At 41.4% G+C, this 72089-nt stretch overlaps 1 protein-coding gene across 1 annotated transcript; it reads left to right on the forward strand.

Annotated features, from left to right (window-relative positions):
* The first annotated feature begins 590 nt into the window (after positions 1-590).
* On the forward strand, positions 591-46888 carry LOC140480731 (patched domain-containing protein 3-like). The gene is made up of 5 exons (XM_072576014.1): positions 591-664; positions 36343-37123; positions 41926-42047; positions 42154-42299; positions 44416-46888. The coding sequence occupies exons 2-5, from the start codon at positions 36395-36397 to the stop codon at positions 46050-46052; spliced, it is 2634 nt and encodes an 877-aa protein (XP_072432115.1). The 5' UTR covers positions 591-664; positions 36343-36394; the 3' UTR covers positions 46053-46888.
* The last annotated feature ends 25201 nt before the right edge of the window (positions 46889-72089 follow it).

Consider the following 72089-nt stretch of genomic DNA (forward strand, 5'->3'; position numbering starts at 1 on the left):
GCTAATTTGTCCTTCAATTGCTGTAAGTTGTGAGAAGGTTACCTGCAGCTCGAGCCTCATTACTTGTAATAAATAGTAATTCTTAAGTACAGAAACCTGGAGTATCTGGTAAATTGTGGAATTTTGTATACTTATTTTAAAATCTTTAATTTTTGTGGTGAATTTGGGAATAGAGGGGCTTGGTTTCTACTGGGTTACCCCAATGAGTCCGACTGAACATTAGACCTAACACGACCTCATGTCTGTCAGGTATGAAGCCTCACCAAACCTAACCCTCACAGATCCCTTTCAAAATTTCCCACTAGTGTTTCCTAACCTGGCAATCCCACCCGAAGCTGACCTACCTTCACCCATCCTGAAACTGCCCTAAACACTCATCTACTTACCTTCCATCCTACCCTACATCTGTATTCAGTTGCATAAGCAAATATTATGCAGAACTGAAAAAGACTCGTTCGACTCTCTAGTGGTAACGAGTTCCGCCCTTTCCTGGGGTTTGTTTCCCTTGTGACCAGTCACATGTCGTTGATGCTGCATTATACCTCAGAGAAACCAGAAACAGCTTGTGAATGAAGATAGATTTTCTGGTTTACAGCAAGTAAAAGGCTGCACAGAAATTGATCTTAGCCACAGCTCTACAGTTGGAAGTGTATGTATTAATCAGGTAGGTTTTACCCAGATATAATGCTGATGCAATGTTATTCTTTGTATATCCTCTATAGATGGTGCAACATTTGTTGCTAACTGTAATCACATCAGTTAGACCATTTTTTCATTAGTTTTGAGTTTTTGTACGTTTGTAATTATTGTTAATATATTATAGCCATTTGATTGAGATAATGATCTGTATGTCAGTTGCTACTGTTCTGCTTCCTTTCTCTGCTGTGGTATAGTTTTAAGTTGACAAGCACTAGGTGTAAGGTCAAAAACAGAAACCACAACCTCAATCAGCAATCAAGGGTAAGTTTGTCACAAACTGTCCAAATTTAAATAAAGAAATTTAGAAAAAAAAAATCTATAACATAGTTATCCTAATCACTGTATATGTAACAGCCAAATTTCTGGTGCCAAGACTGGCTCTCATGTAATTAGGGGTACATCAGGTTCCAAGCGATTGATTGTGAAAGGGAACTATCTCTAGTCAGAGACACAAACAGACTTTTCTGAGGCAGAGAAATCAGAATGGTGTGTTGTCTCCCTGGTACCGTCATCAAAGATATCTCCAAGAAGGTGCAGAATATTCTCAAAGGGGCCTGGGACCAGCAGCAGGTCATTGGACATATTGAAACTAATGACATAGGAAGAAAAAAGGATTAGATTCTGAAGGGAGAATATAGGAAGTTAGGCAGGAATTTAAAAAGGAAGTCCTCGAGGGTAGTAATATCTGGATTACTCCCGGTGCTACGAGCTATTGAGGGTAGGAATAGGAGGGTAGAGCAGATAAATGTGTGGCTGAGGAGCTTGTACAGGGGAGAAGGGTTCACATTTTTGGATCATTTGAATATCTTCTGGGTAGAAGTGACCTGTACAAGAAGGATGGATTGCATTTGAATTGGAAGGGGTAAACTATACTGGTGGGGAAATTTTGCTAGAGCTGCTTGGTAGGATTTAAACTAGTAAGTTGGGGGGGGTGGGACCCAGAGAGACAGTGAGGAAAGAGACCAACCTGAGACTGGTACAGCTGGGAAAAGGAGCAAATCAAACAGTCAGGGCAGGAAAGAACAAAGTAGAGAATGTGGTAGGACTGATAAATTAAACTGCATTTATTTCAATGCAAAAGGGCAAACAGGGAAGGCAGAAGGCAGATTAGGCTATTATAGCGATTCCAGTGACATAGTTCAGGGATGGGTGGGACTGACAGCTTAATGTTCCAAGATACAAATGCTGTAGGAAGGATGGATGGAAAGGTGGGGGGGGGGTGGGTGGGTACAAGAGAGGAGGGGGACTGGTGTTTTTGATAAGGGATAACATTATGACTGTACTTAGGGAGGATATTATTGGGAATATGTCCAGGTAAGTTATTTGGTGGAACCGAGAAATGAGAAAGGGATGAGCACCTTTATTGGGATTGTACTATAGACAATATAACAGACCCTTCGTCCAACTCATCTGCTACCACCAGATACCCTAAACTGACAGTCCCATTTGCCTGCATTTGGCCCATATCCCTCTAAACCCTTCCTATTCATGTATGCATCCAACTGCCTTTTAAATTGTAGTTGTATCTGCAGAGTATTTTCTTAGTTTTTAAATTTTAATATATTTTCTTAAAAGTAGGGGCTTTCGATTATGATAAAAATGAAGGAAGGTCCCCAGCTTAATAAATTCTCTTTATAGGTGAGGTGTTGGAAGACTGCCAGGAAACCATAGACTGGTGAACCTGACATCGGTGGTGGGCAAGTTGTTGGAGGGAATCCTGAGGAACAGGATTTACATGTATTTGGACAGGCAAGGAACGATTAGGGATATTAACATGGCTTAGTGTATGTGTGAGAAATCATGTCTCACTAACTTCATTGAGTTTATTGATGAAGTAATGAAGAGGATTAATGAGGGCAGAATGGTGGATGTGATCTATATGGGCTTCAGTAAGGCATTCAACAAAGTCGCTCATGGTAGACTGGTGAGCAAGGATAGATCATGGAATATGGGGAGAACTAGCCGTTTTGGATACAGAACTGGCTCAAAGGTAGAAGACAGAGGGTGGTGGTGGAGGGTTGCTTTTCAGACTGGAGGCTGGTGTCCAGTGGTGTGCCCAAGGATCGATGCTGGGTCCACTGCTTTTTGTCACTTATATAAATGATTTGGATATGAACATAGGAGGTGTGATTAGTAAGATTGTAGTTGAACAAAATTGGAGGTGTTGTGAACAGTGAAGAAGGTTACCTCAGAGTACAACAGATCTTGATCAGATGAGCCAATGATAAATGTGAGGTTCTGCATTTTGTAAAGGCAATTTAGGGCAGGACTTATACACTTAATGGTACGGTCCTGGGGAGTGTTGCTGAACAAAGAGACCTTGGAGTGCAGGTTCATAGTTCTTTGGAAGTGGGTTCTCAGGTAAATAGGATAGTGAAGAAGGCATTTGGTATGCTTTCCTTTATTGGCCATAGCATTGGGTTTAGGAGTTGGGAGGTTGTGTTGTGGCTGTACAGGACTTTGTTAGGCCACTTTTGGAATATTGTGTGCAATTCTAGTCTCCCTCCTCTAGGAAGAATGTTGTGAAACTTGATTCAAAAAAGATTTACAAGTACGTTTCCAAGATTGGAGAGTTTGAGCTATAGGGAGAGCCTGAATAGGCTGGGGCTGTTTTCCCTGAAGCGTCAGAGGCTGAGGGGTGACCTTTATAGAGATTTATAAAATCATGAGGAGCATGGAGAGGGTAAATAAACAAGGTCTTTTCCCTGGGCTGGGGGAGTCCAGAACTAGAGGGCAAAGGGTGAGAGAGGGAAGATTTTAAGAGGACTTAAGGGGCAATGTTTTCATGCAGAGGGTGTTGTATGTATGGAATGAGCTCCCAGTGGCAGTGGTGGAGACTGATACAATCACAACATTTAAAAGGCATCTGGCTGGGTATATGAATAGGAAGGGTTTAGAGGGATATGGACCAAGTGCTAGCAAATGGGACTAGATTAATTTCGGATATCTGGTAGGCGTGGACAAGTTGGACCATAAGGTCTGTTTCTGTGCTGTATGACTCTGATTCTGTATGCATGTTTTATACATGGTAAAAAAAAAACTCCATGGTTTTGTCAGAGCTCTTCCCCTTTTTTTTGCTGGTGAAAATGAAAACAAGCTTAGGTTTTTAATGTCATTGAACTTTTGTTTTGTTAGCTCAAAAAGGGTGAAATTAAATTCCTGACAAAATGTTAGTACCTGAAAATGATCAAGGCCCAGCTTTTGCTTCTGGGGTATAGCGTTGTAGAATTGATCCAACTCATCCATGCTGACCAGGTCTCCCAAACTAAACTATGCCCATTGCTTGTGTTTGGCCATATCCCTCTAAACATTTCCCATTCATGTGCCTATTCAAGTGTCACTTAAATGTTGCAACTGCATCTACCACTTCCTCTGGCAGTTCAATCCACATACGAAACACTCTCTCTGTGGAAAAAAGTTGTCCCTCAAGTCCTCTTAAATTTTTCTCCCATCACCTTAAAATTAAGCCCTCTTGTTTTGAATTCCCACACCTTTGCTATTCACCCTATCTATGTCCCTCATAATTTCTATATGTTCATCCCTTAACCTCTTATGTTCCAGGGAAAGGAGTCCCAATGTATTCAGCTTCTCCTTATAATGCAAACCCTCGAGTCTCAGTAACATCCTTGTAAATCTTTTCTGCACCCTTTACAGTTTAATAATGTCCTTCCTATAGCACGGTGACCAGAATTGTACACAATACTCCAAATGTGGCCTCACCAACATCCTGTAGATCTGCAACATGACATCCCAACCTCTGTACTCCATGGTCTGAGCAATGAAGGCAAGTGTGCCAAACACTTCTTTTACTGTCTACCTGTGAAACAACTTTCAAGGAACTATGTACCTGAACCCCAAGGTGTCTGTGTTCAACAACACTCCCAGGGCCCTACCATTCACTGTATAAATCCTGGCCTTGTTTGTTTACCAAAATGCAACGCTTCACATTTACCTAAAGTAAATTCCATCTGCTACTCCTCAGCTCAGTGCCCAGATGATCAAGTACGCTTAGATAAATCTCTTCACTGTCCACTATACAATCGATGTTGGTGTTATTTGCAAACTTACTCACCGTGCTTCCTATACTCTCATCAAAATTGTTTAGGTAAATGACAAACAACAGTGGATCCAGCACCGATCCCTCGGGAACACTGCTGTCACAGGCCTCCAGTCCAAAAAACAACTCGCCACCACCATCCTCTGTCTCCTAAAACCAAGCCAATTTTGTATCTAATTGGCCAAGCTGTCCTCTGGTCCCATGTGGTCCAATTTTATAAATCAGTCTACCATGTGGTACGTAGTCAAAGGCCTTACTAAAGTCCACTTAGACAACTCCTACTGCTCTGTCCTCCTCTATCTTCTCAGTCACATCTTCAAAAATCTCACTCAAGTTTGTGAGACATGATTTCCTATGCACAAAGCCATAATGACTATCTCTAATCAGTCCGTGCTTCTCCAAATGCATGTAGATCCTCTCAGAATCCCCTTCAAAAACCTACCAATGACTAATCTCAGACTCATCAATCTATGATTCCCAGGCTTCTCCTTGTTGTCTTTCTTAAAGACACAACATCAGCCAACCTCCATTCTTTTGTCACCTCGCCTATGGCTGTAAATGATTTTTTTAAAAAGTCTGCTCCAGGGGCTCAGCCATCTCTTGCCTATCTTCTCACACTGGGGCCCTCCAGGGGTGCATACTCAGCCCCCTACTGTACTCACTATACACCCATGACTGTGTCACCAAATACCAGACTAATGCCATTTACAAGTTTGCTGATGTCACCACCATAGTTGGTCGAATCTCAGATGGTGATGAAACAGACTACAGTGCGAGGTGGAAGACTTTGAAAAATGGTGCACTGAGAACAACCTAGCTCTCAATGTTGTCAAAACCAAGGAACTCATTATTGACTTTCGGCAAGATGTTACTCATACCTCCCTACACATTAACAGCACAGAAGTGGAACGAGTGGAGAGTGTCAAGCTCCTGGGAGTGGTCGTCAACAACAAGCTTTCTTGGACTCTTCAGGTACACGCACTGGTTACAAAGGCCCAACAACTTCTCTTCTTCCTCAGGCAGTTGAGGAAATTTGGCATGACGGCAAGTACCTTTGCCAACTTTTATAGGTGCACCATTGAGAACATTCTGTCTGGATGTATCACTACCTGGTATGGCAACTGTACCATTCAAGATCAGAAATGGTTACAGAGAGTGGTGAACTCAGCCCGGACCATTACAAAGGCCAACCTCCGATCTATAGAATCCATCTACCAGGCCCACTGTCAAGAAAAGGCCGCCAGCATTCGCAATGATCCATCCCACCCTGGCAATGCTTTTCTACAACCTCTACCATCGGGGAGAAGGTACAGAAGCCTGAACACACGCACCAGCTGGTTTCGAAACAGTTTCTACCCTACTGTTGTTAGAGTACTGAATGGACTCTCAAACTCTTAGCATTCACCTGTACCTGTGTTTTTGTTTACCTATTATTTACTTATCTATGCTACTTAACTATGTGATTTACCTGTATTGCTCGCAAGACAAAGCTTTTCACTGTGCCTTGGTACAAGTGACAATAAATTCAATTCAATTCAAATTCAAAGTATTGCAGTTTGCAGCAATAGTGTACCTGTGGTGGTATTAATATGTAAGGACTCAATGGAGTGCCAATTAAGTGAGTTCCTTGACTGGTGCTGTTAATCTACTCCAATCAGGGAATCTGGGCTGTTGGATAAGAAGTGTCAGACATCCTGTTAACTCTGACAGCTGCACCTTAGGGAGCTGGATCAGTGTCAAGAACTCTGCACATGTAAATAAAGGGTGACTTGGTGCTGGGATACCAGCCACTGTGAAGTTATTCCAGAGGTGTTGAGAGTGGAATGAATGATGTAACCATGCAAATGCACCTACCATCTAAAGCAAACATGGCCCATGTCAAGCTTCGTGAAGGACAGCACCCCCCCTGCCAACTTTGCATGAAGATCTTCTCTGCCAAGGACTGGGTATTTATCCAGCTGTAAAGAGTGGTTTACCGAGTCTTTAACATCCCCACAAAAGTGAACCGACCCATCGAGCTTCACAATCAGTGCTGTCCATTCTGCAACTGGACTGGTTTGATGATTCCCTTGTTCTCCAGCCTTCTAATTTCTACTCCAAATTTTGCCCATAAGGCAAATGGCACTGCATGGGCCTTGCAGAATTCAAACATACTCTACAACTGGCTTTATCACTGGAAAATTCAGAAAGTGGAGCATGAGAATTGCAGGGTATTCAAATGGAATTGGACACCCTTACCAGTCCAACTGATCTTGGGGAACACCACTTGAGTGAAGGCAATTTCATCGCCTCACTCGACATATCCTGAAGAGTGGGTTTGTAGGTCAACCCATAGCAAAACCCCAAAATAAAGCCAAGCCTCAATCAAACAGTTAAAATTTTGTTCAGAAGCCATTGCTGCTGGTATGCGGAGCCGAGACATCAAAAGAATCCCATGAGACCTTAAATTGAGTAAGAGACCTCCGGCTCGTATCCTGGACAGTATACACCTTGAAAAGTTCACCCACATCTGGTTTGAAAGAGTTAAATGGCTCAGCAACATCCAAGTTAGAACCAATCAAAATAAACATTTGGTTAAATGGTCACCTGATTATAATGTAGGTCGACACTGGTGCAGCTGTTTCAGTCTATAACAAAGTTCGCTCTGGACTCCAACAATTAAATTTGTGCAAAGACCTGGGCTATACTGAGAACCTATACTAGGGAACCTTTTCCGATTAAGGGTGCGACTTTGGTTCCAGCCTCTTATGCGAAGCAGCTAGTTCAGTCAACACTGATTGTAGTAAAAGCCTCTGTTCCAAGCTTGGTGGGTCAAAATTGGTTGAGAAAGATTCATCTAGCTTATCTCAATGTTTTGATGAGAAAATAGCTGCCTGAGTCCTAATTAAATACCCAGAAATTTTTCAGGATGGTCTCGGGACTATCTAAGGAGCATGTTGACCAGAAAGCAATTCCACAATTCTGCAAGGCCCACGCAGTACCATTTGCCTTACGGGCAAAATTAGGGGCAGAAATTAGAAGGCTGGAAAGCAAGGGAATCTTCAAACCCAATGCCGTTTGCAGAATGGGCAGCACTGATTGTGAAGCTCAATGGGTTGGTTCACTTTAGTGGGGATGTTAAACACTCGGTAAACCACTTTTCACAGCCGGATAAACACCCAGTCCTTGGCACAGAAGATCTTCATGCAAAGCTGGCAGGCGATGCTGTCCTTCACGAAGCTTGACATGAGCCATGTGTACTTAGGTTAGATGAGGATTCCTAGCAGTCTGCTACAATTAATACCCATAATGGTTTGTGTGAAAGTACGAGGCTGCCATTGGGGGTATCATCAGTTTGTGCAATTTTTCAGCGGACAATGGAAAACAATTTGCAAAGTCTAGCCCAGGTCATTGTTGATGTTCTAAACAACGTGCTAATAACAGGAAAGACCAGTAATGATCTTTGAGAGAACTTGGATATCTTCCTTAGATGTTCATCCCAGGCAGGCAAATGCTTTAGAATGGAATAATATGTATACCAGGCACCCCAAATGACCTGCATGTGCTACAGAGTTGACACGACTGGGTTACACCAGTTAGAAGATAAAGTGAAGGTGATCAAAGTTGCCCAGGCTCCCACATCTGAATTGGAGCTGAGGTCTTTCGAAGGGTGGCATGGTGGCTCAGTGGTTAGCACTGATACCTCACAGCATCAGGGACCCAGGTTCAATTCCCATCTTGGGCGACTGTGAGTGTGGAGTTTGCACATTCTCCCCATGTCTGCGTGGGTTTCCTCCCTCAAACCAAAGATGTGCAAGTTATGTGAATTGGCCATGCTAAATTACCTACAGTTTTCAGGGATATGTAGGTTAGGTGCATTAGTTATGGGTAAACGTAGAGTAATAGGGTATGGGAATGAGTCTGGGTGGGTTACTCTTCAGAGGGTTGGTGTGGGGCCGAATGGCATGTTTCCACACTGTAGGGATTCTGTGATTTTAGGGCTGGTGAAATATTGCGGAAAGTTCATATATAACCTGGTCTCCATCCTTGCACCTTTGCATCAACTTGTAAAAAAAAATGCTCAGCCTTGGAAATGATCATGTAGCCAAGCTAGAGCTTTCAGCGAAGTGAAGAAACAGCTAGCATTCTCAAAGGTGTTGGCACACTGTGATCACTAGTGAGATCTAATGCTGATGTGTGATGCCTTCCCATTGGGCATTGGGGTAGAAATAGCTCATAAGTGGCCCAATAGAGGGGAACACCCAATAGTGTATGCATCCAGGACTTTGGTTCATGCAGAGTGTAAATACGCCCAGACAGAGAAAAAAGGTTTGGCAGTCAGAGATGGAGTCAAGAAATTTCACAAATACCTTTTACAGATGTAAATTTGTAAAGTGATAAACTACAAACCTCTGCCAGTGGTGATGTGGGAAACCAGAGGGCCATCACAACCAGAATTGTAACCTTTTTGAACCTGGAGAGACCAGATCACAGTAGAGGACAGCATATTATTATGGGGAGCAAGAGTGATTGACCCCAGCAAATGTCACCACCAGATATCGGCTGAACTCCACCAGAGTCATCCAGGAGTTTCCAAAGTGAATATGTTAGCGAGGAAAGTTACATCTGGTGACCAGGATTGGATGCAGACCCATAGCTGCATTGCTGGGGCAGTGCCCAGAGTGCCAACAAAGACAAACATTACCGCCAGCAGCTGCCCTACATTCGTGGAACAGGCCGGGTAAACCCTGGACTCGGTTACATGTCAACTATGCAGCTCCTTTCATGGGCTCAATGTTCTTAGGCACTGTAGATGCCCACTTAACATGGTTGGACATGCACAGAGTTCATTTGTCAAACACAATGATAGAAAACCTGTGCCCATCTTTTGCTGGAAACAAACTCTTGGAAGTGTTGATCACAGATAATGGGGCATCGTTTACCAGCAGGGAATTTAGGAAATATTCAAAGTTCAATGGTATTTGTCATATGAGGACAGCTTTATACCATCCATTGTCCAAAGGTCTAACAGAACAGGCAGTCCAAAATTTGAAGGTAAGCTTAAGAAAACAGCCTACAGCTTCACTAGATATGAAACTGTCCCGGTTCCTATTTGATTATTTGATCACTCCTCATAAAACGACAGGGATAGCTCCAGAAGAGTTGTTAATGGGGAGGCAACTTTGCACCAGGTTAAATCAATCTTCCCGGATGTTGGCAGGGGGGCAGGGTTGGCAAGTGTTGGTTGTGGTTAATTGGCATCAGGAGTGCCAAAGCTGGACACAAGACTCTGCTAAGTGAGTGTTTGTTTATTTCAGGGGATGAAAGTTGGTGTAGGAATCTCAAGAATAGCTCTGCATGGATAAGAGGCATGGTTGACGCAAGTTCAGGTCCAGTGATGTGTAAAGTTCAGGTTGATGTGATGGCCCTGAACAAACACATGGACCATATGAAAGCTGCAAATTTGCAAACAGTGCAGGAGCAAAAGATGCCCAGTTCCTTACAAGCTTTCCAACTGTTCCAGTGCCCATGGGTTCTCCCTGTCCATCAAGTGTTGAAGATACCACAGAATCTGAAATGGACACGGAGGATGTTGATGCCTTTGCTGCCTGAAGAGGAGAATGAATTTCTTCTGAGACGCTCCAGGTGCAAGAGGTTAGCTAGTGTGCTTTACACGCTGCCCATGTCAGAGGCAGAGGTGGAGGAACTTGATCCCAGGAGCAACTGCAAACAAAAGCAGCTGTGCTTGAACTTGGTGAGATGGGGGTGGAAGAGATGAGGTGATTGTAATGAGGTCAGCCAGGTGGACCTCATAGAATATGAGTTCCCTGATTTGGAGTAGATTTACATCCCCATTCGGGGAGCCCTGGCTGACAGATGAGAATGGGAGTGTCAGGCAGAGAGCTGGATCGGACTGATCCATGTGTAAATAAAGGGTGACTTGGTGACGGGATAACAGCCTCTGTGGAATTATTTTATGTTGTCCTGGTTAATATTGAGTATTTTAGTGTGTCATTGGAGTCACAGTCACCCAGGCTAGCAAAGTTTACTCATTTTAAAAATTTAACCTATTTTTCCAATCAACTTGTTCACTGGTATTATTACACTCACCTCAAGAGCAGGTGGACTGGAATCCTGGTCTCCTAGTCCAGGGGTGGGACAGTACAGGAGGACAAGGCCTATTCAATCACATTCCTGATATGTGCCTTACAGATGGTGAAAAAGTCTTTGGGAATCAGGAGGTGAATTATTTACACAGAATACTCACTCTTTGGCTCATAATCACAATTCAGTTAAGTTTTTAGTTAATGATGACCTCAGGATGTAAATTGCGGAAACATAGTGATGGTAATGATAACTCTATCTTGTAAGAGATGCTCATTCCATCGCTCATATATGGCACTTGATATTTATCGGTTTAAGCAAGACAGAATCAGATATTGTGGCACAGTGCTATACAGTTGGGAGCAAGCAGTCCCAGATATTATCAAATTGATTCCACAAGGCTCAGTTAGGGTGCTTGAGAGTTACAGGTTAGCCAGGAAAGACCCAAAGAGAGTGCTAAGAGGAGCCAGGAGAGGACATGACAAGTTGTTGACAGATAGGATCATGGAAAATCTTAAAGCTTTGTGTAGGTATATCAGGAATAAAAGAAAGAGCAGAGAAGGATTAGGGCCAATCAAGGATAGTAATGGGAAGTTGTGCGTAGAGTCTGAGGAGATAGGAGAAGCACGAGATGAATATTTCTCTTCAGTATTCACCCTGGGAAAAGACAATGTTATTGAGGAGAATACTAAGATACAGGCTACTAGACTAGACAGGATTGAGGTTCACAAGAGGGACGTGTTGGCAATTCTGGTAAGTGTGACAATAGATATGTCCCCTGGGTTAGATGGGATTTATCCTAGGATTCTCTGAGAAGCCCGGGAGGAGATTGCTGAGCCTTTGGCTTTGATCTTTATATTGTCATTGTCTACAGGAATAGTGCCAGAAGACTGGAGGATAGCAAATGTTGTCCACTTGTTCAAGAAGGGCAGTAGAGACATCCCTGGTAATTACCCTGACTTTGGTTGTGGGTAATGTGTTGGAAAAGGTTATAAGAGATAGGATTTATAATCATCTAGAAAGGAATAAGTTGATTAGGGATAGTCAATACTATTTTGTGAAGGGTAGTCATGCCTTACAAACCTTGCTGTGTTCTTTGAGAAGTTGACCAAACAGATAGATGAGGGTAAAGTGATTGAGTATATGGATTTCAGTAAGGTGCTTGATAAGGTTCGCCAAGGTAGGCTATTGTATAAATTACGGAGGCATGGGATTGAGGGTGATGTAGCGGTTTTGATCAGAAATTGGCTAGCTCAAAGAAGACAGAGGGTGGTGGTTGTTGGGAAATGTTCATCTTGGAGTTCATTTACTAGTGGTGTACTGCAAGGATCTGTTTTGGGGCCACTGCTGTTTGTCATTTTTATAAACGATATGGATGAGGGCATAGAAGGATTGGTTAGTAAGTTTGTAGATGACACTAAGGTCGATGGAGTTGTGGTTAATGCTGAAGGATGTTGCAGTTACAGAGGGACAGAGATAAGCTACAGAGCTGGACTGAGAGGTGGCAAATGGAGTTTAATGAAGAAAAGTGTGAGATGATTCACTTTGGAAGGAGCAACAAGAATGCAGATTACTGGGGCATTGGTGAGATTCTTGGTAGTATAGATGAGCACAGAGATCTGTGTCTGTGTACATAGATCCCTGAAAGTTGCCTCCAGGTTGGTAGGGTTGTTAAGAAGGTATACAATGTGTTAACTTTTATTGATAGAGGGATTGCGTTTCGGAGCCATGAAGTCATCCTGCAGCTGTTCAAAACTCTGGTGTGGCTGCACCTGGAGTATTGTGTATAGTTCTGGTCACCGCATTAGGATGTGGAAACTTTGAAAAGGGTTCAGAGGAGACTTACTAGGTTGTTGCCTGGTATGGAGAGATGGTCTTATGAGAAAAGGCTGAGGGACGTGAGGCTGTTTTTGTTGGAGAGAAGAAGGTTGAGACGTGATTTAATTGAGACATATAAGATACCAGAGGGTTAGATAGGGTGGACAGTGAGAGCCATTTTCATCAGATGGTGATGGCTAGTACGAGGGGGTAAGCTTTAAATTGAGGGTTGATAGATATAGGACAGATAGCAAATTTTCAGAAGATTTGTACCTCAGGCTGAGGTTCTGGATGTAGGTTTGCTCACTGAGCTAGAAGGTTTGGTTTCAGGCGTTTCATCACTATACTAGGTGGTGTAGCCCACTTTCTATTTATATGTTTGCGTTTCCTTGCGTTGGTGATCTCATTTCCTGTGGTGACATCATTTCCGGTTCTTTTTCTCAGGGGGTGGTAAATTGGATCCAAATCGATGTGTTCATTGATAGAGCTCCAGTTGGAATGCCATGCTTCTGGGAATTCTCGTACATGTCTCTGTTTGGCTTGTCCTAGGATAGATGTGTTGTCCCAGTCGAAGTGGTGTCCTTCCTCATCCATATGTAAGGATACTAATAAGAGAGGGTCATGTCATTTTGTGGCTAGTTGATGTTTATGTAACCTGGTGGCTAGTTTTCTGCCTGTTTGTCCAATGTAGTGTTTGTTATAGTTTTTGCAAGGCATTTTGTAAATGACATTAGTTTTACTTGTCTGTATAAGGCCTTTTCAAGTTCATTAGCTGCTATTTTAGTGTGTTGGTGGGTTTGTGGGCTACCATGGTGCCAAGGGGTCTGAGTAGATGCCTTTGATGTAGGGGAGAGTGGTTAGGGTTTCTGGATATGTTTTGTTGGGGTTTGTTGCTGAGAAATCGTCGAACTGTGTTCATTGGATACCCATTCTTTTTGAGTACACTGTTTAGGTGGTTTTCTACTCTGTGTAGTTCCTCAGTGCTGCAGTGTGTGGTGGCTCATTGAAATAATGTTCTGATGCAGCTTCGTTTTGTGGATGTTGGGATGATTGCTTCAGTAGTTCAATATTTGGTCCATATGTGTTGTTTTCCTGTAGACGCTGGTTTGAAGTTCCCCATTTGCTGTTCATTTTACTGCAACTCCTCTTCTTTAGTGAATTTTATGCCAGTAAGGGTATTGTTGATGGTCTTGAAGGTTTCCTCTAATTTATTTCGTTTAGTGATGACAAAGGTGTCATCCACACAGCGGACCCAAAGTTTGGGTTGGATGTTTGGCAGAGCTGTTTCTTCGAGTCTCTGCATTCCTGCCTCTGCTAAGAACCCTGATATCGGAGATCCCATGTGTGTTCTGTTGGTTTGTCTGTAGGTTTTGTTGTCAAAGGTGAAGTGGGTGGTAAGGCATAGGTCCACTAGCTTGACGATACTGTCCTTGGTGATGATGTTGGCGGTGTTCAATGCATGTGTGTTTGGTTCTTCTAATAATGTAGTCAGTGGTTCCTTGGCCAGGTTGACATTGATGGATGTGAACAGGGCTGTTACATCAAAGGAGATAATTACTCCATCCTCTTCTGTCTTGGTGTCTTTGGTCTTCAGGAATTCTTGGATGGAGTGGTGTGAGTCTTCTACTAAGTGTTTTAGTCTTTTGTGTAGCTCCTTGGCCAATCTGTAAGTTTGTCTTGCAGGTAATGAGACTATGGGTCTGAGGGAGGGGGGGCCCTGGTTTATGAATTTTGGGTAATCCATAGAAGCATGGTGTGTTAGATCGGTCTGGTTTCATTTTTTTGAAAGTTGGTCTTACTTATTTCTCCAGATTTCTAGAGTTTTTTTGAGTAGGGCTTTGATTCAGTTCTCTAGTTGTGGGGTTGGGTCTATTGCCACTTGTTGGTAAGTGTTTGTATCTGCAGGTTGTGCATTTGCTTTCTCAAAGTAGTCTCTTTGATTTAAGGTGACTGTCAAGTGTCCTTTGTCTGCTGGTAGGATAACAATGTTTTTATTGTTTTTTAGTCTTTTTAGTGCTTTTCTTTCTTGTTTATTGAGTGTGTTTTCTTCCTTTTCCCTGATTAATGTTGATGCGATTGCCTGTCTGATGGTTTGCTGGGTTTCTTTTGTGAGTTTGTTGTCTTTCAGTATTGTTTCTAATGCTGCTAAGAAATCTTTTTTTGTCCGCATCCTGGAAGTTATAATTTAATCCTCTTACTAAGACTTTTTTTCAGTGCCTGTTAAGGGTCAGTCAGATAAGTTTAATTTTTATCCATGCTTCTGTGTTGTCAGTGTTGTTATTTTGTGTAAGTTTGTCTAGTTATTTTTCTGCAGGTCTAGTTTATTTCATTTTCTGTGTATGTCGCTGTCTAATACCTATGGCTATTTGTACTGTGTTTGTCCATTCATGGTCTGTTGCATTAGTGAGCTAAAAATGTGTTGCTGGAAAAGCGCAGCAGGTCAGGCAGCGTCCAAGGAACAGGAGAATCGATGTTTCGGGCATCAGCCCTCCTTCAGTCTGAAATTCCTGAAGAAGGGCTGATGCCCGAAACATCGATTCTCCTGTTCCTTGGATGCTGCCTGACCTGCTGCGCTTTTCCAGCAACACATTTTCAACTCTGATCTCCAACATCTGCAGTCCTCACTTTCTCCTGTTGCATTAGTGACGAAAGTTTTTTGGTGCAAAATTTTCTGGTTGTATTTACGGAGTCTGTTGTGGATGAGGAAGGACACCACTTCGATTGGGACAACACATCCATCTTAGGACAAGCCAAACAGAGACATACACAAGAATTCCTAGAAGCATGGCTCTATATCAACAAACACATTGACTTGGATCCCATTTATCACCCCTGAGAAAAAGAACAGGCAATGACATCATCCTAGGAAATGATGTCACCATAGGAAATGACATCACTAGCCCAAGGAAACTCAAATATATAAATATAAAGTGGGCTACACCACCAGTGTTTCATTCGGAGGCTCACTGAAGATGTTACCTAGTATGGTGATGAAACATCTGAAAACAAAGCTTCCAGCTCAGTGAGCAAACCTACATCCATAGAGGACAGATGTCAGAGGTAGTTTCTTTACTCAGAGAGCAGTAGGGGTGTGGAATGCACTGTCTACAACAGTAGTAGACTTGCCAAACTTAAGAGCACTTAAATGGTCATTGGATAGACATATCGATGAAAATGGAATAGTGTAGGATAAATAGGCTTCAGATTGGTCAGTCAGATCAGCGTAACATTGAGGGCCGAAGGGCCCCTACTGCGCTGTAATGTTTTATGTTCTATCCCATGAAGTCACTCGATATGAACATCCCCGCCCAAGAAAAAGCTGATGAATCAGCATTCTTTCAAGTTGAATACTATATGGTGGACTCGAGATGTTTCAGAGTAAGGCGCTCAGCTGGAGCGCATCCATTCCTTACGTTTCTGTCTTTTTTTTTCTCTCTGTTTCTTGTCTTCTTTCTTCTCCCAGACTCAGTGCAGACCTGGCAAGGGGTCCTCCTGGCCCAGTGTGTGGAGGCCTGTGGTGGTCTGTCAATCCAGTATTTGAAGCAGCTACCAGTGAGAGTGGGGCATAGCCAGGTGATCAGAGACTGTGAGCAGGTCCTGCAATCGGAGGCTGCGAATGGGTTGTTCCTGGACTTGTTCCAAGGCAGCAGGAGGAGATCTAAGGTGGCAGCTTCAGCGGGAGCAACTGCAATAGTGGCACTGTAACCCAATATGGGAAAAGTGAGCAGTGCGGGAGGTTCCCTGGTATTTGCAGCGGCGGGAACAGACAGCTAAGGTCTCCCAGAGAGTGACCTAAGGGGAAGAGATTGGTCCCCCAATAAGCACTCCAAGACTGTTAAACTTTTAAAAATTTATTCCTTTATCTTTCTAGTTTACATTAAAAACTTTAATGGTAACTGTTACTTTGTTTCTTTCTTTTCTGCTTATTCTGTGACAGTCTAAAATGCTTAACTTTTTAAACTTTGTTTCTTTACTACTTTGTACCTGAGATTTCTGTACCTAGATACTTCTGTACATAAGATGGTCCCATGTGTGGCGACATTAGACACTTTTCCCTGTACTTCTTTATTTGTGTACACATGACAATAAAATCTAAATCTAAACATGAGAAATCATTGAAGGTGAAAAGGGCCCAGAATGTATTTTAGATGGAGGGCTTCAATATCCATCACCAACAGTATCTCAGTATCACCACTACTGACCAGCTGGTCAAATCCTAAAGGACAGAGCTGCTCACTGGATCTGTAGCAGGTAGTGAGGGGAAAAACATACTTCACCTCATCCTCATCAATCTGCCTACTGTAGATAAAATTGTCCATGACAGCGTAGGATGGAATGACCACCGCACAGTCTTTTTTTAATATATTTTTATTGGAAAACATTTTTACAAAAAAATTATAAAAATACAAACATACAAAAGAATAGGGATAATACAACATTGCTAATATTATTGTAATATAATAATAAACTACCCTACTGCCCTACAGGATTCAATTGTCCTATACTTACTCAAATTAAACTAAAATCAAATTAAATGAAGTGAAATTAAATTAAATTAAATTACATTACTCTACTCGCTACACCTTCACCAAAGTTCCTGTCCACAGGAGCAACAGTTATTATACCAGTATTTACCAAATCTGGCCCCCACGCCTAGACAAAGGCTCTAGTCAGTATCACCGGCAAATCCATGTCTATGTAATTTAAAAAGGGTTGCCACGTCTTATAAAATTGCTCCATATTTGTAAGATAATCTTGGGGGATGTGCTCCATCACGAATCTGCACCACCCTGTAAGACCTGGGGATTTTTCTGAAGTCCAGTTCATTATAATGTTCCTCTTGCACAGTATGTAAGAATGTTAAATAACGTCTTCCTATGTTCATTCTGAGAGGGCAGATTCCCAAAAGAAGGGACACCGGGTCTGCCTTAATTCCCGGGATCTTCTCCAACTCATTCACTATGGCACCTGAGTATCTACGAATCTTGAAATATGACAAGAAGCAATGTATAAGGGTGCCTGTGCTAATTTTACATTTAGGCTATCCTGGAGACGATCCTTCTTGTAATTTGCTAACCTCTCTGGTGCCATATGGGCCATGTGAAGAACCTTGAATTGCATAGCTTGTGCTTTATTGAATATTGAGATTTTCTTCACATTCTCCCATATATCCTCCCATGTTTCTGATGAAATTTCTCCTAGTTTCTGATTCCAGATTCCATGGAGTATCTGCGTATCTTCCAAGTTACTACCTCTCTGTAAATGATATATGGTACTGACCGAGAGAGCGCCCACACATTGGAGCACTCTGCTTTCTCTGTCCGGCTTGTAGGGCTGAGCCAAGAGCATGGTCCTCCTATGTATGTAATCCCTAACCTGGAAGTATTGGAAGAGGTCCCTACTAAGTAGCCCATATTTATGACTTAATTGGTTAAAAGACATCAAGACCTCTCCCTCAAATACGTCTCCCAAACAGGAGATTTCCTTGCTCTCCCATGCTTTGAAGCCAAAGTCCATTGGCCCCAGCCTGAATCCTGGAGCTCCCACAAAGGGGGTAAACAGCGAGGTCTTAAGCAAATTGCCCTTACCCTTCCGCATTATTCTCCATGCTTTCAGTATGTTTAAGATAATTGGGCTCTTACAATGCTCAGCCAAGGATTTCATCTTATCCATAAATAGTAAATTTAAGAGGGGACGCCCTGCCTGTGAGGTCTCAACATCAAGCCATATCGACCTTTAGTTCTTACGCACCCAGTCACCCACATATGACAACAGGGTGCCTAATTGGCATCTCTTCAGATCTGGGAGATCCACACCCCCCATACCCTGGGGTTGGAGTTGGAGTTTAGTAAATTTAATTAGGGAACGCCAAATAAAGGACCCAAGCCAGCCAGTGAACTTCTACAGCACCTGTCAGGGTAGCAACAACAGGAGCGTCCTATTAGGATATAATAGCTGAGGAAGAACATTCATTTTAATCAAGGCTATTCAGCCAAACCATGCTAATAGTAATACTTCCCATCGCTGCAGGTCTTGTTTTATCCTATCAAACAATTGCAAAAGTTACCTCTGTACATCTGATAGAAGACGGGGGTGGGTAATAAAAATTCCCAAGTAGAGAAAACCTTTTAGCGACCCTGAAAGAGAAACTGCGTTCCATCCTCCAGCTCAGGCACTCCCACCAATCCCACAGGGACATGGCTTTCAACTTTATAAAATTTATCCTGTATCCCAAAAAACTACCAAATAATTTAATTTTTTGTTTTAGCTGGGGTACAGATTTTTCCTGGTTAGTCAGAAACAGAAGGACATCCTTTGGCCTTCCTACTATTTTTACCTCCCTACTATTTCAGGATCCTTCCGGGTGGCCTCTACCAACGGTTCAGTTACTAAGGTAAATAGCAGGGGCACGACAGGACACCCATGTCGGCTACCTCTCCCACTAGTATAATCCGATTTAACCCTGTTTGTGATAACGCTGCCTTAGGATCATTATATAGCACTGCCACCCACTGAGCAAAGGCACTCCAAGACCAAAACAATCCAGAACACAAAGAGATACGACCATTCCACCTGAACAAACACCTTTTCTGCATCCAGGGAGACCACCGACGCGGAATCATTCTCTGCTGACATACTTGCACTATATTCAATACCCTCCTGATATCAAGCTTCGACCCTTGATAAAACCTGTCTGGCCTTCTTTTATAATAACAGGCAGTACCTTTTCCAGCCTTAGGGCCAGCATCTTTGATAAAATTTTGAAGTCTACACTCAACAATGAAATAGGCCTGTAGGAGGCGCAGTCCTTGGGGTCTCTTTCTTCCCTTAAAATAGGGGAGATATTGACCTCTCTAAGGGAGGGCGGAAGGCAGTCCTGGCTATACAAGTGACTATACATCCGCAGAAGTGGCTCAGCCAACATGTATATAAACTCCTTGTAAAACTCACTTGGGAACCCATCTGGGCCACGTGATTTGCCACTTTGGAGCTGCCTTACTGCCTCTTGTACTCCTTGTATTGTCAGGAGTGTATTTAAAATGGAGGCCTGCTCTGCAATTATACCAGAGAAGTCCAAGTTCTCGAAAAAGGAGTCCATTCTCTCTACTCATCCTCAAAGCCCTCTGACCAGTGTAACTCTGTATAGAATTCCCAAAATCTGGCATTAATCATTTTCAGCTCATGGGTGATAGTACCAACTCTCTCGCTAATAGATACAATGGACTGAGAAGCACTTTCCTTTCTAGCCAGGTAAGCCAGGAATTTACCTGGGTTATCCCTATATTCGAACAACCTTTGCTTTGCAAAGGAGACCTCTCCTTTTGCCGCCTCCTGTAAGTGCAGAGTCCAGAGCAGCCTGGAGAGCCATGACCCGCTGTAACTTAACCACAGATGGCCTGTTATAATATGCTGACTCGGCTGCTTCCAGCCAGGCCTCAAGCACCAGCTGCTGCTTCCCTCTCTGCCTCTTTCTGGTTGTTGAGTATGAGATAATCAACCCCCTTACATACACATTGGTGGTCTCCCAAAGCACTGATGGATTACTGGCCGTACCGAATTGATGGTCCAGAAGACCCTGAACTCTCTTGTAGTGTACTCCACAAAATTGCCAACCTTCACAGAAATGGATCCATGCGCCGGGGCCGTGCACCAGTTTCATTACCCTTAATCTTGATATCCAAGTACACTGCCACATGGTCCGAAATAGTTATGTTCCCAATCCTGCAGTCTAAACAATGAGCCTAAACAACCAAAGTAATAAAGAACACATTAGTTCTTATGTGGCACTTGTGTGGGTTGGAGTAGAAGGTAAAATTCCTCTCATTAGGGTGGAGACACCTCCATACATCCACTAGCCCCAACTCCCTACACAAGTCCACAAGCTGCCTAGATTGCAAGGGTATACCTAACAGATCCCTTGGCATCTTGTCTTCCCCGGGGTCCATGAGACGATTAAAGTCTCCTCCAATGATCGGGCGGTGCACCTCAAGAGCCATGAATTTAAAGCCTGCGTCAATGAAAACTTTGAGGGTGTGCGCTGGGGAACAATAAACGTTCAAGATGCCATACTGTTCTCTGTGTATTAAGGTCTTGAGAATGCTGAACTGCCTGGGTTCATCCCTGATTTGATCTATTATCTGGAAAGGGAGGTTCTTTTGTACCAGTCTGGCCATACCTCTACTTTCAGAGTTGAAGAAGAATACCCTATTATATCCCCCTGCTGTGACTTCAAATGTTCCCCATCAGTTAAGTGTGTCTCCTGCAGCAGAGTAATGTCAATCCTTTCCTTCCTAAGGTTTGAGAGCACCTTTTTCCTTTAACCGGGAGAATAGTTCACTATTATATTCCAGGTGCACCATCTGAACCGCCATGACCGCCCACCATAGAGGAAGAAGCTTATTGAATGTGCAGCAAATGGAAAAAAACACAGACTTTACAGAATCTAAAAAAAACTATCCCTACAAATTCTACTGAAACTAAAAAAACTAACCACTACGCTTAAATTGAACGAATAAACGTCTAAACCACAAATTGCTAGAGATTTCCCCTGTCACCCATAGGGGGCATTCTTTCCAAACCTTACAGCCATCCTGGTTCCTTCCAGCTAAGGCTGTGCCGCAGACCCAAGCAATGCACAGACAAAGAAAACAAGTTATTTACACCCATGGACATTAACAATGGATGCCGTCCACTCCCCCTCCATACTTCAATTCCATACAAATTTACACAAAAGAAATAACCACCCCTCACCCAGAAAAAAGAGCAGTGAAGTAACAGATAATTATGAAATGGATGAAATATTAAACAAACTATGTTTTACACCAAAGCAGTGCCACGCCTAGAGGACCAAAAACCAAGGGAAAAGAACAAAGAAAGAGCAAAAACATATACCATTGTCCATAATTATCTACTCCCCCGACTGCCCAAGTCATTTATTTTAGAGTTCAAAAATTCTTTTGCTTTTTCTGCCGAGTCGAAAATATAAACAGACCCTCCATGATTAAAAAGCAGTAATGTTGGGTACCTCAGAGAATATTGAATATTCAGGTCTCTTAATTTCTTCATCAAAGGAGAATTATGGCTCTTGAAGAGTCTTGGAAGAACATTATTCTTGAACCTTATTTGCCAGGGTCTGTGGATCTCTTGCCAGTCTTGTGGAGGTTTCTGTTATTAACTGCTTCTCTTTATAATGCTGGAGTCACACTAGGACCGGGCGGTGACGCCAATCCAGTGGGTCTGCTCCACGCTCACCTGGCCTGACTCGATCTCCAGTCCCAGGAACTTTGGGAGCCACTGTTCCAAGAATCCAACCAGACTCTTCCCCTCCTCACATTCTGGATGACCGATGACCCGTAAGTTTTTCCTCTGATCTTGGTTCTCAAGGTTGTCAACCTCATCCAATAGGGCCTGAACCTGACCTTCCAAGGTTTGGATCTGCCCCTCCAAGTTCTCCGTCGCAGTCTCCGATGCCACAGTCCTTTGCTTGACCACTTCCACATGTCAATCCCACATCTAGATCCTCTGCTCGTGCTTTTTCAGCATGGCAGAGATCAGCTCTAGCATTGTTTCAATTTTTCCTCAGAGTTTTATGAATTCTGAGAGTAAATGCTGCTGCTCCACCAGGTTCAAAGGCGCTGCTGTGGGAGTCGGAGCAGCACTGTGGGTGCGCCTGACACAATAGGGGAATGCCCTGCCTGCTGTAATCCTTTTGCTTCCTTTCCCTTGTTCGTCTTCATCTTGATCCCAGAATTTGCAAATCAAAATTTAAGAGGTTCTAGGTACTTTTCCTGCTTTGTGCTCCCAGTCTTTCTTAAGGGTGGCTAATGGGGGAGGTGTAGAATCCCACCTTGCTTGCAGACTTTTCAGATTGCCGCCATCTTGGATTTCACAACACAGTCTTTGAGGTTCACTGTGTTTTGTGTAAAGTGTGGCACGGTGGCTCAGTGGTTAGCACTGCTGCCTCACAGCACCAGGGACCTGGTTCAGTTCCAGCTTTGAGCAACAGTCTGTGGGGACTTTGCACATTCTCCCTGTGTTTGGATTTCCTCTGGGTGCTCTGGTTTCCTCCCACAGTTCAAAGATGTGCAGATTAGGTGAATTGGTCATGCTAATTTGCCCATAGTGTGAGGGATGTGTAGGCGAGGTGAATTAGTCAAGGTAATTGTAGAAATAGGGTGGGGGTGTGGGAATGATGCTTTTTGGAGGGTCAGTATGGACTCAATGGGCCAAATGGCTTGCTTCTACCCTGTTGAGATTCTATTCTAGAATTTTCTCCCCTCCCCCAACCGGATGGCCTTCCCAATATTCCCAATGACCTTTTCTCTTCACCCTCTGGTCAGGGGAGGTAGTATAGCTGTATCAGCCTGACCAGTCCTGACAGAATTTTAAACATTTCAATGAGATTCTTTCATTCTTCTTGAACTCCAGTGAATAAAGTGTCCACTCAATTCGCATTCTCCTCATAAGACATACTGCCATCCCAGGAATTAGTCCAGTTAATTTTAGCTGTACTCTGTATGGAATGTATATCTTTTGCTTGATAAGGAGGTTAAAACTGCATAGAATACTTTAGGTGCGCATACACACACACACACACCCCTGTGCAGCTGCAATACGATTTCTTTTGTTCCTGTACTCAACCCCTCTCACCATGAAGGTCGGCATACCATTTGCTTTCTGAATTGCTTGCTGCGCCTGCATGCTTGGTTTCAGTGACAGAGGCACCTTGTATATTTCCACCTTGACCAATTATCACCACTTAAATATTACTTTGCCAATTTGTTTTTCTCACCAAAGTGGACAACGTTGTATTTACCGCATTATACTGCATCTGCCACATACTTACTCATTCACTCAACTAGTCTATGTCATCTTGAAGCCTCTTTACATCCCCTCGTCATTCACAATCCCATTTAGTTTTGTGTCATCAACAAATTTGGGAATATTATATTTGACTCATTGATTTATATTCTGAATAGTTGAGGCCCAAACTAGGAAGAGAGTGTGGTGCTGGCAAAGCACAGCAAGTCAGACAGCATCAGAGGAGCAGGAGAAATGACGATTCGGGCATTAGCCCTTCCTGAATAAAGACTTATGCCCGAATTGTCAATTCACCTGCTGCTTGGATGATGCCTGCCCTGCTGTGCTTTTCCAGCATCACACTCTCAACTCTGACCTTCAGCATCTGCAGTGCTCATTTTCTCCTTTTTGCCTAAGCTACGATCCCTACATTAAAGCACTATCACTGCCTTCTACTCTGAAAAAGACTCATTTGTTCCTACTGTCTGTTTCCTGTCTGCTAACCAATTTTCAATCCATGCCAGCTGTATTACCACCAATCCCACGTGTTTTGAATTAGTGCACTAAACTATGTGAAACTGTATCAAGTTTCTTGTTTCGCCTTCCTCTATTCTACTAGTTGCACCCTCAAAAAAAACTCCAGCAGGTTTGTGAAATACTATTTTCCTTTCATAAATCCCATTGGTATGTTCTGGGTGTCCTGTGATCTCATCCTTTATAATAATTGCCAGTACTTTTCCTACTACTGATATTAAGCAAAGTGAACTATAATTCCCTGTTTTCTCCCTCTTTTTCCTTTTTTAAAAAAATAGTTTGTGTTACATTTGCCACCCTGCAATCTGCCCAGCCTGTTCAGAATCTTCAGAGGTTTGGAAATGACGACCAACTTACCCACTATTTCCATGGCCACCTTCTTTAGTTCCCTGGGATGGTGATTATTAGCCTTTGGGATTTATCAGCATATCATCCTAATCATTTCTCTGGCACTTATAAAACGTTAATATGAATTCCTTAAATGCTTCTTTCGCATTAGACATTTGCTTCTGTAGCATTTCTAAGAAGCAATTTGTCTCTTCTGGGAAGATAGAACTAATGTACTTGTTTAATTACTCAGCCATTTCCTGCCTCCAATTCTTCAGACTGTAAGAGACCTACATTTGTTTGCACCAAACCTTTTCCTTTTACATGCTTATAGAAACTGTTGCAGTTTGCTTTTATTTTCCATGAAAGTTTACTCTCCCATACTTTATATTTCCCCTCTTAATCAATCTCTTGTTCCTCCTTTGCTGAATTCTAAACTGCTCCCTGTCCACTAAGAACACCAGCAGAAGGCTGTTATTATGCAATCAAAAATATTTGCCCTTTGTGAAACATCCTGGTAGTAAAAAAGCATGGTGGCAACCAAAAAAGCATACCTGACAATGAGGGCCTTTTTTGTAGCATCAGCAAACAACCTTGGATCTAACACTGTTCTTAAATTCCTTTGTTAACCACAGATGAGCCATTTTCACAGTTGTGTTCTTTCGCCTAAAAGGAATGTATAAATGTTACAACACATGTAGTTTTTCCTTGGATATTAACCATTGCCAATCCATTCTCATGCTTTTAAATCAAGTTACCAAGTCTTTTACAGCCAGCCCAGCCCCTCACTCCATCATAATTTCCTTTGAAGTTTGGTATTTGTTTAAATTTAGAGCCTAGTTTCATAAGATGTAAGAGCAGAAGCAGGCGATTGAGCCTACTGAGTCAACTTCACCAACGAGATCACGGCTGATCTGATCATTCTCAACTCCACTTTACTGCTCTTTCCCCATAACCTTGATTTCCTTACTGATTAAAAATCTGTTTATTTCAGCCTGAAATATACTCAATGACCCAGCTTCTACAGCCCACTGTGGTAAAGAATTCCACAAGTACACTACTCTGCGAGAGAAGACATTTCTCATCATCTCTGTCTTAAATGGCCTACCACTTATTGTGAAATTATGCCCTCTGGTCCTAGACTCTTCCACAGGTGGAAGCAACCTTCCATGTCATGCCCCTAAGAATCTTGTGTTTCAATAAGATCCACATCTCATTCTTTTGGACTTCAGGCTCAACCTATTCCATTTGTCTTCTCTCCAAATCTAGAATGAGCCACATGAACTTTCTCTGGACTGCATCCAATGCCAGTACATCTTTCCTTAGATAATAGGCCCAAGACTGTTAACAATATTCCAGCTTTGATCTGAATTGCATAGTTTTCACAAGACTTTCCTATTATTATGTTCCATTTCCTTTCAAATAAAGGCCAACTTTCCATTTGTCTTTTCTGATACCTGCTGAAGTTGATGGTTGCTTTTTATGATTTATGCACAAAATTTCTCTGTTGTGCAGCTTTGTTCAGTTTCTTTACATTTTAAATAATATTCATCTCCTAAACTCTTCCTGCCAAAGTGAATAACCTCATATTTTCCCACATTATATTTCTCACTTACTCATTTGCTTAATATGAAAATGTGATAAAAATATATTAAAACAATATGATCACAACCTTTTAAGAAGTTAAAAGCTAGAAAGTTGGGCTTGCTCACATGGTGTCTGCGCACTTGTAGTAATGACAGTACAAGAAGATTGTTTTGGGAGTTAAAGTACATTTGCTACATTCAGTGAGGTCGGGTTAAGCATAGCTCAAAGCAGGTTAAGTTGTCATAGCGCAAGTGGAGCTTCCCTGAAAGCTTACTGATTTCAGCTTTTCTGGGTGTGTATTTTCTGGAACAGATTAGTTGCAGCTTAGAACTTGGAAACTGCTGAGGCGGAAGTGAGTCTTAGCAGCACAAGTGCTGCTGTAAGCAAACTTCAGGCAGTTAGGGCTCAGGAGAAGTTCCAGGGAGTGGTGACTCCGCTGTGAAATAAGTGAGGGCTAAAAGAAGTCAAGCGACTCATCATTGCTGGTGAAGTGCAGCGAATTGTAGTGAAGAAAAAAAACAGGAATCCGTTTTAATGAGATTCATTAACACACAGTATTGCTAATACATGTTTGGGATCCATCTTGACTGCATTGGCCATTTAAAGTGCAATCTATGAGATGTTCACCCAATAGTTTGATAATTTGTGTTTACTTTGTAACACTAAATGTCTTGAATCAAACAACAAAGAACTATACAGCACAGGTTTTTAGTCCTTAAATATTGCTGTTGTACCTCTTTTTGCCACCACCTCAGGCAGCACATTCTGGGCACTTACCATTTTCTGTGTTCAAAAAAAACCTTGCCTCTCACATCTCCTTTAAACTTTCCCCCTTCTATCTTAAACTTATGTCCTATAGTAATTGACATTTCTATCCTGGGAAAAAGATTCTGACTATCCATACCTGCCTTCATTTTGTATATTTTTTTATATTAGAGCATTCAAAAAGAATAGGGAGGGGGGAAAAAGAGGAGTGGGTGTAGCACTACTAATCAGCGAGGGTATCACAGCTACAGAAGCTTCCATTGTCGAGGAAGATCTGCCTACCGAGTCAGTATGGGTGGAAATTAGGAACAGCAAGGGAGCAGTCACCTCGTTAGGGGTTTACTACAGGCCCCCCAATAGCAGCAGGGAGATTGAAAAAAGCATAGGTTGGCAGATTTTGGAAAAGCGTGGACGTAGTAGGGTTGTTCTAATGGGTGACTTTAACTTTCCCCAATATTGATTGGAACCTCCTTCGAGCAGAAGATTTGAATGGAGCTGTTTTTGTAAGGTGTGTTCAGGAGGGTTTCCTAACTCAGTACGTTGACAGGCCGACGAGGGGAGAGGCCATTCTAGACTTGGTGCTCGGAAACGAGCTGTGGCAGGTGTCAGATCTTGTGGTGGGAGAGTATTTTGGTGATAGTGACCGCAACTGCCTCACATTCTACATAGCTATGGAGAAGGAGAGGATTAGGCAAAATGGGAGGATATTTAATTGGGGAAGAGGAAACTATGATGCGATTAGACATGAGTTAGGAAGCATGGACTGGGGGCAATTGTTCCATGGTAAAGGCCCTATAGACATGTGGAGACTGGTTAAGGAACAGTTGTTGCGAGTGATGAATAAATATGTCCCTCTGAGACAGGCAAGAAGGGGTAAGATAAAGGAACCTTGGATGACGAGAGCGGTGGAGCTCCTCGTCACAAGGAAGAAGGTAGCTTACATAAGGTGGAGGAAGCTAGGGCCAAGCTCAGCTCTAGAGAATTACAGGCAGGCGAGGAAGGAGCTCAGAAATGGTCTGAAGAGAGCCAGGAGGGGGCACGAAAAAGGCTTGGCAGAACGGATTAGGGAGAACACAAAGGCATTTTACACTTATGTGAGGAAAAGGAGAATGATCAAAGAAAGAGTAGGGCCGCTCAGGGATAGCACAGGGAACTTGTGTATGGAGTCTGAGGAGGTAGAGGAAGTCCTAAATGAGTTTTTTGCTTCTGTCTTTATGAAAGAAACGAACTTTGTAGTGAATGAAACCTTTGAAGAGTAGGTGTGCATGCTGGAATGGATAGGGATAGAGAAAGCTGATGTGCTGAAACTTTTGTCAAAGATTAAGATTGACAAGGCCAGGCCCGGACCAGATTTGTCCTTGGCTGCTTTGGGAAATGAGAAACGCAATTGCTTCGCCACTTGCGAAGATCTTTGCATCCTCGCTCTCCACTGGAGTCGTACCTGAGGACTGGAGAGAGGCAAATGTAATTCCTCTCTTCAAGAACGGAAATAGGGAAATCCCCGGCAATTACAGACCAGTAAGTCTCACGTCTGTCGTCTGCAAGGTGTTAGAAAGGATTCTGAGGGATAGGATTTATGACCATCTGGAAGAGCATGGCTTGATTAAATGCAGTCAACACGGCTTTGTGAGGGGCAGGTCATGCCTCACAAACCTTATCGAGTTCTTTGAGGATGTGACTAGAAAAGTTGATGAGGGTCGAGCTGTGGATGTGGTGTGTATGGACTTCAGAAAGGCATTTGATAAGGTTCCCCATGGTAGGCTCATTCAGAAGGTCAGGAGGAATGGGATACAGGGGAACTTAGCTGTCAGGATACAGAATTGGCTGGCCAACAGAAGACAGCGAGTGGTAGTAGAAGGAAAATATTCTACCTGGAAGACAGTGGTGAGTGATGTTCCACAGGGCTCTGTCCTTGGGCCTCTACTGTTTGTAATTTTTATTAATGACTTGGATGAGGAGATTGAAGGATGGGTCAGCAAATTTGCAGACAACACAAAGGTTGGATGTGTCGTTGACAGTATAGAGGGCTGTTGTAGGCTGCAGCAGGACATTGACAGGATGCAGAGATGGGCTGAGAGGTGGCAGATGGAGTTCAACCTGGATAAATGTGAGGTGATACATTTTGGAAGGTTGAATTTGAAAGCGGAGTACAGGATTAAGGATAGGATTCTTGGCAGTGTGGAGGAACAGAGGGATCTTGGTGTGCAGGTACATAGATCCCTTAGAATGGCCACCCAAGTGGACAGGGTTGTTAAGAAAGCATATGGTGTTTTGGCTTTCATTAACAGGGGGATTGAGTTGAAGAGTCGTGAGATATTGTTGCAGCTCTATAAAACTTTGGTTAGACCGCACTTGGAATACTGCATCCAGTTCTGGTCGCCCTATTATCGGAAAGATGTGGATGCTTTGGAGAGGGTTCAGAGGAGGTTTACGAGGATGCTGCCTGGACTGGAGGGCTTATCTTGTGAAGAGAGGTTGACTGAGCTCGGACCTTTCTTCATTGGAGAAAAGGAGGAGGAGAGGGGACCTAATTGAGGTATACAAGATAATGAGAGGCATAGATAGAGTCGATAGCCAGAGACTATTTCCCAGGGCAGAAATGGCTAACACGAGGGGTCATAGTTTTAAGCTGGTTGGAGGAAAGTATAGAGATGTCAGAGGTGGGTTCTTTACACAGAGAGTTGTGAGAGCATGGAATGCATTGCCAGCAGCCTGCTGGACATGCATATGGTCACAGAACTTTGAGGGTGCATACATGAGGATCAATGGTCAGCACAACATCGTGGGCTGAAGGGCCTGTTCTGTGCTGTACTGTTCTATGTTCTATATTTCTATTAGGTTTTCCCTCACCTACCTATGTTCAAGTCTCCACACTCTCTCTTCATAGCTAAAACCCTCCAAACAAGGCAGCATCCTGATAAACCTTTTCTGTAATGTCTCCAAAGCCTCCATACCCTTCTGGTAATGTGACAACCTGAATTCTATATATTATTCCAAATGTGGCCTAACTAAAAGGCTTAAACATAACTTGCCAGTGTTTATGACCTGATCAAAGAAAGCAATTATGCCTTATGCCTTCTTGACCACTTTATCCACTTGTGTTGCCATTTTAAGGGAACTGTGAACTTGTATGCTTAGCTCCCTGCTTACGTTCATGCTTCTAAGGGCTCTACCATTTACGATGGGCCCTCCTACATTAGACCTTTCAAAATACATAACCTTGCATTTGTCTGAAGTAAATTCCATCTGCCATTTTGTTTTCATCTGCCAAATCTCCAGCCTACCTGTATCCTGTTGTATCCTCTGGCAATCCTCTTCATTATCTGCATCTCGCCAAATCAAACTTAAGAATCAGGTTATTTATGTTCTCCACCAAATCATTTATTACAAATAACAGGACTCCAGGCATTGATCACTGGAATACCATTGGTCATAAATGTCTAGTCTAAAAAAATACTTTTCCACTGCTATTCTGTCTTCTCTGATCAAGCCAGTTCTGCATCCATCTTACCAGCTCACTATGGATCCCAAGTGACTTCACCTTTGTACCGGCCTACCATGAGGGACCTTGTCAAAGACCTTGTTAAAGTACACGTAGACAATATCCACCACCCTGCCGTCCATCATCTTTGTGACTTCTGCAAAAAATGCAATCAAGTTTATGATCTATGACTTCCCCTCCATAAAGCCATGCTGCCGAATGCATATAAGTCCTTTTCTATTTTCCAAATGTGAATAATCCTGTCCCTAAGAATCTTCTCCAATAATTTCTCTACTTTTAATTTGCATTTAAACCAGGAAAGTCAATTGATCGTTAAAGCTGTGGATAAAGAGCTTCTGGAGTGACTAAGGCATGTTTTTCTCGAACAACATGTTAAGCAGACTAGAAGGCAGGTAATTTTGGATCTAGTATTATGTAATGAAAAAGGATTAATTAATAATCTTGTTGTAAAAAACCTTTAGGGATAAATGATCACAATATGATAGAATTTTTCATTATGTTTAAAAGTGAGGTTACTTAATATAAAGCAAAGGTATTGAATTTGAATAAGAGAAATTCTGAAAGTATGATGAATACATTGGCTGAGCTGGATTGGAAAAATGTATTCAAACACATGATTGTACGTAGGCAATGGACAGGCTCAAAAGGACTATTACTTGACTTGCATCAACTTTACATCGCATCAAAGGCCAATCCACTTTGGCCAACAAAAGAATTGTATACAATTAAAGGGGCTCTTATGGAACAGTGATAATGTCACTACCTCTGGGTCAGGAGGCCTAAGTTCAAGTTCTATCTGCTCTTGAGATGTGTAATAATATCTCTGAACAGGTTGATTGGAAAATATCCAAAAGGAAAAGCATATAAAATGTCCCAAATCTGAGGATTGTGAAGCTTTTAGAATATAGCAAAGGAGGACCAAGAAACTGATAAGGAAAGGAAGAATAGAACACAAATACAATCTAGCAAAAAAACATAAAAATTGACTGTATAAGTTTCAGCGATCATGTGAAAAGGAAATGTTTGACTAAGACAAATGTGTGTCCATTTAATAAAGGGTCAGGAGAATTTATAATATGGCAGAAAAACAACATTATTTATTTGTGTCCGTTTTCATGAGGGAAGATGCAAGAAATCTCCCAGATTTAGAGATCCAAGTGACTGGGGAGAATAAGGAGTTTAAGGAATTGATATTAGTAAGAAGGTTATGTTAAAGCAATTGAGAGGGCTGAAAGTTGATAAGTTCCCAGGACCTGATAATTATTGTCCCAAACTGTTGAAGGAAGTGGCTATAGAAATAGTTGATGCATTAGTAATCATCTTGCAAAAGTCTACATTATCTAGAATGATTCCTGCCATTTGAACACTTACAAATGATGCCCCATTGAAGGAAATAGCAATAGAAAAAAAAATGGATTTACAGACCTGACAACCTAATGTCAGGAGTTGGGAAATGCTAGAATATATCAAGGATGTGATAAATGGAACTTAAAAATGATCTGTTGGGGCACAGTCACCTTGGATTTGTGAATGGAAAATCATGTTCGACAAACTTATTGATATTTCATAAAGATAAAGGGGGTTATGGATGTTGTACATTTGGATTTTCAGAAGATTTTTGATAAAGCCCACCACAATATGTTGGAATGTAAAATTAAAGCACATTGTATAGGAGGTAATGTACTGGTGTGGATTATGGATTGGATAACAGGCATAATATGTAGGGTATGAATAAATGAGTTATCCTTATGTTGGAAAACTATGTCTAATGTGGTACTGAAAGAATCAGTACTTGGGCTCCTCCTGTTCACAACACAGATCATTGATTTGAATGTGGCACCAAACTGCAGAAGATTCAAAACTAAGCAGGAATGTGTTATGAGATCATGGCTGACCTGATTGTGGTCTCAATTCCATTTCCCTGTTTGTCCCCCATAACCTCTGACTCCCTTGTCCATCAAAAGATTCTGCCTTGAATGATCCAGCTAAGGAAAAGAATTCTGCAGACTCATACCCTCAGAAGAGTTTTTGTCTCGTCTCGATTTTGAAACAGATTTATTTTTTTAAACTCCAAGCTTTCTACTCCATGACCCTAATAAAAGTCATAAGAGATATTCTATGTGACTGTGGTAAACATTTTTTTCCCTTATCATCCTCGATGAATCTGCAGTCTTTGACATGGATAACCACACTATCCTGCTCTAAAGCCTCTCCTCCTCTGTCATCCAGCTGAATTGGATTACGTTGGCTTGTTCCATTCTTATTTATTCAATCATAATCAGAGGATCATCTGCAATCTTTTCTCCTGCAATATTACCTCTGGAAATCTATAAGATCTATTCATGGTCCCCTCCTATTTCTCATCTACTTTCTGCTCCTTGGTGGCAGCTTCTGAAAAGATGAATTCCCACATAGGACACCCAGCACTAACATACCATTATCTTTCATGACCTTCCACTTTCTTTGAGTTGTCCTATTGTTTATCCAGCGTTCAGTTCTGAATGGACAGATCTTTCTTCCAACTAAATTTCAGAATGACTAAAACCATTACCATCAGTCCCTGCCACAAACACTCTTCCCCAGCTGTGAGCTATATCACTTTCCTTCTAATTTATGAGGCACAGCCAGTGAATTCACATCTTTTAAAATTTTGTTTAACCCTAAGATGAGGCTCCATCTACAAATACACTCCATCAAGGCTGCCAACTTTCACCTCCATAACAGCTCCGATTCTGTCTTTGTTTCAACTTACCTGCAACTGAAGACTTCATTCATGCATTTACTTGACTATTCCGGTGATGTCCTGATCAGCATCTGGCCTTCCATTCTTCATAAATTTGTAATCAACCACAACTCTGCTACTTGCTTTATAACTCACCTCAAATTCTGTTCATTTGTCCACTTTGTCATTTGTAATTGCATCGGCCACAAGCCAGCCACATTCTGATTTAAAATTCCTTATCCTTGCTTTCAGATCCTCCAAAGCATGTGACTCCTGGTCCATATTTTGTTCTCCATCCTTTATTTTTCTGTTCCTCAGTCATTCATCATATTGAGGAATGAGATTGATAAGTTCTTGGGAACCCATGGAATCAGTGGAATTGGGGGATCAAATGGCAAAGTGGGATTTATACGATTTAGTCGTGTACTTGTTGTATAAGCAGGCTTGCTGCAAAGGGCCATAAAAATAGCTTACAAATGTTACTAAAAGTGATTGTGAAAAGAAACTTCAAAAGGTACATAAATTAATAAGAAATTCCATAGTTACGTAAAGAGAAACCAAGTGATCAGGATCAATGTTGGCTCATGAAAGACTGAAAGTGAGGATATTGTCAATGACTTTGAGGAAATGGTAGACATGCTGAGTTATAGGAAGGATATTAAGCTGGAGAGGGTTCAGAAGAGATTCACCAGGATGTTGCTGGATATGGAAGGTGTGAGAAAGGCTGAATAGGCAGGCACCTTTTCCCTGAAGCGTAGGAGGTTGAGAGGTAACCTACCAGAGATTTATAAAATCATGAGGGGTGTAGATAGAGTTAATAGTAGATGTTTTTTTCCCAAGGATTGGGGATTTCAAGTTGAGGGAGCATATTTTTAAATTGAGAGGAGAAAGATTTCAAAAAGAAATGGGAGCTTTTTTTTTACACAGAAGGTGGTTTGCGCGTGGAATGAACTTCCTGAGGAAGTGGTGGATTTTGGCACAGTTACAACAGTAAAAGACACTTAGATAAGAACATGAATAGGAAAGGTTTGGAGGGATATGGGCCAGGAGCAAGCATGTAGGACTGGATTATGTTCAGCATGGACTGATTGGGTTGTGTCTGTGTCTCTATGTTAGAATATGTTTGCTTCAGTATTTATGGTAGAAAAGGACAATGGCTTTCTGGAGCTCGCAAGGAAATTAATAATGGTTTGGGGAAAGAAATGAATAAAATTAACATAAATAAGACATTTGATAATGAGGAAATTAATTAAACTAATGAGTGACAAATCCCCAAGACTTGATGGTTTCCATCCGAATATGTTAATAGAAGTAGGGGAGCACATTGCGGAAACTCTAATTAAAAGCTTTCAGAGTTCCCTAGTTTCAGGAATCATCCTTCTAAATTGGAAAATTGTGTATATCTCTACATATTAGAAGGGCAAAAGAGGAAACCTAGGAAATTACAGACCAGTTGGCTTAATGTCTGTGGTGAGAAATGTGTTGGAGGCCATAATCGAGGATAGGGTAATTGAACACCTCACAAGTTTTCAGTTAATCAGGGAGAGCCAGCATGGATTTGTGACATGGAGGATATGTCTGACAAACGTCTTTGAATTTTTCTGAAGAGCTGACTTAGATAGTGGGCAGGGGAATGTCTGAGTGTTGTTTATCAAATGCCTTCTGGAAATCCATGTAAAGTCCCACATAAGAGACTATTAACTAAGGTAGAAGCCCACGGAATTGAGGGCAAATTACTGACATGGCTGGCAATTTGTTTGAGTGACAGGCAACAGAAAGTAGGGATAATAGGTAGATACTGAAATTGGCAGGATAGACTAGTATTATCCCATAAGGATCCGTGATACGGACTTAATTATTTGTGCTTTATTAACAACTTGGAAAATGGCATAGTAAGTCACATATCCAAATTTGTTAATGTTACAAAGTTAGGCAGCAGTGCAGATAGTGTAGATGATCTTATATAATTACAAAGGGACATTGATAGACTAGGTGAATGGGCAAAACTATGGCAGATGGATTTCAGTGTAAGCACGTGTAAGGTTATTTTGGACAGAAGAAAGGATAGATCAGAGTACTTTGTAGATGATATGATACAGTGGAAGTCCAAACAGAATGGGGGTGTTTACAATCATTGATCTTTAAAATGCCACAAAGAGGTGCAGAAAATAATCAAGGCGGCCAATAGAATGCTGGCCTTGAAATCTAGAGGACTGGTATTTAAGAATGCAGACGTTATCTGGCAGCTTTATAAAGCCCTGGTTAGACTCCAGTTGGAAAACAGTCAGTTCTGCTATAATGCTTGTTTCTTCAATGTAAATTGGCTATAACGTGATTGAAAAATTTAGACCATTTACAGAGCGCAAACTTTCTTTACCTGTATTGGTGATTCTGGTCTCCATTAGTTTAAAAGGTGCTGCTATTAAGTAATTTTCTAATAACGCAGGTCGTATGGGAATGGAACTATTGTGTTATATCAGAACCAACTGCACAGTAAACAGATCTGGGCACCACACCTTAGGAAGGATAAACTGGCCTTTGAGAGAGTACAAGGTAGTTTTACAAGACTGATACCTGGACTTCAGAGGTTAAGTTATGAGGAGAGATTATACAAATTTAAGTCTGTTTTCTCTAGAATTTAGACGGTTAAGGGATGATCAAACTCTTAAAAATAATAACAAGAAAGAACGGGTTAGAAAAAGATAAACTATTTCCACTGGTTGGAGATTCTAGAACTGCTGGGCATAGTCTAAAACGTAGGGCCAGATCGTTCAGGAGAGATCTTAGGAAGCATTTGTATACACACATGGTAGCAGTTTGCAACTTTCTTCCAAAAAAGAAGTTGATGCTAGATCAGTTAGTAATTTTAAAATCTGAAATGGATAACTTTTTGTTCAGCATTAAGCAATATTGGCCAAAGGCAGATGTATGGGGTTAGGCCACAGATTTACCAGGATGTTATTGAATGTGGGAACGGGCCTGAGTGCTGAATGACTTACTCCTGTTCTTATGTTCTGGAGCTTTGAGACTGTATGCACCTCCTATGATATAGCATCTTAAATTTATGCTAAACCTAGCCGCCATTCCACTTCCTCCTTAAGATCTTTCTTTAGACACTCCTTCTTTGACAATGTTTTGATCCCAATGTAGTTTGGTGTTATGTTTTGGTAGGTGAATTATGTGAAGCTTCTTAGGAGAATTACCTACATTAATAATGCTATATAAATGCAAGTTGTTGTTGATGCACTTCAATGTCAACGCTTTATTTGTTCTTTACTCTTTTTACCAAATTGGACCCAGTCATGGGTGGACAGACTGCTGAATAATCTCTCAATACAAACATTTCTAATTTGAATCACAACTTGTACTGGACAGGTTTTATGTATTATCCATAACCCATTTTGTTAAAATCAGTTTTTAATCATTGTTTCTGTCTTTGTCTTTCAGAATAATGAATTTGTTGAATTGAAAACCTTGGAACCCCAGTTCTGTTCTTATCATGGCTTGGTATCAGACGGATTGTATTGAAAAACCTCTTTGTAGAGCCTTCAGAAAACTGGGAACTTGTGTTGGTCAGAACCCTTGGCAGTTCTTGTTGATTCCTCTGTTTGTTTCTGGAGGATTAGGGGCAGGATTTTGTTTCTTTGCTGAAAATGAAAGCAATAACATAGAGGATCAATTCACACCCATTAATGGACCAGCAAAGTCAGTGAGAGAATTTATTAAAGAGCATTTTCCAACCAATGATTCTCAATTTTTCTCCAGACAGAGACTTTATACAGAGGGGACATTTGCTTCGTTGATTGCTGTTTCAAAAGATGGCAACATTCTGACAAAAGTAGCATTTGAAGAGATTCTATTGCTTGATAAAAAAATCAAAGACTTTCAATTTATTGACAATGGCACAGCCTACAATTATTATAATCTTTGTGCAAGAACAGCAAACACTTGTTTCTCAAATGCAGTCTTAGCTTTGCTACACTATGATCCTCACCTGGTTGAAAGTACAAATATTTCTTACCCAATAGCAAATCATGCTTTTATTGCTAGTACAGTGGGTGGTGTTGAATTAGATGAAAATGGAACTATTATAAAAATGGCAAAAGCTTTAAAGTTACATTATCCTTTAAGAGAAGATGATGAAGCATATAAGAGACTCAGTTTGCTGTGGATTGAAAAGTTTCTTAGTGAATTCCCAATGGACCTTACATATTCATCTCGCATTGAGGTAAGGATTTAAAGTACGCAGGTTATCACTTGGAGAATTCCCTCTCTTGTCCCAGTAGAATTTGACCTTGCAGCATGATCCGAATAGATGTCAAAGCCTGGATGGCCAATCCATAATTCATGTGATAATAGCCAGATTTTTGAGAGATCAGTCCTTATTTCAGTTGTATCTGCAAGTTCCTATTGCTAGGGAAACATATGATGCCTCTTTATGATGTCTTTGTAAGCTATAGTGCCTTACACCTTTAAGGGATACATCAAAGCACTGCACATGCTGTATTATTACAGTACAGTCTTTGTTGTGTTAGTAAATAGCATACTTGACAAAGTAATCCACCATGCAAAGCAATTTCTCAAATCATGAGGGCAGGGTAAATAGACAAGGTCTTTTCCCTGGGGTTGGGGAATCCAGAGGGTGTAGATTTAGGGTGAGGGGAAAAATTCAAAAAGGACCTGGGGGGCTACCTTTTCCTGCCAAGGGTGTTGCGTGTTTGGAATGAGTTCCTAGACGAAGTGATATAGGCTGGTGGAATTACAACATTTTAAAAGGCAACTGGATGGGTAAATGAATAGGAAGGGTTTAGAGGGATATGGGCCAAGTGCTGGCAAATAGGATTAGATTATCTGGTCAGTATAGATGATTTGGACCAAGACTTTATGACTCTTAGCTTCACTGCAAGTGGTCAGTCAACCCAATCTATTTGTATGATAAACCTGCCATCCCAGGAATCAGTCTGGCACACGTTCACTGCATTATTCCTGTCAATTATACTTTCCTTCAGTAAGGAAACTAAAACTGCATGCAGTACATTAGGTGTGGTCTCACCAAGGCCCTATGCAGTTGCAGTGAGACTTCATTGCTCTTGTACTCAAACCCTCTTGCAATGAAGGCCAGTGTAACATTTGCTTTCCTAACTGCTTGTGGGTTATCTGCATGCTTGCTTTCAATTAGTGATGTGCAAGGTCACCCATGTCCCTTTGAGCATCAAAATCTACCACTTACATAGTACTCTGTTTTCATTGTTTTTCCTACCAACATAGACAACTTCATGTATTTGCCCACTCACTCAATATAACTAAATTATTTTACAGCCTCTTCACTTTCTCCTCACCATTCTTGTTTCCTCTTATTTCTGTTTGGTCAGCAAACCTGGACATGCTACATTTGATTCCCTCATCCAAATTATTGGTACAGTAGATATGGTGAATTGCTGGGCCTCATGCAGTGAACCTGTGTGACTTCACTAATTGATACATTCTGCTCTGGAAAACACCCACTTATTGCTACTTTCTGTTTCCCGTTTGCTAACCAATTCTTAATCCATGCCAGTACTTTAACTCCAATTGCGTGTGCTTTAGTTTTGCATACAAACCTTGAATGTCGGTTCTCAAAGTTTTCTGATTATCCAAATGCACCACATCATTCGTCCTTGATCATCTATTCTACTAGTTATGCCCTGAAAGAAAAACCACTCCGGTCAGTTTGTCAAACATGAAAAGATTTACAAGGATGCTGCCAGGGTTGGAGGATTTGAGCTATAGGGAGAGGCTGAACAGGCTGGGGCTGTTTTTCCTGGAGCGTCAGAGGCTGAGGGGTGACCTTGTAGAGGTTTACAAAATTGAGGGGCATGGATAGGATAAATAGACAAAGTCTTTTCCCTGGGGGCGGGGAGTCCAGAACTAGAGGGCATAGGTTTAGGGTGAGAGGGGAACGATATAAAAGAGACCTAAGGGGCAACCTTTTCACGCAGAGGGTGGTATGTGTATGGAATGAGCTGCCAGAGGAAGTGGTGGAGGCTGATACAATTGCAACATTTAAAAGGCATTTGGATGGGTACATGAATAGGAAGGGTTTGGAGGGATATGGGCTGGATGATGGCAACTGGGACTAGATTGGGTTGGGATATCTGGTCGGCATGGACGGGTTGGACCGAAGGGTCTGTTTCCATGCTGTACATCTTTATGTCTATGTCTATGAATTTCCCTATCATCAGTTGATGTTGAACTCATAGCATCACAGAATTGTTGTGGTGTAGAAGGAAGCCATTCAGCTCCTCATGTCAGCATTAGCTTGGAGTATTTTAACTTTGTGCTAATCTCCTGCCTTTTCCCCAAACCTCTGCATGTTGTATTTATTTAAACAGAAAACAATTCCCTCAATTGAACTTGATTCCTTCAGACTTCCTGGCAGTGCACTCCCTACCTTAATTACTTGCTGAGCGAAAACATTTTTTAGCACCTCATTTTTTTTTGTGCAAAACACCATAAAACTATGCTCTCTGGTTCTTGATCTGCAAAAGTGGGAGCAACTTCTCCCGGTCCATTCTTTCTAGATTCTTGATTTTGAAAACTTCTCTCAAGTCTCCTGTTAGCCTTCTCCTCTCAAAGGAAAATAATGCAAGTTTCTTCATTATTCAAACCTTCCCCATAACTGAAGTGTGTCATCCCTGGAAATTTTCTCATAAACCTTTTCTGCATTCTGGCATTCACAGCCTTTAAGTAATCATATTGAAATTTTCCAAGTGTCCTGTTATCACATTCTTTATCATAGACTCAAGTTGATAAAGCACAAAATAGTCTATAATTTGCTGTTTTCTTCCTCCCACTGTATTTAAATTGGAGGGTGGCAAATGTAACCCCACTATCTGTGGGACTGTTCCACAAACTGCAGAATATGTGAAGGTGATAACCAACTCATCCACTACCTCTACAATCATTTTCTGCATGAAATGATCCCATTCCCTCTCTGTTCTGCACATTCATGAGATGGTCAGATGATGATTTAAGACTGATATTATCCACAGAGCTTTCTGCCTTGCAGCTGTACCATTATGATGCCATTTGTTGCTCAAGCTCTGAAACCCAAAATGGAGGATGTTCATAGAGTGAGGTTCTTCAGTCCATAGACCTATCTGTGTTAATTCTACTTGCAACACCTGGCCCATCGCCTTGAATGTTATGGCATTTCAAGTTCTCATCCATGTACTTTTTAAAGGCCATGAGGTTTACCATCTCCACTGCTCCCTCCCTGGCAGTGCATTCCAGATTCGATCCAGCCTCTGGGTGAAAAATCCTTTCCCTCAGATACCCTCTCAATCTCGTCCTTCATCTTAAAATTATTCCCCTCATTATTGAACCTTCTACTAAGGGGGACAGGTACTTCCTATCCACCCTATCTATTCCCTATATATCTTATGTGCCTCAATTTGGTTACTCCTCTACCTTCTCAGCTTTGAAGAGAAGTTAGATAGGCTTGGGTTTTTTTTTAGAACAGAAATGCTCCAACCCAATGTAACATCCTGGTGATTCTTCTCTGCACCCCCTTCAGTGCAATCCTATCCTTTCTATAGTATGGCAGCCAGGACTGCAAACTGTACTACAACTATGGCCTAAACAAACTTTCATTCCAATATAACCTCCTTGCTCTGATAATCTATGCCATGACTGATAAGAAGACATTTGGGACGCTTGCCTTTAACTCTCCTATTAACCTATCCAGCCGCCTTCAGGGATCTGTGGACAAGCACCCTAAGATCCCTCTGTTCGTCCGATCTTCCTAGTGTCCTAGGTTTCATTGAATACTTCTTTATATTGTTATTTCTTCTAAAATGCATCACCTCATTCTTTTCAGAATTGAATTCTATCTGGCTCATCTGACCAACATATCCAAGTCTTCCTGTATGCTAAGACTTTCTTACTCGGTATTAACTACCTGGCCAATCTACCTCTCATTTGCATCCCTCCTACATTTTCATCTATATCGTTTATAAATGCCATGAACAATAAGGAACCCAGCACTGATTCCTGTGTTACTTCACTACACACCAGCTTCCAGTCACACAAACAGCCTTCTACCACCACCCTCTGTCTTCTACCATTAAGCCAGTTTTGGATTCATCTTGCCAAGTTATCTTGGATCCTGTGTGCTTTTACCTCATTTAGAGTCTCCCATGTTGGACCTCATCAAAGGCTTTGCTGAAATCTGTGTAAACAACTTCAATTGTGTGACCCTCATCTATGCACCTGATTTGAGTTTCTCAAGGCGGCAATCAGATTTGTTAGGAATGACTTCCCTCTGACAAGGGAAGCCTGTCTGACTACTCCTGATCAAAACCTTGCCTCTATAAGTAGCAATGTGGAGCTTGAATACTAGCCCATGCTATCTGGGACAACTCCCATATCTGTGCTGCAAATTCTATGCAAAATATATAGATTTGTTAAAAATGGTTTCCAAAATTGTTGAAAATTATGAATTAATAATTATTAATTACTAATCATGCCATAATACTACAGATGTCAGGAGATAATGGACTGTACATCACTTGGAAACTGAATATGGTCTATTAGGCTGTAGAGCCGGATTTATGAGCAACACTCATTTTACCAGTAAATATGAATAGTGTTTGAAGTTAATTGGCGCTTTGTCCTCCAATAGGCTCTCTTTTGTGCCAAATGCTCAGTTCTTCTGTCATTTGGTTTTTTCCATGCCCTTTCTGACTGCCCAATTCCAGGCACACACGACAGCAGTAAGATCAATGCATGCATTGACTCTGATCCTCGACAACTTTAGGACTCACTTGTAAACATTCCGGTATCACAGATACAATATGTAAATGCCCATCATATTCAGTATATTAAACATAATGTTGGATTCAAGTCATTGAATACACTGAATGGTTTCCTTTTTGTGTTGGAAGATTGCATGAATGGACAAAGGAATCTTTTCAATTGTTGTTGTACATTCATAAGGATGTTGTTACTTGTTCATAGTGTGTAAATAACATCTATTTTAACTACTTCCAGGTTTCACATTTTACTTCCATCTCAAGGCAAGAAGAATTTGAGAAAACTTCCAAAAGAATCATTCCTCTTTTTTCTGTAACATATTTGCTATCAATATCCTTTTCCATCTTGTCTTGTATGAGGTAAAGTTAATTTGTTTGGAACTTGGTGCATATGTTTGTTTCCATAAATACTTAATAGAAATGTAAAAGCTGGTTACTTTACTGAAGATATGTTGCTTATTTTCAGGCTTGATTGTGTGAAAAATAAGATCTGGGTTGCTGCTATGGGAGTTATATCAGCTGGATTAGCTGTGCTTACTGGCTTTGGATTGCTACTCTTTTGTGGAATGTCATTTGCCATCAATACTGCAAATGCACCCTTTCTGATTCTAGGTCAGTATCATCTCAACAACATGTGAATTATCATTGTTTGTTAGGTAGGCTTCTCCATAAACTTTGTTCTGGTAGGTTTCAAAGATATTTTTGGGAAGAATAAATTGGTAGTACTGTACATTGCAACCTGACAGCATTCTGTTCATTGCTTGTGACTAAAACCCATTATACAAAAGATACATGGCAGCAACATCAGTACTTGGCTATAACTTAGCATGCATATAATCTCCACTTATAGATGAACTTGGCAAATAACCTTTAGGTTATCTTTAATTAATCTTTAGCACACAGTATTTATGTCAACTAGCATAGCTGTTATACTTATTCATACTACATAAACCCCAGGCTTATTCACAAATGTTTCTCTCTTTCTAATATCCAACCCAAAGAAACAAAGCCATCAACTCTAACACATCAATTATATAGTCCTATCAGTGTCATTAGTATCAATGATAACTGTATTTCTCCCTCCCACTCACATTCCTCTCCAGCCCTAAAAGTATTTCCTTAATTCTGGCACTGCACAGACAATACAGCTTTCACGTATCTCTCTGGTGCAAAGAACTGAATCTATTCTAATTATCATGTCCCCAATGATTACTATATTTCTATTTCATCACCCCCATTGAAACGACTTTCTGTCAAATGGTGTTACGGTCAGTTTTCTCTTGCTTACTGCAATCTCTACAATTGTCAGCACAGCTTGCAAGAAGCTCATAATTGGTGGACAGTTCTGTGGACCAAGGCTCCGTGAATGCAATCCCCCAAGTCCCCATACCTGCCTAATTTTCAGTCATATCTTCAATGCAAATTTATATTGCATAGTGTATGGATGTAACTGCCTCCTGGCTCAAGTGTTCAGTAACCTGATGTGCCACAATATCTGCATTTCCCTGCACTCATATCACATTACCACCACTTGGCTCACAGTAAGTAGGCAAAAGTGAGTACCGTAGATGCTGGAAACCAGAGTTTAGATCAGAGTGGAGCAGGAAATCAATGTTTCGGGCAAAAGCCCTTCAAAAGTGGGCCTCTTGAGTTGTGCCTTTTATCCTCTCCTCTTTATTTCTCACTCTGGATAGCTTACTTCTTGGAATAAACCTTAAAACATCCCTGTTCTCCTTTGAAGTGAATTCTCACTTTGCACCAAAGTCCCAGTTTCACTCACTTAGCCTTTGTCTCAGGTGAAGTCACCAGTCACATTAACCATGCTCTTTATTAACCATGATTTCTGTTTAGCCATCAGGCGTAGTGGTATATAACGTTAGGTATTAAACTGCTGTACTTAAAGAGCACAGTTCTCCTGGTGGACTATTAGAAAGGACAGATGCATAATTATCATGAATCTAGTTTGAGCAGCTGGAAAGATCCCCATTCCTGGCTTTTCCTCCAGACCTTGTGAAAGGCAAGAAGGTAGATGCATTTCTGTCACAAGACTACAACAGGATAAAATCTCTTCAAAATAATTCTAAAATTATGGATCCATTTCTACATGCTTTAAAAATGTGGAGGCAAGTTTTCATATTCAGTACAGTGTAATAAATACCTTCAATATATTTTATTCCTAATGGAATATTGCTGGGGTATACATGGAAATTTTGTGAATGGATTATCTGTTCACTGGTATTAGTAATAAGCAAAGGTGTGATGTAGCACTTCTAAAGAACAAGAGATGTTGCAATCTTTAATTATGTATAAGTTGATTCAGTCTTCCTCTTTTATCACTGTTACCTTCTAATTAGCAAACCATGCACCAACACTCAGTACTAGTGCTCAATGTAACTTTCACAAAGTGTTCTACGTTCAAGTATACATCATGAACGCAAAAAGAAAAAATTTTTATTTTCTCATCAGCTGTGGGCGTGTTTGACTGGTTCTGCATTTATTGCACTTCCTAGTTGCCCTTGAGTAGGTGGTGATGAATTGTTGTAGCAATCCCATTGGTTTGGGTAGACCAAAATGACAATAGGAAGGGAATTTCAGAATTTTGATCTAGTAACAGAATAAATGGCAACATATTTCCAAGTATGGATAGTAAATGATTTAGACGGGAATTTGAAAATGTAAAAGCTGAACAAATTGACAGACTTATTTTACATTACACTTGAATCTGCAGGTATTGGCGTGGATGATATGTTTATTATGCTCGCCAGTTGGCAAAAGACAAAAGTACATAATAGAATTGAAGATCGTCTGGCAGAGACTTATGCTGAAGCAGCTGTTTCTATTACAATCACCACTCTAACTGATGTTTTGGCCTTTTATATTGGCATTATGACACCTTTTCGATCTGTGCAGTCATTCTGTGTTTACACAGGCACAACTGTTCTATTGTGCTTCATTTACAACGTTACATTTTTTGGAGCTGTCCTTGCATTGAATGGGAAAAGAGAAGCCAGTAATAAGCATTGGTTGACATTCAGAAAGGTTGAAGAAGATCATAAACCAGGAGAATCCAAATTCCATGGATTATGTTGTGTAGGTGGGACATACGATCAGGACTTGGGTACAGAATCAGAGCTCAAAGTTTATTTTTTCTTTAAGAAATATTATGGACCATTCCTTACAAATCGATGGACCAAGGCAATTGTGGTGCTCCTGTATGTTGGATATTTAACTGGCAGTATTTATGGCTGTTTACACATCAAAGAAGGAATTGATCTCAGGAATCTGGCTTTTGATGATTCATATTTGATTAAGTTCTATGATGACGAAAGTAATTTTTTCTCAAAATATGGACCACGAGTCATGGTTACTGTTACTGAACCTGTGAAATATTGGGATTCCAGTGTTCAAGATGAAATTGAAACCTGCATGAGCAGATTGGAAAACAACTCGTATGTAGATCCTGAACTGTCCGAGTCTTGGCTTCGTGTGTACATTGACTATAATAAAAAGATGTCAATAGGTATAAGGGAGAAGAGTACATTCATTGGAAATTTACCTAAATTGTTTAAGTTTGTCTCTTCATTTCAACAAGATATTGAGCTGTCAGAAGATAATATGAGTATTACAGCTTCACGATTTTTCATTCAAATTGTGAATGCCAGTGATCCGTTTGATCAAAAAAACATGTTGATTGAATTAAGAAACTTGACAAATGAGTGTAGGATCCCTTTACTTGTGTATCATCCAGCATTCATCTATTTTGATCAATTTCTTGTGATAGTGACCAATACAGTCCAGAATGTAATTATAGCAGCTATTGCTATGTTGGTCATTTCTTTACTATTAGTACCTAATCCAGTTTGTTCTTTATGGGTAACATTTGCTATTGCATCTGTTTTAGTGGGTGTGGCTGGCTTTATGGCTTTCTGGGGTGTCAACTTGGATTCCATATCTATGATTAATCTGGTCGTTTGTATTGGATTTTCTGTGGATTTTACAGCTCATATTACATATGCATTTGTTTCAAATGATAAAACAAATGCCAATGAGCGAGCCATTGATGTGCTATACGCCCTTGGCTATCCCATTCTACAGGGGGCTCTTTCAACTATTCTGGGTGTTGCAGTGTTGTCTATTGCAGGTAGTTACATATTTAGGACATTTTTTAAGATCATGTTTCTTGTTATATTTTTTGGTGCTGTTCATGGTATTGTATTTATGCCAGTGTTTTTGACATTTTTACAAGCTTGTGGCAAACAGCATAATGGTGCCTCAAATGGACAAAGTAGTAATGCCCACAGCTACCGGCATGTTCATCATAGCATAGTAAATGGAGATGCTTCCTGTGAACTGACAGAAAAATAATAACAGTTGCTGTTATGAGACCAAAGAGATATGTAGCAACTTTATTAACTTGCCATGCACTATCCAACATAAGCATTTTTCTTCCATTCCCATCAATTTGAAATCAAGAGCAATAACATCCCCTATTACACTTTGGTGTTTCCTAAGGACAACGGAGCTCTTCAATTTCGACAGGATTAGTTTCCTCTTACAGACCTGAAAAGCAATAATTCGTTAATACTTAAAAGAATATTTCTTGATTGATAATATTTTCAATGCTTTCATCTCAACATTCCCTCTGTGTCAATTCTTTCAATTAGCCATTCACCTTGGTTCCTTAGTCAAATTTTTCTCTTCCAGGACTTAGAAATAAATATAAATATTGTTATAGTGAACATTATATATAATGCTCTCAAATCAAAAGGTTGTTCATAGTAAAGCAAGTATGAATTATGACAAACTGTGTCTCCACCACTGTTGTTATCAAGCTGGTTGTGACATCCAGCACTGGATGAGTAGAAATTACCTGTAATTGACTATTTGGAAAATTACAATGATTGTTTTCAGTTATCCTTCCAACTCCATTCTCTCAGAATTGACTTTAAACCAATTTGTTTGCAAACTTGCCATCACCTTCAAATCCACAAAGGGATTTGGATCATATATTCAAGCCCTCAACAAGACTGCCATTTTCCATGTCCATAACATTGTCCAACTTTGCATCTACCACTGAAACCCACATTTTATCATAGAGTCGCCACAGTGTGGAAAATTGGCCTAACAAGTCCACACCGACCCTCCAAACAGTATCCCATTCCCCCTATTCTACTACCCTACATTTCTCCTGACTAATGCACCTGCCCTAGACATCCCTGAACACTATAGGCACTTAGGCATGGCCAGTTTACCCAGCCTGCACAGTTTTAGGCTTTTGGAGGAAACTGGAGCACCTGGAAGAAACCCAAGCAGACATGGATAGAATGTGCAAAGTCCTCACAGACAGTTGCCCGAGGCTGGAATTGAACTAGGTCCCTGGCACTTTGAGGCAGCAGTGCTTATGCCTGAGCCACCATGCCACCCCAATTTATGGCTCTGTTACCTCTAGAATTAACTCTTTTGCACATCTGGTTGATATCCAACAGTCTGTTAATTTGAGATAATCTAAATTCCTCTGCTCCTCTGTCTTAATTCACAGGAAATCTTTTCCCCCTTTGATCCTTGTGTTCACTGATGTAGATTGGATACTGGTCAAGCAACTCCTTAGTTTCTAAATTCTCATCCTTACATTCAATACCCTCTGTAATGCTTCCAAAAGCATTACAATTTTCTCCAGAATGACAAACCTACAAGATATTTGTGTTCATCTAGTTGTGGCATCTTGAATGTTCCTGACATTAGTCTGTCTACCATTGGTAACCAAGCCTTTAACTGCCTAGGCTCAAAGCTTAGAAATTCCTTTGAAGCCCTTTTCCAACTCTCCTGTATTTTCCTCCTTTACTCCTTCAAACCTAACTCATTTGGTCATCTAACATAATGTCTTTTGTGGATCTGTGCCATATTTTATCATGATTTTGAAGTGCCAGTGTTGGACTGGGGTGGACTAAGTTTGAAAATCACACAACACCAGCTTATAGTCTAACAGGTTTATTTGGAAGCACTAGCTTTTGAGGCACTGCCTCTTTATCAGGTGGTCGTGCTTCCTGATAAAATATCACAATCACCTGACGAAGAGGCAGTGCCTCGGAAGCTAGTGCTTCCAAATAAACCTGTTAGACTATAACCTGGTATTGTGATATTTTATTATGGTTTTGTAAAATACCCTGGGGTGTTTTATTGTGTTGAAGGTATTATGTAAATATAAATTGTTGTTATGGTTGTATTCAGTCATCGGATACCAGTTGCACTTTGCAAAAGTCCAAGTGTAGAAACCCTGAGGCTGTGAAAAGGTACATTTTAAAGGCTACATCTTTCTTTACTGTTGATTCAAAGGAGGGAGCCTCTTGGGAACTTGAACAGTAAATTCTGTTGAAGCTTTTTGTCTTGAACTCATTAGGACAGAAGCTCAAAATTACCAAATACAAAAGCGATTAACAATTTATACTGCATGAGAAAAGGTGCTGGATAATATTGGCTAAAAGACCTGGAATGTATTATGAATATAATTTAAATTTACCAGTTGGGCTTGCAATGCCATTGGCTTACATGATGAAGTGATGGCTTAGTGGTAGCATTGCTGGACTATTAATCCAGAGATCCCAGGTAATGATCCGGACATGTGGGTTTGAATCCTGCCACGGCAGATAATAAAGTCATGAAACCAATGTTGATGTTAGGAAAAACCCATTTGCTTCACGGATGTTCTTTAGGGAAGGAAACTGCCATCCTTACCTAGTCTTATCTACATGTAACTCCATACCCACAGCAATGTAGTTGACTCTTAATTGCCCTTTGGGCCATTAGGATGCAATCTGTGCAGTCGCAGAAGCATCTGAAATTGAATATATTTTTGCAATTGCTTTTATATGGTGTATCAAATTAATCTGTAACAAACTGTGTCCTGCATTGAATATAACATGTTTTTCTTGTCTTTTGATATATCCATGTCTACAATGACTGTGCCTAATAAGATGAACTACATTATTAACATGTTATTGTCACAAGAAGAGATTGTGGTGTGATACTACTGTCATAATCAAATATTGTCTGAAAGCATCTTATTCAAATAAAGAGCATGGCTTCACTGCAGTTATACTCAATAAATTGTATTTGTACTCTTGCATCTAGCACTACCACCACATAGGCTTCTATACGCTTCTGGTAATATGGAGACCAAAAATATTTACATCACTTAAATATGATTAACTTAAATTTTGGACTAATTTATGTAATTTTTCAATTCTATGCTTTTTAAAAAACCTGTTATCAGTGTATGTCATTAATTTTAATGATTTGTGTACCTGAACTTCGAGATCCTTTTGTTTCTCAACATGTCTTCTGCAAGTAATATGCAAGCATATCCTTCTTTCCACCAAAAAAATTTCTTAAAAATCTGGGTTGAAGTTTATTTACTGATTACATGCACGTGTGGCAAGATTATTGATATCTTCCTGTGTTTTGTTGTAATCCTCTTCTATTTCCACAAATGGTGTAACTGGCAAATTTTCAAATTGTATTTATGCTTGAACAAAATCATGTGATGGTCATTGTACAAATAAGAGATTCTTGAATGTGTTGAATTAAATGATTGTATTTCAAAACACAGTTGTTTTGCAAGGAACTTTTAAATCCTCCATGAAATTCCTTATCAGAAACCTTGTTACGACACTGCAGTGAACCACTCTGTTTTTTTAATCAAACACCCAGAAAAGCTCATTGCATAATCTCTTAAAATACGAGTGACAAGAGAACTCCAAATTCCACGATTTAAAGAAAATAATATCAAATTTTTTAATTTTAAAAGTGAACATTAAATAACAAGCATTCACAACTCTAAGCCCCTGTCTCTTAACTGCTAATTAGCATATATACTAAGTATGTGAAAATAGACAAGTCCTCTGGGCTGGATGGGATGTATCCTAGCATCCTCTGGGAAGCAAGGGAAGAGATTGCGGAGCCTTTGGCATTGATCTTCAAATCATCATTGTCTACAAGAATAGTGCCTGAGCTGCCAAGTTCATACTGGTGGCAAAATAGTATGGCAACAGGAAGACATCAGATTCCCCAACCAACTCATCTGCCTATCATTTGCCAGTCCTCTCACTTCCCAAATAGGCAGTGACACTTCATTCCATCATATTTAACTACCTTGGGTATTTTATTTTACAATATAATCTAGAGGGGTAATACGAATTGTGCAGTTAAGGTTGTTTTGAAGTTGAAGGCATGTACTGTACCTTTAAGAGTGAGTGAATGTTATTTTGAACTGAGAGATTACAAGCACCTGTGTATATGAGTAGATAGCAGTCTCACAGTGTACTGGAAAATTGAAAATATGTAATGTTTGGCTGTGAAATGGATACTGGATTAGTGGTGCTGGAAGAGCACAGCAGTTCAGGCAGCATCCAACGAGCAGCGAAATCGACGTTTCGGGCAAAAGCCCTTCATCAGGATATCTGAGTTGGTTGCTGTTTTGACAGCAATTTGAATTTAACCAATCAGTTTAAATTATGCCCTAGGATACTAAAACCCAACTGAGTTTGAATTTATTGTTTTTCCAACATCAAATCAATGAGACAATCTAATGATGGGAAGATAAAAAGACAGGAATTTTGAAAATTGAAGAGAAAGCAACTGTCATCAAGAGTGACCCAATACATTAGGAAACACTCTCTATCAAAGGTATCTGTTCATATGAAACATATTTGCAGTAAAGAGAAAGATAACAACCCGGGGAGATCTTCAGCCAGAAGAAACAGAAACTGATGGTGACAGCAGCCATGTGGATTTGAAATTAAGTTGATGTAATTTTAATAAGTGTCTTATTGGAATAGCATATTATTATCAGGTTGGAGGCAGAGACCGTAGATACTTGTGAATAGGTCACATTTTCAAGAATTTTTAAAGCTGAAATTAAGGGGTCAACTAAAACACAAGGTATTCTTTTCAAGGGGATGAAATTCATGCTTGGTATGAATCAAAAAATGGACAAACAAAAGCCAAATCTCTCTATAAAATAATAAATAACAAAAGGGAAAATAATTATGGTGATTATTGAATATTTATCAGCAAAATAGCTGCCTCCATTCTGCCTGCTATGGTAGAATGGCACTGCCTTACCGTATTCCAGCTCCAAGTACTGTAAAGTGCATGTAGGTCTACACATACTGTAATACAGTAATTCTGAAAATCTGGAGTGGAGTGTGATACCTGGCGGATTGGAAGACCCAGAATGGACGGTACGGCCATCAGACTGGAAAGCCTGAGTGGAGTGCAATGGGCCGATGCACTGACTCATAAATGTTAATATGTTATCTGTGAAGCACTAAGGTCGACTTATACACAAGATACATGGAAAATACAAGATTTTTTGGACAAAAATATGACGTATAGATGAGATCGACCTATACATGAGTATAGAACTAGGAACATAGAACATTACAGTGCAGTACAGGCCCTTCGGCCCGCGATGTGCACCGCCCTGTCATACTAATCTGAAGCCCATCCCACATACACTATTCCATGTATGTCCATATGCCTGTCCAATGACGACTTAAATGCACTTAAACTTGGCGAATCTACTACCGTTGCAGGCAAAGCATCCCATATCCTTACTACTCTCTGAGTAAAGAAACTACCGCTGACATCTGTCTTATACCTATCTCCCCTCACTTTAAAGTTGTGTCCCCTCATGTTTGCTGTCCCCATACTTGGAAAAAGGCTCTCCCTGTTCATCCTATCTAACACTCTGATTATCTTGTACGTTTCTATTAAGTCACCTCTCAACCTTCTTCTCTCTAACGAGAACAGCCTCAAGGCCCTCAGCCTTTCCTCGTAAGACATTCCTTCCATACCAGGCAAAATCCTAGTAAATCTCCTCTGCACCCTTTCCAAAGCTTCCACATCCTTCTTATAAGGCGGCACGGTGGGCGGCACGGTGGCACAGTGGTTAGCACTGCTGCCTCACAGTGCCAGAGACCCGGGTTCAATTCCCGCCTCAGGCGACTGACTGTGTGGAGTTTGCACGTTCTCCCCGTGTCTGCGTGGGTTTCCTCCGGGTGCTCCGGTTTCCTCCCACAGTCCAAAGATGTGCAGGTCAGGTGAATTGGCCATGCTAATTTGCCCATAGTGTTAGGTAAGAGGTAGATGTAGGGGTATGGGTGGGTTGCACTTCTGCGGGGCGGTGTGGACTTGTTGGGCCGAAGGGCCTGTTTCCACACTGTAAGTAATCTAATCTAATCTAATCTAAAATAATGTGGTGACCAGAACTGTACACAATACCCCTAGTGTGGCCGTACCAGAGCTGCAGCATAATCTCCTGGTTCTGGAACTCAATCCCTCTATTAATAAAGGCCAAAACACTGCATGCCTTCTTAACAACCCTGTTAATCTGAGTGGCAACTTTCAGGGATCTGTGTACATCTCCTCCAGACTGTTGCTGGTGCTTTGCTGACTGACTCTTGTTTCCCCCAACATAACTCATCTGCCATTGAGGACACATATAATTGAGGTAACCTTTATGTGGCATACTGAACAATGACCACAATTAGCAGTGACACTCTGAACTGCCATCACATTGATTTAATTTGGCAGCTCTTTAGGATTGGGCCATCATTCCTATTTGGACTCTTAATTAGCCACGTAATTGACAATATGCTGCCCCAGGTCCTGTCATCCACTGTGGAGAGGTCACATTCCACCTTTGCCTTATGGGAAGAAAGCAAAGTAGTTGGTAACACTCATTCTGATTCTTGTTAATAAATCTGTGCTAGTTTAGATTTATTAACCCACTTTGCTCATTAATTGTTTCCTCTATCATGAGGTCAGAATTAGGGATATTTGCTGTTGATTACAACTGGCAACTCTGGAGATTCTGATGCAATCCATGACTGCATGCTGCAAGATCTACAATATCCAGACAGATATGAGGCAAGGAACAAGCACACCATTCAAATAGCAAGCAATGGCCATTTCCAACAAGAGAAAGAATCCAATCAAGCTGCCTGGAAGTTCAGTGGCAACATCATTGTTGAATGTCTTATTACCAACACCCTGATAGTTACCACTAACCAGACTGGACAAACCATAAAAAATATGAATGATATGGGTCATAACTCCACTGCACAAAATATGCAATGTACACTTCCACAGAATGTTGATGTGTGATTAAACAGAAATTTAAGTGCAACACTTTTACCCGTGGACCATGGTGGACACTTTTACACCTTGACCATGCTGGAGGGGATTGGCTGAAGAGTGGGTTTCACCTTCTGAAACTCTTGGAAGCTGTTGTTAAGTTATTCTATCTTTCCAAGTCAGATTTATTTTCCGCACAGTTGTCTTCACCTGCTTCAGCCATAAAGCATCTCTCCTTTGAGGAGTTTATGCTTTAAGTATTGCTATCTACTTACGATATTGGCCCTCTGGTGAAATATACAGCCTATCTGTACTATGTTTGGACACAAATCATTTATAATAGCAAGTAGCATGATGCTGGCATGCTGCCTTTTCAGTGAGTGTGTTAATTGTGCAATTATGCAATTGTGCAATTGATTCTCATATCGGTTTCTGAGGGCAATTAAATTTATGCTTCTAGTTTTTCTAAAAGCAATTTATTATGTGCCTTGACTCAAAACTTCATGATCACAATAACTGAGTAATGTGTAAGAATTTGCAGATCTGGCACCATACCCATCTAAAAATGTTACATTTCCCTGAAATTTAACTTCCTTGTATGTAACAGATTACAGCAGTTTCAAATATATTTTCCGCTTCATAATGAAGAAAGTGCTGTTAATGTAAGCATAATCATTTATGGAATAGTTTGTAGATAGTATAGCAATAGATGACCCCATAAAATCTGTTTCTCTGACATTTATTAACTTACTCCTGAGATTATTTGTAGTACAAGTGACATGATAAAACATTGCATAATTTTCAATGTAAATTTTTGTTCTTATTTATTATTTTGACTTCTAACAATTTCCAAACTTTTTCCTTTAAGAATCCTCCCACCTCCATCACCCACTGTCTCTGTGACCACTACAATTTGTTCAATGCCTCTGTCATGAGAAACTGATTGAGAATAATGATGAGTAAAGTACAGAAGGGAGACAGATGGTTTGGTGATGCGGTGCAATGAGAACAACTTCTATCCCATCTTCAGCAAAACTAAAGAACTGATCATTGACTTTAGGAAGAAAGGAGAAGAAGACACCCCCATCTACATCAACAGAACTGAGGTTGAGAGGGTGGAAAGTATCAAGTTCCTCGGAGTGACGATAACCGACAACCTGTCCTGGTATTCCAATGGTCAAGAAGGCATAACAATGCCTCTTCTTCGTCTGATGGTTCAGGAAATTCGGGTATTCCATAAGCACCCTCACCAACCTTTACAGATACACAATTGAAAGCATACTGTCCAAGTTCATAACGTCTTTGTACAGCAATTGCTCTGCCCAGGGTCGCAAGAAACTACAGATGGTGGTGTGCACGGCCCAGACCATTACAGGAGACAACCTTTTATCCATGGACTCCATTGACATGGCTCACTGTTATGGAAAGGCTGAAAACATCAAAAACATTTTGCACATTGGTAATGATCTCTTAGAATCTTTTCCATTAGGCAGATGATACGGAAGCTTGATCACATGTCCCAGTAGATTCAAAGACAGTTATTAGAGCATTGAAGGGACTCTTTAGCCTCAAATAATGCTGATCTTGCTAATATTGCTCTTTCTTGTACACCCTGTACAATGTTACCTGTATGTCTCCATCTAAATCTTTTGTTCTGTATATCCTTGCTTACTATGATCTGTCTGTACTGCTCATAAACAAAGCTTTTCACTGTACTTCAGTACAAGTGACAATAAATAAAATCAATTAAGTATTATTGCATGTTCATTGGTTGCACACATTAATGGGGACTTCAATAGCATGAAAGCCCAGCACTATTTAAAGTCAGCTTGTAGCTCTTAAAGGGAAGCATAATAATATCACTGGACTAGTAGTGCAGAACCCCATGCTAATGTTTTATGGAAATTGATTCATGGAAGTGGTGAAATTTGAGTTCCACTAAATCTGGAATTAAAAATTGGTCTTAAAGCTAACCTCGTTTCTATGATTTTAATGGTAACCATGCAACCATTGTTGGATGTCACAAAAAAACCTAGTTCATTAATATCTTTTGGAGACAGGAATTCTGCTGTAATCTGGTTTTGCATACATGTGATTAAAGATGTACAACAATGTGGTTGACTCTGAACTGCCTTCCGAAATGGGTCTAGCAAACTACTTAGCTGTATCATACCACAATACCGTCTAAAGAACAGAATGACTCTACTTGGACCACCTACTCTCAACCTAATCACTGGAAATAACATTAAACACTGTCCTTACAAGACTTCCCTACCATCAAGTAGGGTCCAATTTGTACCATTCCTGAGTGGCTCTGTGCCACACACACTGTCCAGTGGAGATTAACTATCGTATTCATACTGAGAATACTCTCCTTAGTGTTGTGTAGTATTACCACTATGCTAAATGGACACTTTGACTTGATCTAGCAACTCAAACTGGGCATACATGCAGTGTTGACTATCAGCAACAAAACTGTATTCAACTATAATCTGTAACATCAGGGCAAAGCATATCTCCAAGTGTATTACTCCAATTCTCAAGCTGGAAGATCAACCTGTTAATGAAGAATGCAAGAGGGCAGGGCAGAAACAGCATAAAGCATATCAAAAAATGAGGTGTCACCCTCATGAAGCTACAACACAAGACTACCTGCATGGCAAGTATCTCACCCTCAACGAGGGGATAGTTCAGCACTTTATTGCAAAATGCAAAGCTGAATCATTTACATCTATCTTCAGCAAGAAATGCTGAGCAGACGATTCATCTAAGTCTCCTTCTGAGTTCATCACAGATACATTTCAATCAATTTGGTTCACTCTATATGATATCAAGGAATGGCTGAAGTTAGTGGACACTGCAAAGGCTATTGTCCTTGACAACATTCTGGCAATTGTTCTGAAGACTTGTGCTCCAGAACTAGTGCCAACCACTAGCCAAACTGTTCCAGTACAACTACCAACACTAGCACAATCCAGCCAATGTGGATAATTGTGGATAAATCTAAACTGGACAAGTTTTGTTCTTCATGTCTTTGATCATCAGCAAAGTGATAGAAATTGCCATCAACAGTACTCTCAAACAGTATTAACAAAGGAGTAACCTGCAGACTCAAGCTCAGATTGAGTTTAGAAGCACACTAACCTCAACACCTCATTACAGCCTTGGTGCAATTAAAAAACAAAAAAACTGAACTCCAGAGTTATGGTGAAAGCGACTGCCCATGACATTACGGCTGGATTTGATTGGAAGTGGCATTAAGAAGCCCTAGCAAAACAGGAGTCGGTGGGCTTCAGGGAATATTCTAGCGCAAAGGATAATGGCTGTGTTTGTTGGAAGTCGATCATCGCGCTCCAGGGCATCAGTGCAGGTCAGAAACTAGGAACTTTGTGGCAACTGGTGATCCCCACACAGAGTAGGATTGGCAAGGGTGTCCACTTCCATCAGAATACCCTGCAATTCATATGCTCCACTTACCACATTTTCTAATGATAAAACCAGTTGTAGGTTTGTTTGAAGTCCAGTTGGGCTTCAACTAGTAAGCAATTTTGCATGGCCACATCGTTAATCCCACAAACCAAATAGTTTCTCAGCATCTCATTAATGGTTAAACCAAAGTCACATGTTTCTGCCAGTCATCTTAACCTAATCAAAAATCCCAAAGGTTTTAATATCTGGTGGATCAGAGAAAGTTAGGCTCCTAATAACCAAAAAAAGCAGCAGGTCCACAATCTGTCAGGGGAATTACTTGTTGCTGTTCATCTGCTCCAGTCATTTGCTTAGAGAAAATAACACATTCTTTCCACATAATGGACCCAGTCTTCAATGACAGAAGCAAATGAATCAAACTTCCCAAATAATGGTATGGTGCCAGGAATGCTCAACCTAACTCACAGATGACTGTTCCAAGCAAATTTCTTCAAGAGCGAGCTTTTCTCTCTGCCACTGAAATAACTCCACTGAGGCCAGTATCCCATCACCAATTCATCCTTTATTTACATGTGGAGAGACCTTGACAATGATCCAGCTCCCTCAGACCCAGTTCTCAGAGTGAACAGGATGTCTGACACACCTCTACTTATCTGTCAGCCAGATTAACAGCCCCAATCAGGGAACTCATTGAGGTCCACCTGGCTGACCTCATTACAATCACGACCACTTCAGTTTAGGAAGTCTAGTCAGTTTGGATGGGTTGGGCTGAAGGCTCTGTTTCCTAGCTGTGTAATGCTATGTTTCTATCACACAACCATTTGATGAAGGAGCGGCTCTCCAAAAGCTAGTGTGTTTCCAATTAAACCTGTTGGACGATAACCTGGTGTAACTTGATTTTTAACTTTGTACAGCTGAAAATGTGTTGCTGGAAAAGCGCAGCAGGTCAGGCAGCATCCAAGGAACAGGAGAATCGATGTTTCGGGCATCAGCCCTTCTTCAGGAATGAGGAAAGTGTGTCCAGCAGGCAAGGTAAAAGGTAGGGAGGAGGGACTTGGGGGAGAGGCGTTAGGAATGCGATAGGTGGAGGGAGGTCAAGGTGAGGGTGATAGGCTGGAGTGGGGTGAGGGCGGAGAGGTCAGGAAGAACATTGCAGGTTAGGAAGGCGGTGCTGAGTTCGAGGGATTTGACTGAGACAAGGTGGGCGGAGGGGAAATGAGGAAACTGGAGAAATCTGAGTTCATCCCTTGTGGTTGGAGGGTTCCCAGGCGGAAGATGAGGCGCTCTTCCTCCAACCGTCGTGTTGCCATGGTCTAGCGATGGAGGAGTCCAAGGACCTGCATGTCCTTGGTGGAGTGGGAGGGGGAGTTGAAGTGTTGGGCTATGGGGTGGTTGGGTTGGTTGGTCTGGGTGTCCCAGAGGTGTTCTCTGAAACGTTCCGCAAGTAGGCGGCCTGTCTCCCCAATATAGAGGAGGCCACATCGGGTGCAGCGGATGCAATAGATGATGTGTGTGGAGGTGCAGGTGAATTTGTGGCGGATATGGAAGTGTCCCTTGGGGCCTTGGAGGGAAGTAAGGGAGGAGGTGTGGGCGCAAGTTTTGCATTTCTTGCGGTTGCAGGGGAAGGTGCCGGGAGTGGAGGTTGGGTTGGTGGGGGTTGTGGACCTGACGAGGGAGTCACGGAGGGAGTGGTCTTTTCGGAATGCTGATAGGGGAGGGGAGGGAAATATGTCCCTGGTGGTGGGGTCCGTTTGGAGGTGGTGGAAATGACGGCGGATGATACGCTGGACATGGAGGTTGGTGGGGTGGTAGGTGAGGACCAGTGGGGATCTGTCCTGGTGGCGGTTGGAGGGGCAGGGCTCAAGGGCGGAGGAGCGGGAAGTGGAAGAGATGTGGTGGAGAGCATCGTCGAATACGTCTGTGGGGAAATTGCGGTCCTTGAAGAAGGAGGCCACCTGGGTGGTACGGTTTTGGAACTGATCCTCCTGGGAGCAGATGCGGCAGAGACGAAGGAATTGGGAATATGGGATGGTGTTTTTACAGGGGCAGGGTGGGAGGAGGTGTAGTCTAGGTAGCTGTGGGAGTCGGTCGGTTTATAGTAAATGTCGGTGTCGATTCGGTCACCCGAGATAGAAATGGAGAGGTCTAGGAAGGGGAGGGAGGAGTCTGAGACAGTCCAGGTGATTTTGAGGTCGGGGTGGAAAGTGTTGGTAAAGTGGATGAACTGTTCAACCTCATCGTGGGAGCACGAGGCAGCGCCGATACAGTCATCGATGTAGTGGAGGAAAAGGTGGGGGGTGGTGCCAGAGTAGCTGCGGAAGATGGACTGGTGGGGCAGGAGCAAGCTGAGACAATGGGTTGACTGGGGCAGTCAGGTTTGTGGATTTTGGGCAGGAGGTAGAAACGGGCGGTGTGGGGTTGTGGGACTATGAGGTTGGAGGCGGTGGATGGGAGATCCCCTGAGGTGATGAGGTTCTGGATGGTCTGGGAGATGATGGTTTGGTGGTGGGACGTGGGGTCATGGTCAAGGGGGCAGTAGGAGGAGGTGTCTGCTAGCTGGCGTTTAGCCTCAGCGGTGTGAAGGTCAGTGCGCCAAACTACCACCGTGCCTCCCTTGTCTGCTGGTTCGATGGTGAGGTTGGGTTTGGAACGGAGGGAGTGGACCCCGGTCCCCAACGCCTTATCTTCACCATGGGCATCCAGTCCCTGTACACCTCCATTCGCCATCACGAAGGACTCAAAGCCCTCCGCTTCTTCCTTTCCCGCCGTACCAACCAGTACCCTTCCACTGACACCCTCCTTCGACTGACTGAACTGGTCCTCACCCTGAACAACTTCTCTTTCCAATCCTCCCACTTCCTCCAAACCAAAGAAGTAGCCATGGGCACCCACACGGGCCCTAGCTATGCCTGCCTCTTCGCAGGATATGTGGAACAGTCCATCTTCCGCAGCTACACTGGCCCCACCCCCCACCATTTCCTCCGCTACATTGATGACTGTATCGGCGCTGCCTCGTGCTCTCACGAGGAGGTTGAACAGTTCATCCACTTTACCAACACTTTCCACCCCGACCTCAAATTCACCTGGACTGTCTCAGACTCCTCCCTCCCCTTCCTAGACCTTTCCATTTCCATCTCGGTTGACCGAATCAACACGGATATTTACTATAAACCGACCGACTCCCACAGCTACCTAGACTACACATCATCCCACCATGCCCCCTGTACAAACGCCATCCCTTTTTCCCAATTCTTTCGTCTCCGCCGCATTTGCTCCCAGGAGGACCCGTTCCAAAACCGTACCACCCAGATGGCCTCTTTCTTCAAGGACCGCAATTTCCCCACAGACGTATTCGACGATGCTCTCCACCGCATCTCTTCCACTTCCCACTCCTCTGCCCTTGAGTCCCACCCCTCCAACCGCCACCAAGACAGAACCCCACTGGTCCTCACCTACCACCCCACCAACCTCCATGTCCAGCGTATCATCCGCCGTCATTTCCGCCACCACCACCAGGGACATATTTCCCTCCCCTCCCCTATCAGCATTCCGAAAAGACCACTCCCTCCGTGACTCCCTCGTCAGGTCCACACCCCCCACCAACCCAACCTCCACTCCCGGCACCTTCCCCTGCAACCGCAAGAAATGCAAAACTTGTGCCCACACCTCCTCCCTTACCTCCCTCCAAGGCCCCAAGGGACATTTCCATATCCGCCACAAATTCACCTGCACCTTCACACACATCATCTATCGCATCTGCTGCACCCGATGTGGCCTCCTCTATACTGGGGAGACAGGCCGCCTACTTGCGGAACGTTTCAGAGAACACCTCTGGGACACCCAGACCAACCAACCCAACCACCCCGTAGCCCAACACTTCAACTCCCCCTCCCACTCCACCAAGGACATGCAGGTCCTTTGGACTCCTCCATCGCCAGACCATGCAACACGACGGTTGGAGGAAGAGCGCCTCATCTTCCGCCTGGGAACCCTCCAACCACAAGGGATGAACTCAGATTTCTCCAGTTTCCTCATTTCCCCTCCGCCCACCTTGTCTCAGTCAAATCCCTCGAACTCAGCACCACCTTCCTAACCTGCAATCTTCTTCCTGACCTCTCCGCCCACACCCCACTCCGGCCTATCACCCTCACCTTGACCTCCCTCCACCTATCGCATTCCTAACGCCCTTCCCCCAAGTCCCTCCTCCCTACATTTTATCTTAGCCTGCTGGACACACTTTCCTCATTCCTGAAGAAGGGCTGATGCCCGAAACGTCGATTCTCCTGTTCCTTGGATGCTGCCTGACCTGCTGCGCTTTTCCAGCAACACATTTTCAGCTCTGATCTCCAGCATCTGCAGTCCTCACTTTCTCCATTTACCTTTGTACACCCCAGTCCAACATCAGCATCTCCAAATCATGTTTCTATCATAGCACTGATGAAAGGTTGTTCTGATAACATCTTGGAAGACCTTATTGGTTATTCAGAGATGAATTGACAGCCCAAATGGTAAATTGTCCTAAGGAAATAGAATTATTATCTTTAAGGAATTGAAAGAAAAGATGCTAAAACATATTTATGCAAGAATTGAGTCACGTCTAAAGAAGAAAATGTCTCCAGGCCAAGCTTTTTTTTAAATTTACTTGTGGGATATGGGTGCCACTGGCTGGCCAGCATTTTTTGCCGATCCCTACTTGCCCTTGAGAAGGGAGTGGTAAGCTACCTTCTTACACGGCTGCAGTCCATGTCCTGTAGGTTGACGCACAATGCCATTAGGAAGGTATTTCCCGGATTTTGACACAATGACACTGAAGGTGTGGTGGTATATTTCCAAGTCAGTATGGTGAAAGGTTTGGGGGGAATTTTCAGGTCCCATGAATCAGCTACCCTTGTTCTTTTGGATGGAACTGGTTGTGGGTTTGGAAGGTGCTGTCTAAAGTTCTTTGATGAATTTCTACAGTGCAGCTTATAGATGATACACCCTGCAGCATTGGGATGGAATGGATACTTCTGCATGTGGTGCCAATGAATCTACTTTGACTTAGATGGTGTCAAGCTTCTTGAGGATTGTTGGAGCTGCTCCCAACCAGGCAAATGGGGACTATTCCATCTTATTCCTGTCTTATGCCTTATAGATGATGGATAAGCTTGGGGGAGTCAGGAGGTGAGTTGCTCGCTGCAGTGTTCCCAGCCTCTGACCTGCTCTTGCAATCAGTGCATTTCTGTGGCAACTGGAATTTCTGATTAATGGAACCCCCAGGATGTTGATCGTGGAGATTTAGTGATGGTAACACCATGGAATATCAAAGAGTGCTGGTTGGATTGTATCTTATTGGAAATAGTCATTGCCTGGCATTTGTGTGGCACCAATGTTACTTGCTACTTGTCAGCTCAAGCCTGAATATTGTCCAGAACGTTTGGACATTTGGACACATAATGCTTCAGTGTGTAAGCAGTTGCAGATGGTGCTGAATATTGTGCAATCATTGGCGAACATCTCCACTTCTGACGTTATGATGGAGGGAAGGTCATTGATGAAGCAGCGAAAGATTATTCCATCCATGATACTCTCCTGAGGAACTCCTGCAGAGATGTCCTGGAGCTGAGATGGCTGACCTCCAATAACCACAATCATCATCCGATATGCCAGCTATGACTCCAGATAGCAGAGAGTTTCCCCCAATTCCCATGGATTCCAGTTTTGCCAGGACACCTTGATGTCACACTCGGTCGAATGTGGCCATGATATCAAGGGCTGCCACTTATATCTCATCTTTGGAATTCAGCTTTTTTGTCCGTGTTTGAACCAAGCCTGTTATGAAGTCAGGAGCTGAGTGGCATTAGCATAACCCAAACTGGCCGTCAGTGAGCAGGTAAATAACAAAATCAAGAATCACATCAACCTGTGCAGTGCCTCTAACAAGTACTAAGCTTAGCAACGAGAGAGCCACTGATTACACACGACATCTCAGGTAGACCATGGAACAAGCTGGGAGTGAAAGTGTTCACACTTGCAGGGACTGATAAATTGTCACAATTGACTACTATTCTGAAAATTACTTATTAGCTAAATCTGTGAATGTCATAGAATTGTGCTGTGTAAATGGCTGATAAGATGACGTGAAAGTGGTGAACAGCAAAATCAAGCTAAAACTGAGGCTAAGTTTTATTTAAAAAAGAGCTACGCCTCTTTCCGGAGTGATGTAGGCAAGTGTTAATGAGTTAATTGATCAAACCTACAAGTCTATTAATATTGTATGAAACCAATTTACTCTCATGCCAAGCCACAAATCTGTTTTAAGAGAAATGAGCAAGGCTACAGAAAATCCTTACAAACCCTGATTCCTAGCGCTGTGAAGCAGTCATACTAATCACTGATCCACTGTGCCACCCTTACATGTGTTAAAAAATATATAAAATACAAATTTTGCATGACTATAATCCCAACTGAGCTGACAATGCATCAACTGCCACTCTCTTGGTAGCTCATGATCATAATGCACTGGGAACTCTGAGGATATTAAAATCTTTTGTATTCTCAGGCCAGCTCCAAGTCTGATCTTGCTGAGAGAGTTGCTTTAAATCTTCCTTTAAAAAGCTAGGCGCAGTAAAAATCTACCCACTGGTTTGACCATTCCCATGAACCTCTGTGTGTTCCCTCATGATGGGAACTCTTTTCTCTCACTTTCTGTGACTCATTACTTCCACAATGTTGAAAACGTTGTTGTAGGTTTATAGAATTTGACTTTCTTATTTAGTGTAAAACTTATATCTTATACAGCATGGAATACCTCCTTTGCCAGTTGCTCATGTTCATTTTTTAACCAATAATATAATAAATGAATTCCAATCACAACCAGTTCAGTTTAGGAAACCGGATCAGTTTGGACATGTTGGGGCGAAGGGCCCATTTCCAAGCTGTATGATTCTTTGTCTCTATCACAGCACTGATGAAAGGATGGTCTGACAACATCTTGGATACACCTGTTGGAAGACTTTATTGGTTATTCAGAGAAGAATTGACAGCCCAAGATGGTAAATTGTACAAAGGAAATAGACTTATTTTCCTTAAGGAATTGAAAGGAAAGATGCTAAAACATATCTATGCAAGAATTGAGTCATGTCTAAAGAAGAAATATGCTCTCCTAGCCAAGCATTTTTAAAAAAACATTTGCTTGTGGGATGTTGGTGTCACTTGCTGGCCAGCATTGATTTCCTATCCCTACTTTCCCTTGAGAAGGTGGTGGTGAACTGCCTTCTTAAACAGCTGCAGTCCATGAGCTGTAGATTGACCCACAATGCCATTAGGAAGATATTTCCCAGATTTTGACCCAGTGACAATGAAGGTATAGTGATATACTTCCAAGTCAGTATGGTGAAAGGTTTGGAGGGGAAGTTGCAGGACAAAATGGCTGACAGAGCCGCACAATATGGTTTCTGCATTGCTAAATTAGATTAGACAAAATGATTCACTGTGTCATCTCTAAAACTATGTAAATAATTAACCACTAAAACCACCAGCATGAAGAGGTAGATGGATAAGATTACGAAATACTAACCACACTCTGCAAGCTATAAGTGTTTTTAGAGGGAAATGCTAATCACACTCCGCAAGCTGCGAGCCTTTGTAATGATGACCTAATCATTATGACTTAACCTGTTGAAAAATCAAAATCATTGGTTCAACCATCTATCAATGAAATTATATCATGCACTGATTCGTTGTTACTATGCAATCATGTTCCATGTCTGGCTAGTGTACAATGTATATAAAGCTTATGTAAACTCTGTAAAGTTGTTGGATTCTTTTGATTGCCAAGAAGTTTTCATGTTTCTGGGCAAATCAGAGTCTGCCAACCCAATGCTGCAACATACAATAAATGATTGCTTGTATGTTTGACAAGGAGTCATTTACAGGTGTGTTTAATGACCAATTGCGAAACTGAGAGACCCCTACCCGGGGTTTCAGAAATCTTCATTTGGTACCGTGACTCGACTCAGTACGGACAGACCGTCGACAGTGGTGTAAGTGCCTTGAGTTCTCCACAATTAGGCATTGAGGAATCGGCCACCCAGACGTGAGTATTTCCTCCTCCATTTGGTTTTCCTCTCACTTATTTTGGGGTGGGCTCGACTCTTCGCTGACTTTGGTCTTGATCCAAACTGACAAATTATCGATCACAGAAATCTACATCTATATAAGTTTGACGCAGATTTCTGATTAACAGTTAAAAAAAAATGAAAGGCTTAAAGATTATAAGTTTAGCATTATACGTGGTGTCTAAATTAAGACACAAAAAGATGGTAGGAGGGCTGATATGGTATTGGAAAGCGATACTTCTCTTTGGAGGGTCGACAGTAGGGATCCTGACGAATAGATTGGGATCAGAGACTGGGGACGGGGCAAGTAAGTAATCTACTGATAGAGAGGAATAACATACTACTGACTCAGCGGTGAAGAGTGTCCTGTGGACCTGTATAAATAAGTTGTCTGTGGATTGAGGAATTTCCTATCAGGCTTCTCATCCCGCAAAAAGTGATGGTGCTCCCAGGCCTCCTTAAAACATTTACCAAAGGAACGGGTTCGATCCTTTCTATCTTCACTCGACTTATGTCTGCAGGTAAAATCAAAAGACAGGTTTGGTACTGACATGGTAATTTCTACTGTCCAAATGGACCATATGGTCACTCTGATGTAAATGTCCATTGCAATAATCAACCTTAGTCATGCTCCACATGTTAAAGGCGTCTGGTCCAGTGTACTGGACAACAACTCCTCAGCATAGGTGGTAGATAATCTCGAATCATTCCGGATCACATCGATTTTTAGTGGCTTTCCCCTTCAGGATGTCATAAGTGATCAAACAGGTCAATAAGTAGGTGATCCCCACATGTCTCGCCTCTTAGTTCAAATGTCTGTAATAAGAATACCATTAAAACAACAGCAAAAATCAAAAACCCAAATGGACAGGATCTCGGTTTCCTATGATTCCAGTATTCTATCCTCCTCTCCCCCCTTTTGATTGGCGCGGTCAAGCAATTTACAATGGTGCATCCTAAGCCAAGCGACCAGTGATTTTGATTGCCGTAGGGGTGGTAAGTAAACCTGGAAGGGGCCATCCTAACGAGGTTGGAGACACTTGTGAATCCAGTTCTTGACAAGCACCAATGAATGTGGCTCCACCTGTGACGATGCTGAAAGGGAGGGGACATCGCCGTAGGTTGCACGCACCTGGGAGCAAAAGGCACGCACAACGTTCGTTAGAGCAAGAACATAACCAATCATTTCTTCGATCATGTGGTGGAAGTGGACTGAGGAGGGAGTTGAATCGTTTCAAGGAGTATGGAGTGGGTGACCGTAGAGAATCTTAGCTGGAGACAGGTGTGTCTCCCACAGGCGTGGATCGTGTCTGGAATAAGGCCAAAGACAGCAGCATAACCCAGGAGAGGACAGTCTCAGCCATTACTTTGGCAAGTTTAGTCTTTAGAGTCAAGTTAAAATGTTCAACAAGGCCGGTAGCCTGAGGACGGTAAGCACAATACAGTTGCAGATGAATAGAAAGCTGGGAACAGAGTTCTTCATTAATATAACCCACGAAGTGCAGCCAATTTTGTCAGCTAATGCACACAGGTATACCGAAGTGGGAAATAATTTCCTTAAGCAAAATCTTCACTATACTCTCAGCAGTAGCATTAGTAGTAGGGTAGGCTTCAATCCACTTACAAAGGACATCAACAATAACCAAAACATAGTTATAAATTGGCATTTACTCAACTCAATGTCGTCCAGTTGGAGTATCTCAAAAGGGCTGCCAGGCAAAGGGCATATTCCTCTGCTCACAGGGAATGTCCTGGCTGGGGTTATGCTCCTGACAGATCAAGCAATGGTCATAAACCCTCTGAACCAACAAAGGTGTTCAGAAGTAATTCACTGACCGCTCTGGCACCACAATGAGCTGTGCAATGAACACATTCAATAACACATAGAACAAGATAATCAGACATACAGGTTTGAACCACGGATGTAGTCCAGAGTTGAGCATCAGGGTCATACAAACAGCCCAACTCAGACCATAACAGCTTATCAGTGTCATGGGCATCCCCCTGAAGTTTAACAACATCTTTGATGGTTGGCATTAATTCATCCTAAGTAGACTGGTTTTTGTTAGAATTTGTCGGCTGCCATATCATACCGGGCACAACCATAAGATTCCTTTTAGAGGCTGCTTTTGCTGCTACGTTTGCCAAATGGTTGCCAATGTCAACTAAACTTTTGCTATTTCTATGGGCAGTACATTTTTAAAAAATATCAGCTGTAAAGTTTGTTAATGAGAACCTCTTGATCTGTCTTCCTTTTCCCTTTTTATTTTGTAACATTTTATGTTGGTCCTCCCAAAGCCTCCTAACTCATCCAATCTCTCCATACTGTAAGACTACTATTCCAAAATCCAGTGTTGAGTGACCCAGAATTTCTTCAAATCAATCTTTGGACATTTTAATCCATTATCCACTGTCAGGCTGCAGTTTTTATCTTGGTACTTGTTAGATTTTGAACTGAAGTCCCAGCTTCACATCCTTTCTGTCAGAGGTTCTTTACTTGCACTTCTGCATCTTTCTCAATAATTTGTCACTGAAACTGCTGTACATTATAACATTGTCACTTGCAGACTTGACTGTTTTGATGCTTTCCCAGATATGGTGTCACCTCAGCAGTGAAACGGAATGCTGAAGGGATACTGACTCTATCATAAATTGAGACACTATAGAAAAAAGGTTTCCAAAATGGAAGTCCGATGGGACACCGGTAGGTGGTTCAGATTCTGAAACAGAATGCAGACGTGACGCTGCCTTTGTGTAAATGGATTTTATTTGTTGCGTGAGCAGAGTGACGTCAAAAAATATCACAATATTTGGTAATAATACGATAAACTGAGAGATTATATAAAAGATGGTTCGGGTTTCAAAACGGAAGTCCGACGGGAAACCAGTCAGTAGTTTAGATTCCAAAAAGAAATGCTGATTGGACACTGACTCTGTCATGAATTGGTCATAAAGGAAATGACTGAGAAGTTGTGAATTTTGTTCATTAAAGGCAGATTGCCGAGAGAAAAACTTGTAGGGACTGAGTTACTTAGACTAATAGAAATATAAGGTAAAATTTGTACAAAGTTAAAAATCACACAACACCAGGTTATAGTACAACAGGTTTAATTGGAAGCACACTAGCTTTCGGAGCGACGCTCCTTCATCAGGTGATAGTGGAGGGCTCGATCGTAACACAGAATTTATTGTAAAAATTTCCAGTGTGATGTAACTGAAATTATACATTGAAAAATTGGTTGTCTGTTAAGCCTTTCATCTGTTACAATACAGTGATAGTTTCACTTCTTTCGTGTGTAAATCACAAAACCTTTTGTTTTAAAAGTTGCATTCTTGGGTTAGCCATTAACAATGGTGATAGCTAGACAATATGTTGAAGGTGTTGGCCCCCTGTGTTCTCTGTCTATGCCATGATGTTTAGATTGATTCTAATCTAAAAAGTGAGATAACAGAGTTTTACATAAATGCAGTTTTTGAGCTCAGAGTTCTACATGAATGCATGCAGTTTTTGAGTAAAGTACAATGTAACTCTACAAGTACAAATTCACCCCACAAAATATATGTGTGCGTGTGGGTCTTTGTCTGTGTGTATCTGTCTGGGTTGGGGGTTGTGAGAGTGAGAAAGTGTATGTGTGTGGGTGTAGTGAGTGCAGCACTTTCTCACACTCACAACCCCTAACCCAGACAGACAGACACACACAGACAAAGACCCACATGCACACATATATTTTGTGGGGTGGATTTGTACTTGCAGGATTACATTGTATTTTGCTCAAAAACTACATGCATTCATGTAGAACTCTGAGCTCAAAAACTGCATGAATTTATGTAAAACTCTATTATCTCACTTTTTAGATTAGAATCAATCTAAACATCATGGCATAGACAGAGAACACAAGGGGCCAAAACCTACAACATATTGTCTAGCTATCACCATTGTTAACAGCTAACCCGAGAATGCAACTTTTTTAAAAAAAAGGTTTTGTGATTTACACATGAAGGAAGTGTAACTATCACTGTATTCTAACAGATGAAAGGTTTAACAGACAATCAATTTTTCAATGTATAATTTCAGTTACATCACATTATAAAATTTGGCAATAAATTCTGTGTAACGATCGAGCCCTCCACAATCATCTGATGAAGGAGCATCGCTCCGAAAGCTAGTGTGCTTCCAATTAAACCTGTTGTACTATAACCTGGTGTTGTGTGATTTTTAACTTTGTACACCCCAGTCCAACACCGGCATCTCCAAATCATAAAATTTGTACGCATGTAATTGAAGAAAACATAAATCAATATAAAATTGGGAAGAAAATCTTGTGTTTGAGGATAGAGTTGATATGAATTCCACTTGTATATTTTCCTGCATTGCAGACTAATGACACCACATTAAAAACTTGTCCAGAATTAAATAATGAAACAGGAAAAGTTAGAGAGTGTGTGTGTGTCAGAGAGAGAGCAGTTTGTTTCCTTTCAGCCTGTAGAAAATTTAACTCCGTTTTCTGGTTTGAATGCACATTTGTTTATTAGTGTTTGAATGCTTGTGTATTGTTCTCTGGAGCTCCAAACATAAAATAATTGTCTTGATTAAAGACATTGTAATTTAGACATTTAAATTTGATTTGAAAACTGTATTTTAAAGATTTTAATTTGCTTTAAAAAGTCTTTTAATATCGTGTTGTCGTATATGTAGAAACATTCATCTGTTTTAAACTGTTTTGAAAATAAGAAATTATGGGAAATTATATAGATTTGACCATTGAGAAAGATTATTCTTTGCAAGCGTTATGTGATAAATATCCAGAAAAAGCCCAAAGTTTTAGAAATTGTCTGGTGACCCAAACAAAAAAAATTGGGGTTTGGGAGGTCTGAAGAACTTAGACACGGTAAAGTCAGCCCAACAGCAAATTTGGTGAAAAATTATGAGCTCAAAAACTAAAGAATTAATTGGACTTTGGCATCAATATTGTCAGGAACTTAAAGATAATTCTTTACTAGCTTCTTGGTATGAAAATGCTACTAAATTGGGCAACAAATTGACCAAAGGGGGTATTCATTAACTGGTTGAAGTTCTTAAAAAGAAATGTGCACATGAGAAAAGGTTACAATCTGAGAGATCTCTATGTAAGTGTAATGACAAGATGAGAGAACTGCAGTTCAATGGTTGGCCTTAAATTAATGAGGGAGATTTTGAGTATGTGAATCTTAATTATTGGACATCAATAATTCAAAAAGGGGGAAGTGAATCTTCATGGAAGGTCCCATCAAATTCCATTTAAGTCAAAAGACAATGTAGGTCATTGGGGATACTGTTGATAGTCAACTAGGACTCACTGCTGAGGTGACACCATATCTGGGAAAGCATCAAAACAGTCAAGTCTGCAAATGACAGCAGTATAATGCATGTGGTGCCAATGAATATACTTTGACTTAGATGGTGTCAAGCTTCTTGAGGGTTGTTGGAGCTGCACCCATCCAGGTAAATGGGGACTATTCCATCTCATTCCTGTCTTATGCCTTATAAGGTGGACATGCTTGGGGGAGTCAGGAGGTGAGTTACTTGCAACTGTGTTCCCAGCCTCTGACCTGCTCTTGTAGCCAGTGCATTTCTGTGGCAACTGGAATTTCTGATTAATGGTAACCCCCAGGATGTTGATAGTAGGGATTCAATGATGGTGGCACTATTGAATATCAAGGGGTGCTGGTTGGATTGCCTCTTATTGGAAATGGTCATTGCCTGGCATTTATGTGGAACAAATATTACTTGCCACTTGGTAAAAACAATGACTACAGATGCTGGAAACCAGATTCTGGATTAGTGGTACAGGAAGAGCACAGCAGTTCAGGCAGCATCCAAGGTGCTTCGAAATCGACGTTTCGGGCAAAAGCCCTTCATCAGTCAGCTCAAGCCTGGATATTGTCCAGATCTTGTAGCATTTGGACATGGAATGCCTCAGTGTCTGAGGAGTCACAAATGGTGCTGAACATTGTGCAATCATTGGCAATCATTCCCACTTCTGATGGAGGGAAGGTCATTGATGAAGCAGCGAAAGATGATTCCATCTAGGATACTACCTTGATGAGATGTCTTGGAGCTGAGATGGCTGACCTCCAATAACCACAATCATCATCCGATGTGCCAGGTATGACTCCAACTAGCAGAGTTTTCCATTGTTTCCAGTTTTGCTAAGACACCTTGATGTCACACTCGGTCGAATGTGGCCATGGTGTCAAGGACTGCCACTCATATCTCACCTTTGTAATTCAGCTTTTTTGTCCGTGTTTGAATCAAGGCTGTTATGAGGTCAGGAGCTGAGTGGCATTGGCAGAATCCAAACTGGCCATCAGTGAGCAGGTAAGTAACAAAATCAAGAATCACATCAACCTGTGCAGTGCCTCTAACAAGTACTAAGCTTAGCAACGAGAGAGCTGCTGATTACACATGACATCTCAGGTAGACCATGGAACAAAGTGGCAGTGAACGTGTTTATACTTGCAGGGACTGATTAAGTTGTCACAATTGATTACTATTCTGAAAATTATTTATTAGCTAAATTTGTGATTGTAATATAATTGTGCAGTATAAATGGCTGATAAGGTGACATGAAAGTGGTGATCAGCAAAATCAATCTAAAACTGAGTTGAAATTTCATTAAAAACAAGAGCCACGTCTTTTTCCAGGGTGATATAAGCAAGTCTTAATGAGTTAATTGATCAAACCTACATGGAAAAAAATGATGAAAAAGTACCTTAAGCTTAAAGAAATTTCCACAAGTCTCTAATACTAGGAACGCCCATTGTGTTGCATTGTAAGTCAAACTAGCATAAACAAAAGTCTATTAATGTTGTATGAAACCAATTTACTTTCATGCCAAGCCACAAATCTGTTTTACGGGAAATGAACAAAGTGACAGAATTCCTTACAAACCCTGGTCCCTGGCTCTGAGGCAGCAGTACTAATCACTAATCCACCATGCCACCCTTACATGTGTTAAAAAATATATAAAACACAAATTTTGCATGACTATAATCCCAACTAAACTGACAATGCATCAACTGCCACAATCTTGGGAGCTCATGATCATAATGAAATAGGAACTTTGAGGATATTAAAATCTTTTGTGATCTCAGTCCAGCTCCATGTCTGGTCTTGCCTAGGGAGTTGCCTTAAAGTGTCCTTAGTAAAAATCTACCCACTGGTTTGACCATTCCCGTGAACTTCTGTGCTTTCCTTAGTGATGGGAACTCCCTTTTTTTGTCTTCTGTGTTTCATTACTTAAACAATGTTGAAAAACTTTTTATAGGTTTATAGAATTTGACTTTCTTATTTAGTGTTAAACCTGCATTATATAGAGCATGGAATACTTCCTTTGCCAATTGATCGCGTTCTTTTTTCAACCAGTAATAGATCAAAATATCATTAATATTAGCATTAAATGCCTTCCACTCCATCTAAGATATTTCATATTGACCTTTAGAATGTTTCTTGCGCAGATGTGATAACTGAGAGTATGTAATTTGATTTGATTTGATTTGACTTATCATTGTCACATGTGCCTACGTACTGTGAAAAATTTTGTTTTGCGTGTAGTATAGACAGATCATACCATACAATGTGCATCAATATAATGGAACAGAGTGAAGAATACAGTATTATGGCTGCAGAAAAGGTGCACAAAGAATGAGATCAACATTAAATTTAAAATTTGAGAGATCATGCCAAAGTCTAACAATA

Source organism: Chiloscyllium punctatum, chromosome 8, assembly GCF_047496795.1.
Source record: "Chiloscyllium punctatum isolate Juve2018m chromosome 8, sChiPun1.3, whole genome shotgun sequence".
NCBI lineage: Eukaryota > Metazoa > Chordata > Chondrichthyes > Orectolobiformes > Hemiscylliidae > Chiloscyllium > Chiloscyllium punctatum.

What these genes read in the sequence shown, in the direction of transcription:
- LOC140480731 (XM_072576014.1), top strand. Translation starts at nt 36,395, where the DNA reads ATGGCTTGGTATCAGACGGATTGTATTGAAAAACCTCTTTGTAGAGCC. An exon ending in CATATTCATCTCGCATTGAG is followed by an intron (nt 37,124 to 41,925) that starts GTAAGGATTTAA and finishes AACTACTTCCAG; the next exon opens with GTTTCACATTTTACTTCCAT. An exon ending in TGCACCCTTTCTGATTCTAG is followed by an intron (nt 42,300 to 44,415) that starts GTCAGTATCATC and finishes TTGAATCTGCAG; the next exon opens with GTATTGGCGTGGATGATATG.